The sequence below is a fragment of the Scyliorhinus torazame genome, chromosome 10 (genome assembly GCF_047496885.1).
Source record: "Scyliorhinus torazame isolate Kashiwa2021f chromosome 10, sScyTor2.1, whole genome shotgun sequence".
NCBI classification, from domain to species: domain Eukaryota; kingdom Metazoa; phylum Chordata; class Chondrichthyes; order Carcharhiniformes; family Scyliorhinidae; genus Scyliorhinus; species Scyliorhinus torazame.
Window position 1 is genome coordinate 184,385,577 of NC_092716.1, and position 72,089 is coordinate 184,457,665.

General features: G+C 49.6%; 1 protein-coding gene and 1 long non-coding RNA gene across 3 annotated transcripts in view; one reads left to right on the top strand and one right to left on the bottom strand.

The window, feature by feature from the left end:
* Positions 1-2,040, top strand: part of LOC140384417 (dispanin subfamily A member 2b-like) — a 3,941-nt gene extending 1,901 nt beyond the window's left edge. Inside the window, exon 2 of the mRNA XM_072466098.1 lies at positions 1,337-2,040. Within this exon, the coding sequence (XP_072322199.1) occupies positions 1,337-1,543 (207 nt within the window). The 3' untranslated portion in view covers positions 1,544-2,040. The remainder of the gene's footprint in view (positions 1-1,336) is intronic.
* A 12,245-nt stretch (positions 2,041-14,285) lies between these two features.
* Positions 14,286-45,638, bottom strand: LOC140384419 (uncharacterized). 2 transcript variants are annotated; one of them, XR_011933055.1, is made up of 2 exons: positions 45,320-45,638; positions 14,286-21,322 (listed from the first exon to the last, which is right to left on the bottom strand). It is a non-coding gene; the product is annotated as an uncharacterized lncRNA (long non-coding RNA). The 2 variants fall into 2 exon arrangements; XR_011933056.1 differs by lacking the exon at positions 45,320-45,638 and adding an exon at positions 45,181-45,255.
* Positions 45,639-72,089: the final 26,451 nt, after the last annotated feature.

Below are 72,089 nucleotides of genomic sequence, written 5' to 3' on the forward strand. Positions count from 1 at the left end.
TTCCGAACATTGACCGCCCCCCCCCCTCCAATAGCTGACCCTTTCTCCTGAAGGTGTGATGCCATGACCGAGACTCCCTAGCCAAGGCAAGCACCCTTTCATTGTCCACCATGATTCCCTTCAGAATTTTATACATCTCAATGAGGTCACCTCTTATCCTAAACTTGGGAAATATAGGCCTAGTCTGTTGGATCTCCCCTCAGGACAACCATCTCATCCCAGGTCTACTGAAACTTCATTGTGCCCCCACCTAAGTATGCTTCCTATGGTAAGGAAACCAAAGCTGGTCACCATACTCCAGGTGTGACCAAGGCCCTGTATAATTGCAGTAAGATTTTTTTTCTTTATATTCTAATCCCTATGGAGCAAAAGCGACGATAACATTTGCCTTCCAAATTGCTCGCTATAGGTGCATGCAAACCTTCTATGATTCGTGTACTAGAGCACCTAAATCTCTTTAATTGCAAAAATGTATCCAGTTTCTCACCATTCAAAACTTATTCTGCTTTTTCTTTCACTCCTACCAAACTGGATAACTTCAATAATTGCACATTCTGCATCCATCTGTGTGACCTTGCGTTTCTGTGCATAAATGTGTCCAGTCTCCATTTCTAATACATCTCTGTTATACATTCACAATGCTTTAGAACATAGAACATAGAACAATACAGCGCAGTACAGGCCCTTCGGCCCACGATGTTGCACCGAAACATTTCACCTGGGAAAGTAACTTGGAGCTGTCTGAGAAGGTTTCAATCTGAAATTTTAGTAAACCTGAGCTTTTAGTGGTAATGGAAAGGGAAGAGGAGTGGAGCAAACTCCCATTGTGCAGGTTGGAAGTGGAAGTCAAGTTTTCCTGATCTTCTCCAACTTTTGACATTCTACTGACTACAATAACAAAGCAGCATTCTTTCTGAATACTTTCAGATTGATTTTGAAGGATATTAAGGATGAGAAAACAAACCAATCTTTCACTTGAATAAGGGGTTAGAGTAATTAACTAATTACTTTGGTGTTTTGTCTTTGGACAGGCATCATGGACAATTGCTTCTCCAATTTTTTGCCACATTCAACAATATTTTGGAATGGAGTGTGACAAAATACACTTTTACTTGATGATGGAAATTACTGTGTGCAATGGACAAACCTGTTTCTGATTAACAACACAAATTAAACTTGATAATACAAGTCCAACAATGAAAGTGTGCAGTTGCTGGAAGACATCTTGCACAGGCCTTTTCAAAGTTACCAAGAATTCAAGTTTTGAATTGTAGCGTCCAACTAGCAATGAGATTTTCAAGTCTTTTTATATCTATTCACACTTATTTCCTTTCAGTCTAGAGATCGGAAAGTTGTGGGAGATGCAGAAGGAGCTCGACACTATGCATCTACAGCCCGAGCACTCAACATTGCGGCCACAGTCCTGAGCATCCTTGTTCTTGTCATCCTCATTGTGATTATATTCGTTAGCCTGTCTACGGTGATGACATTTATAACGCAGAATGAAGAACAAATGTCTCATTCCATTGGAGGCAGTAATTGAATGAGGCAATGGTGTCACCGGCTCATTGTTCAGGAGCAATTATGTGATAGAACTCTTTTCAATGCCTTGATGCACTCTCAACCTATTGCTTCTTTCTATCTAGAATGTCTATGTAATACAGGCATGTTTAAAATGATCACCTCACCGGGATACAAATTTCTTTTTGTTTAAACTTGGCCAAGGTGTGTGTGATTGTATTAATAAAGCAATTGATAATCTGACGTCGCTTGGAGTTTAATGCCAAGCGTCCTTTGCTCAACTATAAACTATATGTTCCTCTGGACAGTAAGAAAAACCATTGAATAGGTTTATAGGTAAATATGTAGTGAAGTGCTGTTGATTCATGGCAATGATGTACTTTGCTCTGCGAAATAGTAAATCTGAAACTTTAGTCAGTGTCACAGGACTGAAGGTCTATAACATTCTGATACTGCTGTTTGCACTTTGGTGTAGGGGCTTGAATTGGTCTCAATAAATAACTTTGGGATGAAAAAAAATGGACTACGTGTGTTTTTCTTAACTGCCAGAGAGGTTGAGGAGAACCGAAGATGGGTTTTTTCTCCTTTCAAAATTTAGAGTACCCAATTAATTTTTTCCAATTAAGGGACAATTTAACTTGGCCAATCTACCGAGCTTGCACATTTTTGGGTTGTGGGGGTGAAACCCACGCAAACATGGGGAGAATGTGCAAACTCCACACGGACAGTGACCCAGAGCCGGGATCGAATCTGGCACCTCGGCGCTGTGAGGCATCAGTGCTAACCCACTGCGCCACCGTGCTGCCACCTGAAGATGGGTTTTAATGGCTTCCTTCCACTCTGCTCATCAGATGGAGGCTGTTGATTTTATTTTCCTTGAGCCTGCACTTCGTGTGAAATGGTTAAATCTGTAGTTACCACATTTGATGCTGTAAACTGAGAATCCAGAGACTAATTAAAATCAGTAGTCAGTGCAGATGTTAGTGTCCACCAACTGTGTGAGCAATCTGATCACAACCATCTATCTAAACAGCAGAATGCCAAAAGCTGATAGAGGAAAGGGGAAATTGAACACCTAAATGTTTGATAGAAGCATAACTGTAGGACCATCTCCTGAGGATATGATGAGTCAGTCTCATTGCAGCGGAATCAGTTTCTTAGTTTTGTGACCAGAACATGAAATTTCGAAATGTACATGTCATAGATGACTTTTGGTACAGTCAGGCACAAGAGAAATCTGAGTTATAGCCAAGGTGCTAAAGACTGACAAATCATCAACTTGATGATTACTACCCCAGAGATTAAAAGGAAGTACATTAAAAAAATTGTAGATTTTTAGTTATCTCCACTAAATTTAGCAATTGTCTCTTTTAGGTTAGAAGTTTGCAAATGTAACTCATGAAGAAAGCTGAGAAAAAACAGGAAATTATGGAGCTGCTGCTCTACTGTGGGGAAGTTATTGGAAATCTGTAAATAAGGACAAAGTGACTGACCACTTAAAGAAATTTGAACTGAGTGGGCTGATTCTTCCTATCTTGACTCTATTTTTGCTCCCCTTATCCAGACTTCTCCGATGCCCATGTTCCATTAGTAATTGTCTCCATTGCACTATAGATGTCCAGTCATAGCTCCATTCCCTACCATGAAGGCCTGAGGACTTTCTGCTTCTTCCTTGAATACAGACTGCACCAGTCACCGGCCATCATCACACTCATCTCTGAGGCTGAACATGTTCTCACTTCTACAACTTCTCCATCAACGCTACTCTCTCCAAATAAAAGGGGTTGCTACGGGTACCAGCATAGATTCCAGTAAAGACCAGAGAGGGTGTGCAGGTGGTGCCAAACACTGGAGGTTTGGGTAGTAAGCAGGGCAAGATGTTTTAAACAAGAGTTCTCAAAGCCATCCAATTGAACAGCCAGAGCTACTGACGTCTTTGAAAAAAAATTGGAACAATCTTTTTTTTGTGTTAAAGATGGTCTTCCAGCTCAGTTGCTGCTCTGTTGCTTCCAACCCTCAGGCAGATTCATGATTGTGCTTTTTTCAAAGATCGTCACCTAAATGGCAGTAGCAAAAGTGCAGCAACTGTTATGAGAGAACACCCGGTTGGAACATAGTAAATTAATCCCCATAATTCTCGAAGCAATTAGATGCTGTGTGGGGGAGATGGGCGAAGGGGGTAGAAGTTTCGTGGGGATGGGGGTTTGGAGGGGGAGATTAGTGGAAATGGGGGTTTGGAGGAGGCGAGGGCAGGTCGGAGGAAGTGATGGTTAGATGGGGGGAGTTTGGAAGGAGTGGGGAATTTGGGTGGGCTGGTGATGTTGGGTTGGAAAGGGGCCAGAAGGATTTGGGGGGGGATGTTAAGAGTGAGGTGGGGATTGGTTGGGGAGGGGGGGGGGGGGTTGATGGAGTGAAGGTGTCGCTTAGAATTTAGTAGCATAAAATTAAATACTGCACACTTCTCAAAATTCTACTTTGAATTTAAACCAGCGCATAAGTAGCAGTCTGAATTTTTGTTATGCCTGTAGTAGACAATTCTGATCACATGCTGTGTTGATGTACCAGAGGCTTGGGAATGTTGAACCTCGTCAAAATAAAGCAGAAATGATGCAAAACGCAGGGCTGGACACTCCAATGCCCGACGTTAGTATAGGTTATCCACATCTTCCTGCTACCTTAATATGGCGACTGGGGGCTTTTCACGGTGTGGCACCGTCAATATGACGCGAGGCAGGTTGAGGTAATGCCAATTGAAGGCTTTATTAAGCAGAACTTTATCCCCAGCAGCGTGGTTACAGAATGCAACTGCTGAGGGAAATGGAGGGAAAAACTGGGTTCTTATACCGGCATTTCTGGGTGGAGTCCAGTAGGTGGCAGATCCTATCAGGACCTGGCATCCCTCCACCAATAGCCTGTCGACACGTAGTGTACCGTATTACCCCGATTACATACCATCACATTCACCCCTTGTTGAACAAAAAACCCGGCGGGATGGTGGTTCGCATGATGGTAGGGGTTTACAGAGTCAGTACTGTGCCGTAACTTTGAACAAAGCACAAAATTATCGCTTCAACCGGGCCAAACGGGGTCGGCATGATGCCATAACTATAACAAATCACAATAACTGAAAACTGAGCCAACGGGCCAAACAGGATCGGCATGATGCCATAACTATAACAAGACACAATAACTGAAAACGTTGAGAGTTAAAGTGATTCGATGAGCCGGATGGGTGCCCTGGTCGTCCTTTCCGATCGTCCTAGGCGTGGTGGTGATGGAGCTGGCTCGAGTCCCGTCGACTCTGGGAGCGTAGCGCTGTCCCCTGTGTCCTTACTCCTGGGTGGGTCTGGGAGGAGAACCGAACCCCCCAGGAAGGGGGTGGCTGCGGGATGACCCGGCGGGAGTGAGGAGGTGGTGATTGGCGTTGGGGGGGGTGTGGGTAGCTCCGACGGGCGCCAGATCTCGCAGGGAGACTGTGTCCTGTCGCCCATCTGGGTACTCCACATAGGCGTATTGCGGGTTGGCGTGAAGGAGATGCACCCGTTCCACCAATGGATCTGACTTGTGCGCCCGCACATGTTTCCGGAGCAGAATGGGTCCCGGAGCTGCTAGCCAGGTCGGAAGTGGCGTTCCAGAGGAGGACTTCGTAGGAAAGAGGAGGAGGCGCTCGTGAGGCGTTTGATTCGTGGTGGTGCACAGCAGGGACCGGATAGAGTGAAGGGCATCGGGAGGACTTCCTGCCAGCGGGAAACTGGGAGGCTCCTAGACCGGAGGGCCAGCAGGACGGCCTTCCAGACCGTTCCATTCTCCCTTTCTACCTGCCCGTTCTCCCGGGGGTTGTAACTGGTCGTCCTGCTCGAGGCTATGCCCCCTCTGAGCAGGAATTGACGCAGTTCGTCACTCATAAAGGAGGACCCCCTGTCGCTATGGATATAGTCGAGGAAACCGAACAGTGTAAAAATGGTACCGAGGGCTTTAATGACCGTGGCCACTGTCATGTCGGGGCAGGGGATGGCGAAAGGGAAATGGGAGTATTCGTCAACGACGTCCAGGAAGTACGCGTTGCGATCGGTGGAGGGGAGTGGGCCTTTGAAATCCAAACTGAGGCATTCAAAGGGTCGAGGGGCCTTAACCAGGTGCGCTCTATCTGGCCTGAAAAAGTGCGGTTTGCAGTCAGCGCAGATCTGGCAGTTTCTGGTGACTGTTCGGACGTCCTCGACAGAGTAAGGGAGGTTGCGGGCCTTAAGGAAGTGGTAGAAACGAGTGACCCCGGGTGGCAGAGGTCCTCGTGGAGGGCTTGTAGACGGTCCACTTGTACATTGGCAGATGTGCCGCGAGATAGGGCATCGGATGGCTCGTTCAGCTTTCCGGGACGATACAAGATCTCATAATTGAAGGTGGAGAGTTCGATCCTCCACCGCAAGGTCTTGTCGTTCTTGATCTTGCCCCGCTGTGCATTATCGAACATGAAGGCAACCGACCGTTGGTCAGTGAGGAGAGTGACTCTCCTACCGGCCAGGTAATGCCTCCAGTGTCGCACAGCTTCCACTATTGCTTGTGCCTCCTTTTCCACTGAGGCGTGGCGGATTTCTGAAGCGTGGAGGGTTCGGGAGAAGAAGGCCACGGGTCTGCCTGCTTGGTTGAGGGTGGCCGCCAGAGCTACATCCGATGCGTCGCTCTCGACCTGGAAGGGGAGGGACTCGTCGATGGCGCGCATCGTGGATTTTGCGATATCCGTTTTGATGCGGCTAAAGGCCTGGCATGCCTCTGTCGTCAGGGGAAAAGTAGTGGACTGGATTAGTGCACGGGCCTTGTCTGCGTACTGGGGGGCCCACTGGGCGTAATAAGAAAAGAAGCCCAGGCAACGTTTCAGGGCACAGTGGGGGAGAGGGAACTCCATGAGGGGGCGCATGCGTTCAGGGTCGGGGCTCATCACTCCATTACGCACTACGTAGCCCAGGATGGCTAGACGATCAGTGTGGAACACGCATTTCTCTTTGTTGTAAGTGAGGTTCAGGGTGTGAGCGGTCTGGAGGAATTTTTGGAGGTTGGCGTCGTGGTCCTGCTGGTCGTGGCCGCAGATGGTGACGTTGTCGAGATACGGGAACGTGGCCCGTAAACCGTGCTGGTCAACCATTTGGTCCATCTCTCGTTGGAAGACCGAGACTCCGTTCGTGACGCCGAATGGAACCCTTAAAAACTGGTATAACCGCCCGTCTGCTTTGAAGGCAGTATAGTTGCGGTCACCGGGATGGATGGGGAGCTGGTGGTAGGCGGACTTGAGGTCCACGGTGGAAAAGACCTTGTGCTGTGCAATCCGATTGACCATGTCGGATATGCGGGGGAGAGGGTACGCATCTAGCTGAGTGTACCTGTTGATGGTCTGACTATAGTCGATGACCATCCTCTGTTTCTCCCCGGTCTTAACAACTACCACCTGGGCTCTCCAGGGACTGTTGCTAGCCTGGATGATGCCTTCCTTCAGCAGCCTCTGGACTTCGGACCGGATAAATGCTCGGTCCTGGGCGCTGTACCGTCTGCTCCTTGTGGCGACGGGTTTGCAATCCGGGGTGAGGTTCGCAAACAAGGAAGGTGGTTCAACCTTGAGGGTCGCGAGGCCGCAGACAGTCAGTGGGGGTACAGGGCCGCCAAATTTAAATGTTAAACTCTGGAGGTTGCATTGGAAGTCCACCCTTAGGAGTGTGGGCGCACAGAGATGGGGAGGACATACAGCCGGTAATTTCGGAACTCCCTCCCCTGCACCGTTAGGTTAGCGATGCAGAACCCCTTGATCTGAACGGAGTGGGATCCCGCCGCCAGGAAAATTTTCTGGGTGCTTGGCCGAATTATGAGGGAACAGCGCCTTACCGTGTCCGGATGAATGAAGCTCTCCGTGCTCCCAGAGTCGATAAGACACGGCGTCTTGTAGCCATTCACTAGGACTGTAGTGGTTGCAGTCTGGACAGTCCGGGGTCGCGACTGGTCGAGGGTCGTCGAAGCCAGACGTGGTTGTTGAAGTTGAGCATCGTAATCAGGCAGTATGTGGCCGTCTGTGTCGGGGTCCTTCAGCCAAGATGGCGGCGTCCATGGATCGAGTGCGGTTGGGGGTGGACAAAATGGCGGCGCCCATCTCTCCCTCGTGGCGTCGGGGGTCCAAAATGGCGGCGTCTTTGGTCACACGTGGATCGCTGGGGGAGGGCTGGGTCTGTGGTCCCGTTTCTTCCCCGGAGATAGCGGCGACCCCGCGGGACTTGCACACCGTCGCGTAGTGGCCTTTCTTCCCGCAGCTTTTGCAGGTAGCCGCGTGGGCCGGGCATCACTGCCGAGGGTGTTTCGGCTGGCCGCATAAATAGCAGCGGGGCCTCCCCCCGGTTGGTCTGGTGTTTTGGCCGCGCAGGTTTGCGGGGGTTGGGGGGGGGTGTCGGAGAGTCGACCGTTGCGGGGGTCCACGGAGCCCAAGGGGCTGTAGTGCGGTCGGGGGCGTAGGCGCGGGCGTTACGCGAGGCCACATCGAGGGATGCCGCCAGGGCCTGAGCTTTTGTAAGTCCCAGAGATTCTTTCTCCAGAAGCCTCTGGCGGATCTGGGAAGAGGCCAAACCTGCCACATACGCATCGCGGACCAGGAGCTCTGTGTGTTCACTCGCTGTTACCGCTGGGCAGTTGCAGTTTCGACCCAGGATCTGCAGAGTGTTATAAATCTCGTCCAGCGATTCCCCCGGAAAATGCCGTCGTGTGGCGAGCTGGTAGCGAGCAAAAACCTGGTTGGCGGGCCGGATGTAGATATCCTTCAGCGCGGCGATGGCACAGGTGAAACCGTCCTCGTCCTCGATAAGGGAGTAGATGTCAGGACTCACCCTGGATTAGAGGACCTGCATCTTTTGTTCGTTAGTCGGTGTGCCGGGGGCCGTTCGGAGGTAGCCCTCAAAGCATGCCATCCAGTGTTTGAAGATAGAGGCCGAGTTAGCTGCTTGGGGTGCGATGCGCAGGCACTCCGGGGTGATTCGGAGCTCCATGTTCCCACGTCGTTTTCTTCAATTTAAATTCTGTTTAATAAATTGTAGCACCGTCAATATGACGCGAGGCAGGTTGAGGTAATGTCAATTGAAGGCTTTATTAAGCAGAACTTTATCCCCAGCAGCGTGGTTACAGAATGCAACTGCTGAGGGAAATGGAGGGAAAAACTGGGTTCTTATACCGGCATTTCTGGGTGGAGTCCAGTAGGTGGCAAATCCTATCAGGACCTGGCATCCCTCCACCAATCGCCTGTCGACACGTGGTGTACCGTATTACCCCTAATACATACCACCACACACGGTAACTTCATTGCAGTGTTAATGTAAGCCTACTTGTGACAATAAAGATTATAATTATTATTATAGTGCTTCAATCCACCTTCCCCCGAGCCTTCCTCTCCTTCCCACTACCACAGCTCCCTCTCCAAGGGTCATACCACAGGGTGTTGGTCCTGGGTTGGCAGTGGATTAGTGATATCGCTAGTCCAGCAATCTAGAGACCCAGAGTCATGCTCTGGAGACCCGGGTTCGAATCCCGCCATGGCAGATGGTGAAATTTGAATTCAATTAAAAAAATCTGGAATTAAAAGCCTAAAAGGTGACCTTGAAAAAGTTGTCAATTGTTGTAAAAACCCATCTGGTTCACTAATACCCTTTTGGGAGGGAAATCTGTCATCCTTACCTGGCCAGGCCTACATGTGACTCCAGGCCCACAGCAATGTGGTTAACTCTTCAATGCCCTCAGGGATGGGTCATAAATGTTGGCCCAGCCCGCAACGCCCACATCCACTGAATTAATTTTTAAAGAATCAGTAAGATGACTCGCTGTGAGATGAGCTCTGCTGCTCCTCATTCTCTGACAATGTCTAACTCCTGCTGTTAAGATAATAAACCATTATCCAGCTGATGGTCCCGGCCTGTGAGCTGCTGATTCTTTCTCATGGGCCCAAATATGTTCTGGATGAGGGGGGGTTCCGGGAGATGGTGAGGGCTCACTCACTGGGGATGTTGTCATACAAGGTTTTTTTTAAATTTAGAGTTCCCAATTATTTTTTTCCCACTGAAAGGGCAATTTAGCGTGGCCAATCTCCCTACCCTGCACATCATTTTGGGTTCTGGGGATGAGACCCACGCAGACACAGGGAAAATGTGCAAACTCCACACAGAAAGTGACCTGGGCTGGGATCGACCCCAGGTCCTTGCTGCCTTTTGGCAGCAGTGCTAACCAGTGCACCACCGTGCTGCTCCTGCTGTCATACAAGGTGAGCTCACACTGCAGACCCATGCTCTGCCACTTCTCGGTGATGGCACAACCATGTGGGATGTTCATGTATCACTTCCCCCCGCCCCCACAGCCCATACGACTGCAACACGACACTTAGCCCCGGCCCATCCTTCACATCCATGAGGCAGAGGTTAGAGGCAAATCGGACAGGTGGTGAAAAAGTGTTTAATGGTGAGTATTTACAATAAGTGTGCCCTTTCTCCTTACTGTTTAACAGTACTTACTGTGCAAACTTAACTGTCATCTATCTTTCTAATCTTTTATGGCCTCCCACTAGGTGTACCCCAGACAGCACATCAGAAGTGGCGGTAGCCTGCTGCTTCTCTCACCCTCTGCCCTGTGATACCCTTGGCATTCGTCCACTGGAGGACCTGGGCCTGGATGGGCCCAGCGAACTTCAGGTGACGACGTGTCAGCCTGTTCTGCCATCTGCCCAGCAGTTGTGGCAGTGTCAAGTGGGGGGGGATTTGGAAGGTGGGAGGTGTTCCATGGGCCCCATCACATCCTCCTCCCTCGGGGTGCTTGCTGGCCCCGGGCTACTCCATAGGACGGAGGTGAGGGTGGAGTGAGCTCTGGAGGACCAACATCACCTGGTGCTTCCAGTGCTGGAGGCCTACCCTCATCTGAACCGTGGTCTCGATGCCCTCAGCCCTGGAGCACTGAGACTGGGTCATGTCCCTCAGTGAATGAGCCATGTCCCTCACTGGCTCGAACATGTCCCTCTGTGACTGTATTATGTCCCTCTATGCCTCAAGACATGCCCCTCTGTGACTGGTTAAGGTCAGTCAGCGTCCGGCCATATCTGCATGTGACTGGGCTCTCCTGTCCTGTGCCTCAGCCATGGACAGCACAGTGTGCCCCAAGTCTTGGACGTCCTGACATCTAGGCTCTGACATCTTGCCCTGGACTTCCACCGCAGATGGCACCCTTTCAGTGTTGGCCTGGGTGCCACGCATTGTTGGCACCGTCTCCTGCGCCTTAAGACAGCTGGACTCCTCCAGCTGACAACCCCACTTGTAGATTCTGGCTCTGCTTCTTCATGTGCACCAGCGATGGGATTATGGTTTCCAGGAGCACAATATCTGCCTGGGTGACAGCTGTTTCCTGCGATTAAGCAGCCTTCAACCATTCACTCTCTTGGGAGTCCCTGCCTCCAGCTGATATGTTGCAGTATGTGTGCGGTGCTCACCAGAGGGTGACCCAGGAGCCTAATCTCTAACTTAACCCACCGAGGTGATAGTCTCTTTGATGGTGGATGGTGCAGGTGAGAGCATTGCCAAGACGTTGGTGTCCTCCCCGGAATGATGCTCCAGGTGTTCTGGAGGTCTGGATGGGGGACAGTGACACCGGCTGGCCAGCCTTGTCTGAATGGGATCATGCAAAATAGAAGACATAGGGTGTGAGCTTGGGAAGGACTGATCTATGGGAGAGAGATGACTCACTTGATGTAGGGACATCTGCGTTGCACTGAACTCTCACTTGTTTGCATACTTTGTAGCCACTGCCCTCTCCTTGGCCACCCCCTTGAGTTGCAGGGCCCTTTCCTGAGAGGGGGTGCGGACCCAAATATCTGGGATGTCCCCTCCCACCTTCTGACTTTCCCGGCAATTACGGGCTGCTTTATCCTTGGGGGACACAAAAAGGACATAGTGAGACCCTGGGATGTAGGTTTTATAGGGGATTTGGAGCTGGTGGTGTGTGCGCGAAGGTCGATCATCTTTGTAATCATAGATTATCATAGATTATCATAGAATTTACAGTGCAGAAGGAGGCCATTCGGCCCATCGAGTCTGCACCGGCTCTTGGAAAGAGCACCCTACCCAATGTCAACACCTCCACCCTATCCCCATAACCCAGTAACCCCTCCCAACACTAAGGGCAATTTTGGACACTAAGGGCAATTTATCATGGCCAATCCACCTAACCTGCACATCTTTGGACTGTGGGAGGAAACCGGAGCACCCGGAGGAAACCCACGCACACACGGGGAGGATGTGCAGACTCCGCACAGACAGTGACCCAAGCCGGAATCGAACCTGGGACCCTGGAGCTGTGAAGCAATTGTGCTATCCACAATGCTCCCACTTTCCTCACGTAAATTGATTGCTCTGTGATTAATTATCCTTGGAGGCATTGAGCCTCCAATTTCATCATTGTACAGTCACTCTGCCTACTGCAGGCAGATGCAATAAAATAAAAACAAAACCACCATTCATATAGCACAATGTCCAGAGTCATTTGATAGCCAATTAAGTAGTTTGGAATTGTAGTCACTGGGACAACGTAGGCAACATTATCAAACGGCTGAGTAGGCATGAGAGGCTGAATGGTCTACTGCTCCTAATAAGTATGTTCATATGCCATTCTGGATCGATAAGTTGAGCTGGGCTAGAAATTCTTTGTCATCCATATTTGTCTCACAAACATGGTTGAATAATGGTTGGAGTACTGTTTATTTTGCTTAGGATGAAAGTTTACTGTGAACAGGCTTGGTGGGGTGATGGGACATAATGGACATGAATTGGTAACTTGTTTTACATTCCTGTGGCGGGATTCTCCGTCGGCTGATGCCGGAATTGTCTTCTGGCTTCTTAAAAGTTGTGTCACACAGAGACACCTGAGGTCTCCAATGTTTCTCACTGACAGTGAAGACATATATTGTTCAATCATTCCATTTTGTTGCTCAGGCTTCATTTGATCTTTCTACCCTGTAAGATTAATAAGAAAATCACATTCAGTTACATCCTTTGTACAAAATAATTATATTAAATTATATCATGCACCCAGGCAGAAGAAAGTCTTTTACTTCTACGGAATGGAAAATATCTTGTGCAGTTTATCTATGTTGCATGTATTGAGGGCGGGATTCTCTGTTAGCCCACGGCAAAATCGGGAAAGGCGATTGAACGGAGAATCGGTTACGATGCCAAAATCGTGGCAGGCGCTGATTTGACGCCAAATCGCAATGCTCCAGCACCTCGACAGTGGCGACAATGCGTTCCAGAATGCATGTACAGTAGACACCATTTGCATGTCATCAGCACGCCCGACCCGGTATTCTCCTGGTCTCTGCGAATCTTCGCCTCTGATGGGCCGAGTTCCCGATGGTGCAGTTCATTTGTGCTTTTAAAAATCGTGAAACCGGCGTGGCGACTACTGAGGGGGAGAGAGGGGGGATTGTAAGTGTCCAACATCGTCAGAGTTTGCTGACAGTTGTGCCGCTGGCCGGGGGGGGGGGGGGGGGGGGGGGGGGGGGGGGCTTCTGCCAGGGCCGGAGGGAGTAGCAGGGGTGGACAGGAGGTGGGCTGTGGGGTCGGGGTGGACGGGCATGGAACACCATTGCCACAGCCAGCAAGGCAGACATGCAGCTGTGCACACCGCAAACAGCCCACTTTGAACTTAGTGTCACGGGTCGTGTAGGTGTTCCCTCAGGACACCCCCTGGGTTCCCTCTGGCCCCAGCCGACCTATCAGCTGTATGGGTGCACTGAGTGAGTGTTTGTGGGGAGTGTAATGTGTGTGTGCGACTGCAGCTTGTCAGCGTCCCGAGTGTCACTCACAGACTCGGCAAATTCCCGACCATTTTTCACTGGAATCGATTGTGTTCGACACGGCACCCTTTAATAGTGGTAGAATCGGTCCAGGTTCGGCCCGAGTTTTTCTCTCGTGAAAGTCCATGAATTCTGCATTGGCATCAACACTTCGTCTCAGAAACGGAGAATCCCGCCCTGAATCTTCCCCCAAATATGAATTTACTGTCAACGTTTACACATGGCACAATGTGCAGAACATGTTAATGAGGGTTGAGGCAGTCACTGAAATCTGTATTATTGTCTGCGCGGTAGCACAGTGGTTAGCACTGTTGCTTCACAGCACCAGGGTCCCAGGTTCGATTCTTGCTTGGGTCACTGTCTATGCGGAGTCTGCACGTTCTCCCCATGTCTGCATGGGTTTCCTCCGGGTGCTCCGGTTTCCTCCCACAAGTCCCGAAAGACGTGTTTGTTAGGTGTATTGGACATTTTGAATTCTCCCACAGTGCACCCGAACAGGCGCCAGAATGTAGCGATTAGGGGATTTTCACAGTAACTTGATTGTAGAGTTAATGTAAGCCTACTTGTGACAATAATAAAAATTATTATTACTGTAAATGACTGATGGTATTTTTTGCTGTCAAATTAAAAATATTGCCCAATGCAGTTAAAGTTTGTTTATTGTTATGGTGGGATCACCTATAGGATGAACACAAACTAACACTGCATTATATCATTGCTGCTCTTAATATTAATAACCCATGTTGCATTTATATCGGATGATATTTGTAACCAGTTGCCAACAACGGGCATTATAATTTTACTTGCACCTTTCTGCGATTGTTTGGTGAATTGATGAATGAGTCCTGAGGAGGGAAAGGATTGTTGTAGGCAAAAATCCCCTGTACCAGTGCAGTCAAGAGGCCGAGTCTCAAGGCAAGGTTCAAAGCGTTGTTCTTTATTGTACAATTACTGAAGCCTTCAGGGAGACCCACACAGTCAGCTCAGAAACAGTGGCTTGGTCCACGTTGATCTCAACAATTACACATTCGCTCTGGATTTTTATAGGAATCCAAATTCGAGCGGGAACATTTGCTCATACATAATAGTTAAAGGGTAGTTTTGATTTAGATCTCTCAGACAGGTTTAAACTGAGAATATGCATCTTTGTCAATTTGCATCTGTATGGTGTGTCCGTGTTGATGAGATTATCTGTGCTCGCTCCGGTGTCCCTCCCTTGTCAATTTGCATCTGTATGGAGTGTGTTCGTGTTGATGAGATTATCTGTGCTTGCTCCGGTGTCCTTCCCTTCTCTAATGTGTTTCCCATTATCTCCCTGATGTGTCTCCTTAACTAAATTGACCTCCGATGTCTGTGGCTGTGCTATGCTTTTGTTTCTGTGTTTGCTAAATGAGGTGTTAATGGCATCTTTGTCCTGCTGTGTGTGTGGGGGACGCTAATCTAATCTATACATTTCTTTTATTCCTCCTATTCTGGTTTCTTTGCCTGCCTTGGCCATTTTATTAATTTATTATTTCATTCTTTCATAAGTCTTTGCAATACAGTTGTGCCATATATCCCACTGCCAGGGTCTTGACTCGCAGATATCCCGATCTCCTGGCCATGGGGCCGTTTTAAGATGCAGCTTCGTGCTATTGCTGGGCAGAACAAGTGTCTTCCATCAGTGCAGAAGGGGATTTAAACGAATGTCCATCCGGGTGTCCCCTTCTGCATTGTGGGCACATTATATTATAAACGGTGCCAATCAGCCCAATAAAATAGTCCAATAAATGTTAAACGATGCCAATCAGTCCAATAAAACAGTTTCATAAATGAAGAATGTTTGATGAGATGAGATAAAAATATGGTCTTGGAAAATGGCCTACTTCAGGATCATACATGATTGAGGGGAAGGATAAAGTGGGGGGGGGGGAATATGGGCCCTGAAACAAGAGAAGCACCATGGCCTATGATTTCTCTCTCTGGCCCTGTTCCTTTTTATATCTGCATTTTTTGTGGAATATGTGATATTACTTTTCTATCCTACTTGGGCCCCCGCCCCATCCCTTTTTCAATGACATTGAAGGGAAATAGATAATTCTCAAAGTAGGAAAGGATTTCTTGGGTAACGGTGAAACTAGGTAAGTTGATTCCACAAAGAGCTTGTGTTGAAGCAATGAGCCAAATGACCTCCTCTGTCCTGTAACCATTCTATAAAGACGGTATGTTGCCATTTCCTTCTCTTGCCCTGAACTGGAAAATTTCATCAACATTGCTTCCAATTCCTTTCATCGTCACATGATCGATCTCTGACTTTGTCTATTTCTAGAGATAAGTTAACTGCCAATATCCATTATGAGCACACTGGCTCCTAATGCTGCTGGATGGCCTGATTTATATTGCAAGAGCACTTGTAGCTAAAGCTACAAATGATTTATTAACATTAACTGTGGGTCAAATATATACAAAACAACACATGAATAACAGACGGAACACGCACAAGAAATCTCTCTCCCAGCTCCCTAGTCAGTCTGAGGTCACCTGACAAACATTCACTTATATACTAATGAGACTCCTAGTGGTCAGCCAGTGAATTATAAGACAACCATGATATCACTACAACTGCCTTAATTATTCTTGCTCACACCGGGGAGCGGGATTCTCCGGGATTCGGCGGGGCGGGCAGAAACGGTGCAGTGGAGCGGCGGGAACCACTCCAGCATCGGGCCGTCCCAAAGATGCGGAATCCTCCGCACCTTCAGGGGCTAGGCCGGCGCTGGAGTGGTTTGCGCCGCGCCGGCCGGCGTGGAAGGCCTTTGGCGCCGCGCCAGCCAGGGCCGAAGGGACTCCGCTGGCCGACGCAAGTCCGCGCAAGCGCGGGTGCGTCAGTAGCTGCTGACGTCATCCCCGCGCATGCGCAGGGGGTTTCACCTTCGCGCCGGCCATCGGAATAGAGTGCCCCCACGGCAAATGCCCGCCCGTGGATCGGTGGGCCCCGATCGCGGGCCAGGCCATCGTGGGGGCATCCCTGGGGTCAGATCGCCCCGCGCCCACCCGAGGACCTCGGAGCCCGCCCACGCCGCCAGGTCCCGCCGGTAAGGGACCAACTCCACTTTACGCCGGCTGGACCTGCATAGAACGGGTGGGACTTCGGCCCATCGCGGGCCGGAGAATCGCGGGGGGTCGGTGAATCCCGCCCCACATATTCTATAAGAATCCTATTCTCCCAGTTTCTCCGTCTCATTTGTGTGAACAATGCAACCTTCCAAAGAAATTCTCTGAATCTATCCTTTTTCCTCAACCAATGACTCCCCCCTCACTGTGGTTGGCAGATCCTTTGACTGTGCTTGTCTCTGAACCATGATAGGATTCCCCTTGTTCTCACCTTCCACCACCTCAGCCTCAGTATTCAAAGGATTACCCTCCACCATTTCCACCACTTCCTGTGTACGTCTACCTCCTAGCAAACAAAATCCTAGCAGTCATTTGAGGATTACAAAACAGAAGAAGGCTATTACGTCCATCATGTGTGTGTTGGCTTTCTCTAAAGAAACTCAGCTAGTCCCACTACCCTCTGCCTGCCCCATACCCGTAGCCCTGCAAATCATTTCTCTTCAGGTAATTATTTAATTCCCTTTTGAAAGCCATGATTGAATCTGTCTCCACCACACTATATGACAGTGCATTCCAGATCCTAGACAGTCACTTAGTAAAAATGTTTTTCCTCATGTCGCCTCTGGTTCTTTTAACAGACACTGTAAAACAGTGTCCTCTGGTTTCGACCCTTCCACCATTAAAACAGTTTCTCCTTATCTACTGTGTCCAGTTCTCTTGTAATGCACTCCTGGCTGGCTTGCCAGGTTCTGTCCTCTGTAAACCTCATGTCACCTGAATCTCTGCTGCCTGTGTCTTTACTCACACCAATTCCCAGTCACCTACTAAACCCTTGTGTTTGCTGACTTACGCTGGCTCGTAGCCAAGGAGCTCCACAATTCTAAAATTTGTGTCCATGTGTTCAAATCCTTCCCTATCTTTGTATTCTGACAGCCCCACAGCCCTCTGAGATTTCTGCACTCCTCCAGTTCAGGCCTCTTGAGTAGCCTGATTTTAATCGCTCCAATATTACTAGCCGTGCCTTCAGTTGACTCGGTCCATAGCTCTGGAATACATCATACGCTCCTCCATCTCTCTAATTCCCTTCATTCTTTAAAAGTTTCTTAAAACCGACCTTTTAGTCAGGTTTTTGGTCATCTGTCCTTACATCTCTTTAAGGGGCTTGCATTATATGTTTTCTCTCACCCCTATAAATGCCTTGGGATGTTTTATTACTTTAAAGGTGCTATTATTGTTACCTTGAAACATTTCACGACAATTAAACATGCTGGGTTAAGTTGTTATTTGGAAAAACGTGGGTTAATAAATGAAGGTCAGCCCAGATTTGATCAAGACAAATCATTAGCTAACAAATGTGGTTGATGTTGCCTACATAAATTTCAAAATGTATTTGATAAAGTGCCACATGATAGACTTCTAATTAGAGACAGTGGCCAGTATAAACACAAAATTGAAACGGAAAGCAGAGGAAATTTCAGACTGGATGAAATTATACAGTGGTGTTCCTCAGGAGGTAATGCTATTTTTGATATATATTATTACATATTAATGATCTGGACATAGGTGTGCAGGGCATAATTTCAAAGTTTGCAGATGACATGAAACTCAGAAATTTTGTAGATAGTGAAGAGGACAGTAACAGACTTCAACATAGATTGTGTAAATAGATTGATGGATTGGACTGAGATATAGCAGATGGAATTTAACACCAAGTGTTGTGTTACGTTTTGGATGGAAAAATTGGGAGTGGCAATATGTTCAAAATTGCGTGAGATTTTGATCCAGTAGGTAGGAGGAAATGGTTTCAGCGGCAGGAAAGGGGTCTGTAATCAGAGGACAAAGGTTTAAGATAACTGGCAAAAAAAAGAGCCAGAGGGCAGACAAAGAGGATTCGTTTTACGCAGTGAGTCATGATGATCGGAAAGGGCGGGGCGTGGGAGGGCGGAAGAAAATTCAATAATAACTTTCAAAAGTAGAAATACTTGAAGGAAATGGGATTAATTGAATAGCTCTTTGAAAGAGCTGGCACTGGGACCATTGGCCAATACTCTTCTTCTGGGATGTAAGATTCACCGAATCACAGAATTGTTACACAGAAGAAAGCCATTTGTACCAGCGTGGCTCTCAGGAGTAATCTACCCTGTGCCATTCCCCCACCGCCTCCCCTCAGCCCTACGGTGTTCTTTTTCAGATAATAATCCAATTCCCTCTTGAATGCCCTGATTCAATCTGCCTCCGTCATACCCTCAGGGAGTGCATTCCAGATCTTATCCAATCAGTGTATGAAGGCATTTGTTTCCCCTCATATTTTAATATTTTCTCTCAGATTCAATGACATAAAAGGCCAACTTGTTTTAATTAACAAAAAAATAAACAAGTGTTTCAGATTTTCCTGCACTCGCACACAAATCCTTGAGTCCAGTTCCTATTTTATCAGCAGCTTCTCATCACGCACATTCTTTTGCCGGACGGGTTAGGCAGCTATCACTGCGTCACTGGAAAGCCTCAAGGCCACTGAGTCAACCCTTCCCCCATCCTTCACATGCTCTCGTGCTGGCTTAACTTCGCAAACCTTCCCCTACTTAAAGGCAGCAACCTCTCGCGTACCCCTGACAATCGCAATCTCCACATCTCAGTTTCATAACCATTAACCTCTCACACATTCACAATGTTCAGTAGACATTTTAAGACACTGATTCAAAAGTTATTTAATCATTGCCTAATAGAAATTAAGCTTGCATGTGCAGAACAAGAAATCACAGGCAGAATAACACTATATCAAACTCCATTAAATCACTTCAGCCTGGCCACAGGAATTCCAACTGGCGCCCAATTAACTCTTTCTACACCAGTCCATTGTAATCATCCATGAGCACCCAATTCATAGAACCATATAATTTACAGCGCAGAATAAGGCCATTCGGCCCATCGAGTCTGCACCGACACAAATTCAGAAATCTCCTGCCCATGGTTTACTATTCTTCAGACCCAAAACACTGGAGTTCTTTTAAAAAAAAAATTTAGAGTACCCAATTCATTTTTTCCAATTAAGGGGCAATTTAGCATGGCCAATCCACCCAGCCTGCATATCTTTGGGTTGTGGGGGCAAAGCCCATGCAAACACGGGGAGAATGTGCAAACCCCACATGGACAGTGACCCAGAGCCGGGATCAAACCTGGGACCTCGACGCCGTGAGGCATCAGGGCTAACCCACTGCGGCACTGTGCTGCTCAACATTGCAGTTCTGACCTCAAATATCAGTGGATATTATCTCTAAGTCAAAAGATAATGGATTCAAACCCCACTTCAGAGACTCCAACACGACACCTCGGATTTTTTATAAATTTAGAGTACCCAATTCATTTTATCCAATTAAGGGGCAATTTAGCGTGGCCAATCCACCTACCCTGCACATCTTTGGGTTGTGGGGGTGAAACCCAAGCAAACACGGGGAGAATGTGCAAACTCCACACAGACAGTGACCCAGAGCCGGGATCGAACCTGGGACCACGGCGCCGTGAGGCAGAAATGCTAACCACTGCGCCACCGTGAGCCCTCTACTTCACCTTGGATGACACTCAAGTGTAGGCTTGACCAACGCACGGCCCGTGGGCTGGATGCAGTTCAGAAAGCTCCCCCAATATGGCCCAGGAGGCAGTTTTAAAAATGCTGGTATGATACTGAAAGAAACTGCTGTATCCCACACAGGGCACATGGGACAGATTATAGTCCCCGTGTGGCGCGAGGAGTATTCACTCCCCTGTTAACTAGGAGGCAGGGACTGTTGTACATAAGGTTGGCCTGGCTAGCACAGGCTTCCAGAGAGAAAGGGCTGGTGAAGCCTAACTGGATCCTGTGTGTGTATACTTTTCTGTTATGAATAAACCAGCACTTTATTTTTACTCAACTGACTCTGTTGCCTTTACTAATGTGTCTTGGGATAAGTGAATTGCATTTGTCTAATTCAACTTCCCGCCTGGCCAACCTATACTGGGGAGCAGCTGACTATCGAAGGCCCAACTCTCACCCCGGTGACCGACGAGCATCTATCTCTTTGGCTTCCCTCCTTGTGGTGCAGGCAGACGGTTCCTGCCTACTCAGCTGCGACTGGCTACACCGGTTGCGCCTTGCTACACCGGTTGCGCCTTGACTGCCGTGGATCCTCCAGGTGGAATGCGCGGGTTTGCAGGCTGTGTTGCGGAAGTTCCCTGGCCTTTTTGGGTTGGGCCTTGTGAAGATCAAAGGGGCCATAGCAAATATCCGGGTAGACCCGCAGGCCGAACCTCGTTTTTCAGAGCATGGTCGGTCATAGAGTTGCTGGCTCAATGCTGCCCTGTCAGTACCACCAGAAACTCCCAGTGGTGGTGCCTCTACACTCATGGGAGTGGCCTTGAAGCTCTTGGGTATATGCAGATTTCGATCAATAAGGGGATCAGGGGTTATGGGGAGAAGGCCAGAAGAATGGGGATGAGAAAAATATCAGCCATGATTGAATGGCAGAGCAGACTCGATGGGTCGAATGGCATAATTCCGCTCCTATGTCTTATGGTCTTATGTTCTTATTTCGCTGGGCCATTTATGGGCTCTATGTTCCTGGTGATCGTCGTTGCGAAATGGCTGAAAGTACACCGAATATCATCTAACACCTCCTGCATCATCATCGACCGGCTATGTGCCTCTTTTTCCACGCATGAGTTGCTGGAGGTCCTAGTGACGGACAACAGAGCCTCGTTCACTAGCGAGGCATTTGCCGCCTTCGTGAAGTTGAATGGCATCCGTCATGTCTGCATGGCGCCCTTTCACCCGCATCACAGTATGTAATGGAACCTACGAGGGAACGAGCGATCCTAGATCTGGTCCTGTGTAATGAGACAGGATTGATTAATGATCTCATAGTTAGGGATCCTCTCGGAAGGAGCGATCACAATATGGTGGAATTTAAAATACAGATGGACGGTGAGAAGGTAAAACACTAGTGTTTTGAGCTTAAACAAAGGAGATTACAATGGGATGAGAGAAGAGCTAGCTAAGGTAGACTGGGAGCAAAGACTTTATGGTGAAACAGTTGAGGAACAGTGGAGAACCTTCCAAGTGATTTTTCACAGTGCTCAGCAAAAGTTTATATCAACAAAACGGCAGGACAGTAGAAAGAGGGAAAATTGACTATGGATATCTAAGGAAATAAGGGAAAGTATCAAATTGAAGGAAAAAGCATACAAAGTGGCAAAGATTAGTGGGAGACTAGAGGGTTTGGAAATTTTTAGGGGGCACCACAAAGCTACTAAAAAAAGCTATAAAGAAGAGTAAGATAGAATATGAGAGTAAACTTACTCAGAATATAAAAACAGATCGGAAAAGTTTCAACAAATATATAAAACAAAAAAAGAGTGGCTAAGGTAAATATTGGTCTTTTAGAGGATGAGAAGGGAGATTTAATAAGGGGAGATGAGAAAATGGCTGAGGAACTGAACGTTTTTTTGGGTTGGTCTTCACAGGTAGTGATGGGCAAGCTAATGGGACTAAAGGTAGACAAGTCTCCTGGCCCTGATGGAATGCATCCCAGGGTACTAAAAGAGATGGCTAGGGAAATTGCAAATGAACTCATGATAATTTACCTAAATTCACTAGACTCTGGATGGTCCCGGTGGATTGGAAATTAGCAAACGTGACACCACTGTTTAAAAAAGGAGGTCGGCAGAAAGCGGGTAATTATAGGCCAGTTAGCTTAACTTCAGTAGTAGGGAAGATGCTGGAATCTATCATCAAGGAAGAAATAGCGAGGCATCTGGATGGAAATTGTCCCTTGGGCAGACGCAGCATGGGTTCATAAAGGGCAGGTCGTGCCTACTAATTTAGTGGAATTTTTTGAGGACATTACCAGTGCGGTAGACAACGGGGAGCCAATGGATGTGGTATATCTGGATTTCCAGAAAGCTTTTGACAAGGTGCCACACAAAAGGTTGCTGCATAAGATAAAGATGCATGGCATTAAGGGGAAAGTAGTATCATGGATAGAGGATTGGTTAATTAATAGAAAGCAAAGAGTGGGGATTAATGGGTGTTTCTCTGGTTGGCAATCAGTAGCTAGTGGTGTCCCTCAGGGATCAGTGCTGGGCCTTAATTGTTCACAATTTACGTAGATGATTTGGAGTTGGGCACCAAGTGCAATGCGTCCAAGTTTGCAGACGACACTAAGATGAGTGGTAAAGCAAAAAGTGCAGAGGATACTGGAAGTCTGCAGAGGGATTTGGATAGTTTAAGTGAATGGGCTAGGGAATGGCAGATGGAATATAATATTGACAAGTGTGAGGTTATCCATTTTGGTAGGACTAACAGCAAAAGGGATTATTATTTAAATGATAAAGTATTAAAACATGCTGCTGTGCAGAGGGACCGAGGTGTCCTAGTGCATGAGTCGCAAAAAGTTGGTTTACAGGTGCAACTGGTGGTTAAGAAGGCGAATGGAATTTTGTCCTTCATTGCTAGAGGGATGGAGTTTAAGACTAAGGAGGTTATGCTGCAACTGTATAAGGTGTTAGTGAGGCCACACCTGGAATATTGTGTTCAGTTTTGGTCTCCTTACCTGAGAAAGGACGTACTGGCGCTGGAGGGTGTGCAGAGGAGATTCACTAGGTTAATCACAGAGATTTTATTTTTAAAATTTATTTAGAAAAATAATTAATAATTAAATTTCCTTAATTTTTTTTCTTTTTTATAAAATTTAGAGTACCCAATTCATTTTTTCCGATTAAGGGGCAATTTAGCGTGGCCAATCCACCTAGCCTGCACATCTTTGGGTTGTGGGGGCGAAACCCATGCAAACATGGGGAGAATGTGCAAACTCCACACGGGCAGTGGCCCAGAGCCGGGATCGAACCTGGGACTCGGCGCTGCGAGGCAGCAGGGCTAACCCACTGCGCCACCGTGTTGCCCCGGTTAATCCCAGAGTTGAGGGGGTTGGATTACAAGGAGAGGTTGAGTAGACTGGCACTGTACTCATTGGAATTTAGAAGGATGTGGGGGGGGGATCTTGTAGAAAATTTTAAAATTACGAAAGGAATAGATAGGATAGATGTGGGGAGGTTTTTTCCACTGGCAGGTGAAAGCAGAACTAGGGGGCATAGCCTCAAAATAAGGGGAAGTAGATTTAGGACTGAGTTTAGGAGGGGCTTCTTCAACCAAAGGGTTGTGAATCCATGGAATTTCCTGCCCAGTAAAGCAGTTGAGGCTCCTTTATTCAATGTTTTCAAAATAACGATAGATAGTTTTTTGAAGAATAAAGGAATCAAAGGTTATGGTGTTCGGGCGGGAAAGTGGAGCTGAATCCATAAAAGATCAGCCATGATCTCATTGAATGGCGGAGCAGGCTCGAAGGGCCAGATGGCCTACTCCTGCTCCTAATTCTTATGTTCTTCTGTTATCGCATGGATTGACGGAATGTGCTGTCCAGACTGTGTCCTGTCGGCCTTCGGGGTACGCCACGTAGGCGTACTGAGGGTTTGCGTGGAGAAGGTGAACGCTCTCGACCAACGGGTCCGATTTGTGCGCCCGCACATGTTTTCGGAGCAAGATGGGTCCTGGGGCTGCCAGCCAGGTCGGCAGCGACGTTCCGGAGGATGACTTCCTAGGGAAGACAAGGAGGCGCTCGTGAGACGTTTGATTAGTTGTGGTACACAGCAGCGACCGGATGGAGTGGAGGGCATCCGGGAGAACTTCCTGCCACCGGGAAACTGGGAGATTTCTGGACCGTAGGGCCAGTCGGACGGTCTTCCAGACAGTACCGTTCTCCCTCTCTACCTGACCGTTCCCCCGGGGGTTGTAGCTGGTCATCCTGCTCGAGGTTATCCCGTTGCTGAGCAGGAACTGACGCAGCTCGTCGCTCATGAAGGAGGACCCTCTGTCGCTATGGATGTATGCGGGGAAACCGAACAGTGCAAAGATGGTGCAGAGGGCTTTAATGACCGTGGCCGCGGTCATGTCGGGGCAGGGGATGGCGAAGGGGAAACGGGAGTATTCATCCACCAGGTTTAGCAAGTACGCGTTACGGTCGGTGGAGGGGAGGGGGCCTTTGAAATCCTGACTGAGGTGCTCAAAGGGACTTGAAGCCTTTATCAGGTGCACTCGATCTGGCCTGAAAAAGTGCGGCTTGCACTCTGCGCAGATTTGGCAGTTCCTGGTGGCTGTTCGGACCTCCTCAACAGAGTTGGGGAGGTTGCGGGTCTTCACAAGTGGTAGAATCGAGTGACCCCCGGGTGGCAGAGGTCCTCGTGGAGGGCTTGGAGACGGTCTACTTGTGCGTTGGCACATGTGCCGCGGGATAGGGCATCGGACGGCTCGTTCAGCTTTCTGGGACGATACAAGATCTCATAGTTATAGGTGGAGAGCTCGATCCTCCACCTCAAGATCTTGTCGTTCTTGGACATTGTCGAGGTATGGGAACATGGCCCGCAAACGGTGCTGGTCAACCATTCGGTCCATCTCCCGTTGGAAGACCGAGACTCCGTTAGTGACGCCAAATGGGACCCTTAAAAAGTGGTAGAGCCGCCCGTCTGCCTCGAAGGCCGTGTACTTGCGGTCACTCGGGCGGATGGGAAGCTGGTGGTATGCGGACTGAAGGTCCACGGTGGAAGAGACCTTGTACTGTGCAATCCGATTGACCATGTCGGATATGCGGGGGAGAGGGTACGCATCTAGCTGCGTGTACCTGTTGATGGTTTGACTATAGTCTACGACCATCCTCTGCTTCTCCCCGGTCTTTACAACTACCACCTGGGCTCTCCAGCGACTATTGCTGGCCTGGATCATGCCTTCCTTCAGCAGCCGCTGGACTTCAGACCGGATAAACGTTCGATCCTGGGCACTGTATCGTCTGCTCCTAGTGGCGACGGGTTTGCAATCCAGGGTGAGGTTTGCAAACAAGGAAGGCGGTTCAACCTTGAGGGTCACGAGGCTGCAGATAGTGAGGGGGGGTATAGGGCCGCCGAATTGGAATGTTAGGCTCTGGAGGTTACATTGGAAATCTAACCCAAGGAGAGTGGGAGGGCAGAGGTGGGGAAGGACATAAAGCCGATAATTCTTAAAACTCCCTCCCTTGCACTGTTAGGTTCGCGATGCAGAACCCTTTGATTTCTACGGAATGGGATCCCACTGCCAGGAAAATCTTTTGGGTGCTCGGACGAATGGAAAGAAAACAGCGTCTTACCGTATCCGGATGGATGAAGGTTTCCGTGCTCCCAGAATCGATCAGACATGGTGTTTCGTACCCGTTGACCAGCACCGTTGTTGTTGCCGTTTGGAGCGTCCGGGGCCGCGACTGGTCCAGGGTCACCGAAGCCAGTCGTGGTTGTTGCATCGGGGTGTTTTCTTCAGACCCCGTGGAGCCGTCTATGCTGGGTTCCTTGGCTGTCAGCCAAGATGGCGGCGTCCATGGATCGCACGCAGTCGGGGGCGGACAAAATGGCCGCGCCCATGGATCGCACGTGGCTGGGGGTCACAAGATGGCGGCGCCTATCCTCCCCATGTGGCGTCCGGGACCCAAAATGGCGGCGCCCGTTGGCCGCCATGGATCGTTGGGGGGATTGAGTCTGCTGTCCCCGTTCTCCCCCGGAGATTGCCGCGACCCCCGGGGACTGGCACACCGCTGAGTAGTGCCCCTTTTTGCCGCAACTTTTACAGATGGCCGAGCGGGCCGGGCAGCGCTGCCGGGGGTGTTTCGACTGCCCGCAAAAATAGCAGTGGGGCCCACCCAGGTGGTCTGGTGCTCTGGCCACGCAGGCTTGCGGAGTGGTGGGGGGTGCCGGGAAGTCGGTCGCAACGGGGGTCCACGGAGCCCAAGGGGCTGCTGCGCGGTCGGGGTCGTAGGCGCGGGCATTTTGTGAGGCGACGTCGAGGGAGGCCGCAAGGGCCAGTGCCTCTGTGAGCCCTAATGAGTCTCTCTCTAGCAGTCGCTGGCGAATTTGGGAAGAAGTCATACCTGCCACAAAAGCATCCTCAATTAGGAGCTCCGTATGTTCGTTTGTGCTCACCGATGGGCAGTTGCAGTTCCTTCCCAATATCAGCAGCGCGCTGTAGAACTCGTCCAGCGATTCTCCGGGGATTTGCCATCTCATCGAGAGTTGGTGGCGTGCGTAGACTTGGTTTATGGGCCGAATGTAGACCTCTTTCAGCATGGTGAGCGCCGTCGGGAAATCCTCCGCATCTTCAATGAGCGTGTAGATCTCCGGGCTCACCCTGGAATGCTGGACCTGCATTTTCTGGTCTTCTGCAGTCCAGCCGGGGGCCATTCGGAGGTATCCTTCGACGCACGCTAGCCAGTGTTTAAATACGGCCGCTGAGTTTGCTGCATGGGGGCTGATTCGCAGACACTCCGGGGCGATCCGGAGCTCCATAGTCTTTTTAAGTCTGCTTAATAAATTGTGGCACAATCAATTACTCACGAGTTGAGAAGTGATGAAGTCAATCGATGGCTTTATTACGCAGACTTGTTCCCCAGCAGCTCAGTTACAGAATGCGGCTGCTGGGAGAACCCGGGCTCTTATCCTCCACCTTACTGGGTGGAGCCAGCAGGCGGCAGATCCAATCAGGACCCAGTGTCTGTCTACCAATAGCCTCTCGGCATCAGAGGTACCGTATTACCCCTAATACATACCACCAAGGGGCGTGAGAGGTGTGCGAGGGAGAGAGGGAGACATCATGTGGGGGAGAGAAAAAGAGAGAACATGTGAGGGAGAGAGAGAGAGAGAACGTGTGAGGGAGAGAGCGTGTGAGGGAGAGAGAGCGTGTGAGGAAGAGCAAGAGAGCGTGTGTAGGGAGAGAGAGAGAGTCGGTGGTGGAGAGAGAGCGAGTGGTGGAGAGAGAAAGAGAGCGTGTGGGGTGAGGGAGTGAGAGACTCTGTGGGGGAGAGAGCTTATGGGGGAGAGAGAGAGCATATGGGGAGAGAGAGAACATGTGGGGGAGAGAGAGAGGATGTGTGGTGGGGAGAGGAAGAGTTAGAGAGAGCAGAGGGAAGAGAAAGAGAGTGCAAATGGGGGAGAGAGAGAGCATGCGAGGGAGAGAGAGATCGTGTGGTGGAGAGAGAGAGAGAGCAGAGCTCCTCAGTGACGGAAGAGATTGATGCGCCATTTAAAAATGGCACCCGATCTCTCAACGTCCCCCCCCCCTCCCTCAACGCACCCCCCGAACCTCCCCAATGCCCCAACTCCCCTGTTGGGGGGTTCTCCACAAGACATGGGCAGGGCACCCCTGGACCCAATCCCCGATGTGGGCAAAATGTCACCTGGGAACCTGGCAGTGCCTCTTAGGCTTCCTGGCAGTGCCAGGCTGCCCAGGTGGCACTGCCAAGGTGCCAGGCTGGCAGTGCCCAGGTGCCATCAACAGTGCCCTCATCTTTCCAAGATTTATGCATTGGATTGGCCTCTTGAATATGTCATACTGATGGAGAAAAACCCTGAGTTGCGTACGGACATATTGGACTTTCAAATAATATCTGTGGTTTTAAAAATGGACATACATGCCAAAGGTGACTGAGGATGTAAATTCCATCACTGGCTGAATTTTGATGGGTGATACTAAGAGAGAGACAATGGAATCACACCCTGCCTCCAGGCAAGGATATATCGAAAGCCTTGCAAAAACCAACTGCCATCTCCTGTGGAGATATCGGAAGCTGATTGCCATCTCGGCAGGAATGATATCCTGTGAGCAATGCCCCAGCCAAATTTGTGGATTTTTACCTTCCAGGAATAGGCAAAGACTGGGATAAAGGCCATCTGGAAAACCTGGTCAGGGTTGACTCATGGTGGGTAGATCAACATGTGACGCAAGAGGAAAAACAGCAGCAGACCCCTGCATGTTTCACAGCTAATTCGCTCTTTCTCTCTCTGATTGCTAAAGCAAGCTAAGACAACATAGCTATAGCTGAAAGGGAAGCAGGGCAGCTTCGCATGAAACCTGCAGAATACTGGAATCTTGAAACCGACTATATATCTGCTGAAGTCAGTGGTACAGGAACATTCCATCTTCGCCTCACAGACAAGCCAATAGCTGATTCATATATTTTTTAAAAGATTACTTACGGACCAATTCTTATATCTAATTGGTGTGAACATGCATGCATGTTCTTTATCACTATTCTTGCATTTAGTAGTTAATTAACCCACTCTATCTTTAACACCAAAAAGGTTGGTTAAATTGGCTCCTTTTAAAACATAAATATTGGGCATGGGAAAGGGTATCTACAAGGGAAGGGATCCTTTATTAATTAATCTGGTTGTGACCAATCGAGGTTGGGGAGGGGGGGGGGGGGGGGGTGTTGGTTAAAGAAAGGGAGCTGGTTCATCCTTCCTCACCTGGGGACAAACCAAATTGGGGAACCTCACCTGGTGACCGGTGTCATATCAAGTGAGAAAAGAATGGAAATGTGGCCCTCCAAGTGAAAAGGATGGACAAGCCTGCTCTAATATAAAACGAAGGGAGCGCTGCTGTACTGAAAGGGCCGTGCTGCACAATCCGAGGGCAAAAATGAAGGAGCTGCATGTCAAAGGGTCAATACTCAGGGAGCACAGCACTATCAGAGGTGTATTAGCAAGAGACTGTTTCACGATCAGAGGGGCAGCGCTGAAGGAGTGCTGCACAGTCGGAGGGTTAGTACTGAAGGAGCACCTCACTGTCAGAGGGTCAATTATGAGGGAGCCCTACACTATCAGGATCAATACAGAGAGAGGGCTGAACTGTTGCTAGGGTTGTACTCAGGGAGAATTGCACTGTCAGAATGTCATTACTGAGGCAGTGCTGCACTGTCAGAGGGTTGGCCAGTGTACATATCAGGTTAGTCAGTGTTGATGCAGAGCTGTATGATGAGCTGGATAGCTGATCTACCTTGTGTAAATATTTTTGGAAACGTACTTACCTTTGGCCATTGTCACTGCTTGTATTGAGAAATGTTCATACACAGTATTGACAATTCACCCAGAGCTCAATTCTGTGTTAAACCATAGAATGGGAAAACAGTGGGATTCTCCGTGGGCCGACGCCAAAACCGGGAAAGGTGATTGAGCAGAGAAGCGGACATGAAGCCAAAATCCCGGCACATGCCAATTTCCAATTCTCCGGTGCCTTGACAGCTGCGTCAATGCGTTCTACTCCGCACGTACAGTAAACGCCGTTTGCATATTATTAGCGGGCCTGACCCAGTATTCTCCGGAGTCTCCGCGATTCTCCGCCACCGCCGGGGGTATTCCCGATGGTGAGTGTCACTTGTGCTTGTAAAAATCGGGAAACAGGCGCTGTGGCTGGCGAAGGAGAGAGGAGATGCGACACGCAGAGGCTGCCACTCCTGCCACTGGCAGGGCTGGCGTGGGGTGGGGGAGCTGGGGGGCTCCGCCAAGCCCGGGGTGGCGGCGGGGTGATGGAGTTGACCAGTGGGTGGGCTGTGGGGTTGGGGTACCCCCCATGGGGCCGGGGCGTCCAGGCATGGACCGCCATTGCCGGAACTGCAAGGCAGCCATCTTGCTGTGGAACCCCACTGACCGTTCTCCATGGCCCCTGGTCGCACAGAGTGACAACGGCCATATGGGTGCCCTTACCCCACCCCACCATCCCCCGCACCCCAGCCCCCACCAACCGCCCCCCCCCCCCCCCCCCCCGCCGCCCCCCCCCCCCCACACCCCCACACCCCCAAATGGCCGCCTCAAGGGTAATGCCCACAGTAGCCCCTGTAGGAACATGAGAGGGCCACGGAGCTTACTGGTGGCATGGGTAGCGCCAGCCAACATTACCCCTAGCAGCAGGGATGGGTGCCAGGGCCAGCAGCCCCCATGATGCTGGGTATCGACTGGGCCAGGAGTGCGGTGGACAGACTGGCAGGGTGGAACAGCCGGTATTGGGTGTGAGGTTGGGGGAGGGGAGGGGAGGGAGGAGTGACACATGCACGGGCAAGGGCTGCAGTGCATGTGGACCTATTTGGGCATGGGGGTATGTGCCATGCTGATATGCCTGCCTTTCACCCCGAAAGGCAATGCACATCAGAATTCAACCAGGAATAGCAGCCTTCATCCTAATCGCCACATCCCTGGGGGATGCACTGAGGCTGTACCAGATGGAGCTGCTCAAGGAGGATGCTGCAGCAGCGGAGCGTGCCCCAGGTGAACAAAGAACAAAGAACAAAGAACAAAGAAATGTACAGCACAGGAACAGGCCCTTCGGCCCTCCAAGCCCGTGCCGACCATACTGCCCGACTAAACTACAATCTTCTACACTTCCTGGGTCCGTATCCTTCTATTCCCATCCTATTCATATATTTGTCAAGATGCCCCTTAAATGTCCCTATCGTCCCTGCCTCCACTACCTCCTCCGGTAGTGAGTTCCAGGCACCCACTACCCTCTGCGTAAAAAACTTGCCTCGTACATCTACTCTAAACTTTGCCCCTCTCACCTTAAACCTATGCCCCCTAGTAATTGACCCCTCTACCCTGGGGAAAAGCCTCTGACTATCCACTCTGTCTATGCCCCTCATAATTTTGTATACCTCTATCAGGTCGCCCCTCAACCTCCTTCGTTCCAGTGAGAACAAACTGAGTTTATTCAATCGCTCCTCATAGCTTATGCCCTCCATACCAGGCAACATTCTGGTAAATCTCTTCTGCACCCTCTCTAAAGCCTCCACATCCTTCTGGTAGTGTGGCGACCAGAATTGAACACTATACTCCAAGTGTGGCCTAACTAAGGTTCTATACAGCTGCAACATGACTTGCCAATTCTTATACTCAATGCCCCGGCCAATGAAGGCAAGCATGCCGTATGCCTTCTTGACTACCTTCTCCACCTGTGTAGCCCCTTTCAGTGATCTGTGGACCTGTACTCCTAGATCTCTTTGACTTTCAATACTCCTGAGGGTTCTACCATTCACTGTATATTCCCTACCTGCATTAGCCCTTCCAAAATGCATTACCTCACATTTGTCCAGGTTAAACTCCATCTGCCATCTCTCCGCCCAAGTCTCCAGACAATCTAAATCCTGCTGTATCCTCAGACAGTCCTCATCGCTATCCGCAATTCCACCAACCTTTGTGTCGTCTGCAAACTTACTAATCAGACCAGTTACATTTTCCTCCAAATCATTTATATATACTACAAAGAGCAAAGGTCCCAGCACTGATCCCTGTGGAACACCACTGGTCACAGCCCTCCAATTAGAAAAGCATCCCTCCATTGCTACCCTCTGCCTTCTATGGCCTAGCCAGTTCTGTATCCACCTTGCCAGTTCACCCCTGATCCCGTGTGACTTCACCTTTTGTACTAGTCTACCATGAGGGACCTTGTCAAAGGCCTTACTGAAGTCCATATAGACAACATCTACTGCCCTACCTGCATCAATCATCTTAGTGACCTCCTCGAAAAACTCGATCAAGTTAGTGAGACACGACCTCCCCTTCACAAAACCGTGCTGCCTCTCACTAATACGTCCATTTGCTTCCAAATGGGAGTAGATCCTGTCTCGAAGAATTCTCTCCAGTAATTTCCCTACCACTGAAGTAAGGCTCACCGGCCTGTAGTTCCCGGGATTATCCCTGCCACCCTTCTTAAACAGAGGAACAACATTGGCTATTCTCCAGTCCTCCGGGACATCCCCTGAAGACAGCGAGGATCCAAAGATTTCTGTCAAGGCCTCAGCAATTTCCTCTCCAGCCTCCTTCAGTATTCTGGGGTAGATCCCATCCGGCCCTGGGGACTTATCTACCTTAATATTTTTTAAGACACCCAACACCTCGTCTTTTTGGATCACAATGTGACCCAGGCTATCTACACCCCCTTCTCCAGACTCAACATCTACCAATTCCTTCTCTTTGGTGAATACTGATGCAAAGTATTCATTTAGTACCTCGCCCATTTCCTCTGGCTCCACACATAGATTCCCTTGCCTATCCTTCAGTGGGCCAACCCTTTCCCTGGCTACCCTCTTGCTTTTTATGTAAGTGTAAAAAGCCTTGGGATTTTCCTTAACCCTATTTGCCAATGACTTTTCATGACCCCTTCTAGCCCTCCTGACTCCTTGCTTAAGTTCCTTCCTACTTTCCTTATATGCCACACAGGCTTCGTCTGTTCCCAGCCTTTTAGCCCTGACAAATGCCTCCTTTTTCTTTTTGACGAGGCCTACAATATCATTCGTCATCCAAGGTTCCCGAAAATTGCCGTATTTATCTTTCTTCCTCACAGGAACATGCCTGTCCTGTATTCCTTTCAACTGACACTTGAAAGCCTCCCACATGTCAGATGTTGATTTGCCCTCAAACATCCGCCCCCAATCTATGTTCTTCAGGTCCCGCCTAATATTGTTATAATTAGCCTTCCCCCAATTTAGCACATTCATCCTCGGACCACTCTTATCCTTGTCCACCAGTACTTTAAAACTTACTGAATTGTGGTCACTGTTACCGAAATGCTCCCCTACTGAAACATCTACCACCTGGCCGGGCTCATTCCCCAATACCAGGTCCAGTACCGCCCCTTCCCTAGTTGGACTGTTTACATATTGTTTTAAGAAGCCCTCCTGGATGCTCCTTACAAACTCTGCCCCGTCTAAGCCCCTGGCACTAAGTGAGTCCCAGTCAATATTGGGGAAGTTGAAGTCTCCCATCACCACAACCCTGTTGTTTTTACTCTTTTCCAAAATCTGTCTACCTATCTGCTCCTCTATCTCCCGCTGGCTGTTGGGAGGCCTGTAGTATACCCCCAACATTGTGACTGCACCCTTCTTATTCCTGATCTCTACCCATATAGCCTCACTGCCCTCTGAGGTGTCCTCTCGCTGTATAGCTGTGATACTCTCCTGAACAAGTAGCGCAACTCCGCCTCCCCTTTTACATCCCCCTCTATCCCGCCTGAAACATCTAAATCCTGGAACGTTTAGCTGCCAATCCTGCCCTTCCCTCAACCAGGTCTCTGTAATGGCAACAACATCATAGTTCCAAGTACTAATCCAAGCTCTAAGTTCATCTGCCTTACCCGTAATGCTCCTTGCATTAAAACATATGCACTTCAGGCCACCAGACCCGCTGTGTTCAGCAACTTCTCCCCGTCTGCTCTGCCTCAGAGCCACACTGTCCATATTCCCTAGTTCTCCCTCAACGCTCTCACCTTCTGACCTATTGCTCCCGTGCCCACCCCCCTGCCATACTAGTTTAAACCCTCCCGTGTGACACTAGCAAATCTCGCGGCCAGGATATTTATGCCTCTCCGGTTTAGATGCAACCCGTCCATCTTATACAGGTCACACCTGCCCCGGAAGAGCTCCCAGTGGTCCAGATAACCGAAACCCTCCCTCCTACACCAGCTGTTTAGCCACGTGTTTGTCTGCTCTATCTTCCTATTTCTAGCCTCACTGGCACGTGGCACAGGGAGTAATCCCGAGATTACAACCCTCGAGGTCCTGTCTTTTAACTTTCTGCCTAGCTCCCTGAACTCCTGCTGCAGGACCTCATGCCTCTTCCTGCCTATGTCGTTAGTACCAATATGTACAACGACCTCTACCTGTTTGCCCTCCCCCTTCAGGATTCCCTCTACCCGTTCGGAGACATCCTGGACCCTGGCACCAGGGAGGCAACATACCATCCTGGAGTCTCTTTCACGTCCACAGAAGCGCCTATCTGTTCCCCTGACTATAGAGTCCCCTATAACTATTACTCTTCTGCGCTTTGACCCTCCCTTCTGAACATCAGAGCCAGCCGTGGTGCCACTGCTCTGGCTGCTGCTGTTTTCCCCTGATAGGCTATCCCCCCCGACAGTATCCAAAGGGGTATACCTGTTCGAGAGGGGGACAACCACAGGGGATTCCTGCACTGACTGCCTGCCCTTTCTGGTGGTCACCCATTTCTCTGCCCAAGGCATGAGGCAGCTTGGCACCGCGGGGGAATGGGGGAGGACATCCGCTCCCGGTGGTCATCAAGGTGACGGTTGCCCTGAACCTTTACACAGTGGGGTTCTTCCAGGCGCTGAGTGGGGACCTGAGCAGAATCTCAGAGTTGGGTACACAGGTCTTTCCGTGCCATCAGGGAGGCCCTAGATGCCCTTTCGGCACAAGACATCAAATTCAATGTGGATCGACCCACTAGGATGCCCAGGCACCAGGATTTGCCGAGATTTTCCAGGTCCAGGGGGGTCCAGGACGGGATGCATGTTGTCCTACGAGCATTGGCCCATGACAGGCTAGTCTTCATAAACCAAAAGGGATTCTACTCGATGAACGTATAACTGGTGTGTGACCATCAGCTGCACATCATCATGCAGGTTTGTGCCCGATATACGGACAATGTGCATGACACCTTCATCCTGGCACACTCGACAGTTCCTTTTTTTCTTTCTTTTTTTTTCCTTTATAAATTTAGAGTACCCAATTAATTTTTTCCAATTAAGGGGCAATTTAGTGTGGCCAATCTACCTACCCTGCACATTTTTTTGGTGAAACCCACGGAAACACAGGGAGAATGTGCAGACTTCACATGGACAGTGACCCACAGCCAGGATCGAACCTGGGACCGCGGCGCCGTGAGGCAACAGGGCTGACCCACTGTGCCACCCCCAACAGTTCCTTACCTCTTTGTGGCATTCCCCCGGCTGAGGGGTTGGCTCCAGGACGGCAGGGATTAGCCACTGCGGTCATGGCTGATGACGGCTATCCAGAACATAAGAACATAAGAACATAAGAACTAGGAACAGGAGTAGGCCATCTGGCCCCTCGAGCCTGCTCTGCCATTCAATGAGATCATGGCTGATCTTTGTGGACTCAGCTCCACTCTCCGGCCCGTACACCATATCCCCGAATCCCTCTATTCTTTAGAAAGGTATCTACCTTTTTCTTAAAAACGTTTAAAGAAGGAGCCTCAACTGCTTCACTGGGCAAGGAATTCCAGAGATTCACAACCCTTTGGGTGAAGAAGTTCCTCCTAAACTCGGTCCTAAATCTATTTCCCCTTATTTTAAGGCTATGCCCCCTGGTTCTGCTTTCCCCGACCAGTGGAAACAACCTGCCCACATCTATCCTATCTATTCCCTTCATAATTTTATATGTTTCAATAAGATCCCCCCGCATCCTTCGAAACTCCAATGAGTACAGTCCCAGTCTACTCAACCTCTCATCATAATCTAATCCCCTCAACTCTGGGATCAACCTCGTGAATTTCCTCTGCACTCCCTCCAGTGCCAATATGTCCTTTCTCAGGTAAGGAGACCAAAACTGAACACAATACTCCAGATGTGGCCTCACCAACACCTTATACAATTGCAGCATAACCTCTCTAGTCTTGAACTCCATCCCTCTAGCAATGAAAGACAAAACTCGATTAGCCTTCTTAATCACCTGTTACACCTGCACACCAACATTTTGTGACTCGTGCACCAGCACACCCAGGTCCCTCTGCACAGCAGCATGTTTTAACATCTTACCGTTTAAATAATAATCCATTCTGCTGTTATTCCTCCCAAAATGGATAGCCTCACACTTGGCAACATTGAATTCCATCTGCCAGACCCTAGCCCATTCACCTAACCTATCCAAATCCTTCTGCAGACTTCCGGTATCCTCTGCACTTTTTGCTTTACCACTCATCTTAGTGTCGTCTGCAAACTTTGCCACATTGCACTTGGTCCCCAACTCCAAATCATCTATGTAAATTGTGAAAAACTGCGGGCCCAACACTGATCCTTGAGGGACCCCACTAGTTACAGGTTGCCAACCAGAGAAACACCCATTTATCCCCACTCTCTGCTTTCTGTTAGTTAACCAATCCTCTACCCATGCTACCACTTTACCCTCAATGCCATGCATCTTTAGTTTATGCAGCAACCTTTTGTGTGGCATCTTGTCAAAAGCTTTCTGGAAATCCAGATATACCACATCCATTGGCTCCCCATTATCTACTGCACTGGTAACGTCCTCAAAAAATTCTACCAAATTAGTCAGACACGACCTACCCTTTATGAACCCATGCTGCGTCTGCCCAATAGGACAATTTCCCTCCAGGTGCCCCGCTATTTCCTCCTTAATGATAGATTCCAGCATTTTCCCTATGACCGAAGTTAAGCTTACCGGCCTATAATTACCCGCTTTCTGCCGACCTCCTTTTTTACACAGTGGTGTCACGTTTGCTACTTTCCAATCCTCTGGGACCACCCCAGAGTCTAGTGAATTTTGATAAATTATCACTAGTGCGTTTACAATTTCCCTAGCCATCTCTTTTAACACTCTGGGATGCATCCCATCAGGGCCAGGAGACTTGTCTACCTTTAGCCCTATTAGCTTGCCCAATACTGCCTCCTTAGTGATTACAATCATCTCAAGGTCCTCACCTATCTTATCTTTATTTCCATCAGTCACTGGCATGTTATTTGTGTCTTCCACTGTGAAGACTGACCCAAAAAACTGTTCAGCTCCTCAGCCATTTCCCCTTCTCCTATTATTAAATCTCCCTTCTCATCTTCCAAAGGACCAATATTTACCTTAGCCACACTTTTTTGTCTTATATATTTGTAGAAGTTTTTACTATCTGCTTTTATGTTCTGAGCAAGTTTACTTTCATAGTCTACCTTACTCTTCTTTATAGCTTTTTTAGTAGCTTTCTGTTGTCCCCTAAAGACTTCCCAGTCCTCTAGTCTCCCACTAATTTTTGCCACTTTGTATGTTTTTTCCTTCAATTTGATACTCTCCCTCACCTCCTTAGATATCCACGGTCGATTTTTCCCCTTTCTACCGTCTTTCTTTTTTGTCGGTATGCACCTTTCCTGAACACTGTGAAAGATCGCTCGGAAGGTTCTCCACTGTTCCTCAACTGCTTCACCATGAAGTCTTTGCTCCCAGTCTACCGTAGCTAGTTCTTCTCTCATCCCATTGTAATCGCCTTTGTTTAAGCACAAAACACTAGTGTTTGATTTTACCTTGTCATCCTCCAACTGTATTTTAAATTGTGGTCGCTCCTTCCAAGAGGATCCCGAACTATGAGATCATTAATCAATCCTGCCTCATTACACAGGACCAGATCTAGGGCCGCTTGTTCCCTTGTAGGTTCCATTACATACTGTTCCAGGAAATTATCCCGGACACATTCTATAAACTCCTCCTCAAGGCTGCCTTTACCAACCTGGTTAAACCAATCGACATGTAGATTAAAATCCCCCATGAGAGTTTTCCGGGTGCAGCGATGACCAGCTAAGTCGCACGTTTCGGCAGCTCCCGGTGGAACGGACTTTTGGGCTTTTAATAGGAGCCCCATCGGCAATTTTAACGGCAAGTAACACTGTGCGGTAATCCAGAAGGGAATCCCCCCTGGACACGGATGGAAAAAAGAGAGGAAAGTAGCCGGATTGCGGTGGATCCTCTAGAGCAGCGGCCAGGAAGGCAGGCACAAAGCAAGATGGCGTCGGAAGGAGGCAGTTTAATATGGGGCCCTGACCAACAAGAGTTCCTGCGGCGTTGCGTAGATGAACTCAAAAAGGAGATGAAGAAGGAGCTGTTGGCCCCGATATTACAAGCGATTGAGGAGCTAAAGGAGGAGCAAAAGACCCAGGAACAGGAGCTTCGGGTCGTGAAGGCAAAGGCTGCTGAGAATGAGGACGACATACAGGGCCTGGTGGTGAAAACGGAGATCCACGAGGCACAACACAACAGATGTGTGGAAAGGCTGGAGGTGCTGGAGAATAATGCGAGGAGGAAGAACCTAAGGATTCTTGGTCTTCCCGAAGGTGCAGAAGGGGCGGACGTCGGGGCATATGTGAGCACGATGCTGCACTCGTTAATGGGATCGGAGGCCCCGACGGGTCCGCTGGAGGTGGAGGGAGCCTATCGGGTTATGGCGCGAAGACCGAGGGCTGGAGAAATTCCTCGAGCAATAGTGGTGAGATTTCTCCGATACAAGGACAGAGAGATGGTCCTCAGATGGGCAAAGAAAACTCGGAGCAGTAGGTGGGAGAACGCGGTGATCCGCGTATATCAAGATTGGAGTGCGGAGGTGGCGAGAAGGAGGGCAAGCTTTAATTGGGCCAAGGCGGTGTTGCATAAAAGGAAGGTCAAATTCGGAATGCTGCAACCGGCAAGACTGTGGGTCACACATCTAGGGAAACCCCACTACTTCGAAACGGCAGATGAGGCGTGGACATTTATTGTCGAGGAGAAGCTGGAGTGAGCGGGCCAGAAAAAGAACGTTTGGGACAAAAGTGGGGGGGTGAATGTGTGGGATGAAGGGGGGAAAAGGGGGAAGAGATGACTTCCCAAGTTGTTAAACCTGCGACCCTGTAACTTCTCTCTCTTCCCCATGTCGTGGGGGAGGGGGTGAGGGAGGATGAGGAGCTGAGGGCGCCGGCCATTGGGGCCGGGGCCAAAAGGGAAGCGCGGGCTTTGTTCCCGCGCTATGGTAATCATGGCGGGAACAGGGAAGCAGGAAGGAGGGGGCCTCGCACAGTGTGAGCCGAGGTCACGGGGGGAAGCCGAGGTCGGCCAGAGTTTGCTGACTTCTGGGAGCAACATGGGGGGTGCAATTACGCTAGCTTGGGATCTAGCGGGGGGGCGGGGCTAACTGGGTTGCTGCTGCTGGGGAGAAGGGGGAGCTGGTATGGGAGGGGGGGGTCGGGGCGGGGAGGGCGCCGCCTGGGGGGGATACAGCTACGTGGGAACCGGGTGAGGAGCTGGATTGAAAAAGGAAATGGCTAGTCATCAAGGTGGGGGGGGGGGTAAAGAGCCCCCCAACCCGGTTGATCACGTGGAATGTGAGAGGGCTGAACTGGCTGATTAAGAGGGCACGGGTACTCGCACACCTAAAGAAACTTAAGGCAGATGTGGTTATGCTTCAGGAGACGCATCTGAAGCTGATAGACCAGGTTAGACTACGCAAAGGATGGGTGGGGCAGGTGTTTCATTCGGGGCTAGACGCAAAAAACAGGGGGGTGGCCATACTAGTGGGGAAGCGGGTAATGTTTGAGGCAAAGACTATAGTGGCGGATAGTGGGGGCAGATACGTGATGGTGAGTGGCAAACTGCAAGGGGAGGCGGTGGTATTAGTGAATGTGTATGCCCCGAACTAGGATGATGCCAACTTTATGAGGCGTATGTTAGGACGTATCCCGGACCTAGAGGTGGGGAAGTTGGTAATGGGTGGAGATTTTAATACGGTGCTGGACCCAGGGCTGGACAGATACGAGGTCCAGGACCGGAAGGAGGCCGGCTGCAGCTAGGGTGCTTAAGGATTTTATGGAGCAGATGGGAGGAGTAGATCCCTGGAGATTTAGTAGACCTAGGAGTAAAGAGTTTTCGTTTTTCTCCTATGTACACAAAGTATTTTCCCGAATAGATTTTTTTGTTTTGGGAAGGACACTGATCCCAAAGGTGACGGGGACGGAGTACACGGCTATAGCCACCTCGGATCATGCTCCACACTGGGTGGACCTGGAGATAGGGGAAGAAAAACAACAGCTTCCACCCTGGAGAATGGACATGGGATTATTGGCAGATGAGGGGGGGTGTTTGAGGGTGAGGGGGTGTATTGAAAGGTACTTGGAACTTAATGATAATGGGGAGGTACAGGTGGGAGTGGTCTGGGAGGCGCTGAAGACAGTGGTTAGAGGGGAGCTGATATCTATTAGGGCACATAAAGGAAAGCAGGAGGGTAGGGAAAGGGAGCGGTTGTTGAAAGAACTTCTGAGGGTGGACAGGCAATACGCGGAGGCACCGGAGGAGGGACTGTACAGGGAAAGGCAAAGGCTACATGTAGAATTTGACTTGTTGACTACGGGTAATGCAGAGGCACAATGGAGGAAGGCACGGGGTGTACAGTACGAATATGGGGAGAAGGCGAGTAGGTTGTTGGCCCACCAACTGAGGAAAAGGGGAGCAGCGAGGGAGATAGGGGGGGTGAGAGATGAGGAGGGAGAGATGGAGCGGGGAGCGGAGGGAGTAAATGGAGTGTTCAAGGCATTTTACGAAAGACTATATGAAGCTCAGCCCCCGGACGGGAAGGAGAGAATGATGTGCTTTCTGGATCAGCTGGAATTTCCTAAGGTGGAGGAGCAGGAGAGATTGGGGCTGGGAGCACAGATTGAGATGGAGGAAGTAGTGAAAGGGATTGGGAGCATGCAGGCGGGGAAGGCCCCGGGACCAGACGGATTCCTAGTTGAATGCTATAAGAAATATTTGGACTTGCTGGCCCCGCTACTGATGAGAACCTTTAATGAGGCGAGGGAAAGGGGGCAGCTGCCCCCGACTATGTCAGAGGCAACAATATCGCTCCTCCTAAAGAAGGAAAAAGACCCGCTGCAATGCGGGTCATACAGGCCCATTTCCCTCCTGAATGTGGATGCTAAGATTCTGGCCAAGGTAATGGCAATGAGGATAGAGGATTGTGTCCCGGGGGTGGTTCATGAGGACCAAACTGGGTTTGTGAAGGGGAGACAGCCAAATACAAATATACGGAGGCTGCTAGGGGTAATGATGATGCCCCCACCAGAGGGGGAAGCAGAGATAGTGGTGGCGATGGATGCCGAGAAAGCATTTGATAGAGTGGAGTGGGATTATTTGTGGGAGGTGTTGAGGAGATTTGGCTTTGGGGACGGGTATATCAGGTGGGTACAGTTGCTGTATAGGGCCCCGATGGCGAGCGTGGTCACGAATGGACGGGGGCCTGACTATTTTCGGCTCCATAGAGGGACGAGGCAGGGATGTCCTCTGTCCCCGTTATTGTTTGCACTGGCGATTGAACCCCTGGCCATAGCACTGAGGGGTTCCAGGAAGTGGAGGGGAGTACATAGGGGGGGAGAAGAACACCGGGTATCTCTGTATGCGGATGATTTGTTGCTATATGTGGCCGACCCGACGGAGGGGATGCCAGAGATAATGCGGATACTTGGGGAGTTTGGGGATTTTTCAGGGTATAAACTGAACATGGGGAAAAGTGAGTTACTTGTGGTGCATCCGGGGGAGCAGAGCAGAGAGATAGAGGATTTACCGTTGAGGAAGGTAACAAGGGACTTCCGGTACCTGGGGATCCAGATAGCCAAGAATTGGGGTACATTACATAGGCTTAATTTAACACGGTTGGTGGAACAGATGGAGGAGGATTTCAAGAGATGGGACATGGTGTCCCTGTCATTGGCAGGTAGGGTGCAGGCGGTTAAAATGGTGGTCCTCCCGAGATTTCTTTTTGTGTTCCAGTGCCTCCCGGTGGTGATCACGAAGGCTTTTTTCAAAAGAATTGAGAAGAGCATTATGAGTTGTGTGTGGGCTGGGAAGACCCCGAGAGTGAGGCGGGGATTCTTGCAGCGTAGTAGGGACAGGGGGGGGACTGGCACTACCGAGCCTAAGTGAGTACTACTGGGCCGCCAATGTTCCAATGGTGTGTAAGTGGATGGGAGAAGGGGAGGGAGCGGCGTGGAAGAGATTGGAGAGGGCGTCCTGCAGGGGGACTAGCCTGCAAGCAATGGTGACGGCGCCGTTGCCGTTCTCACCAAAGAAATACACCACAAGACCGGTGGTGGTGGCTACATTGAGAATTTGGGGGCAGTGGAGACGGCATAGGGGAGGGACGGGAGCTTCGGTGCGGTCCCCGATAAGAAACAATCATAGGTTCGTTCCGGGGAGAATGGATGGGGGATTTGGAGCATGGCAAAGAGCTGGGGTAGTACAACTAAGAGACCTATTTGTAAATGGGACGTTTGCGAGTCTGGGAGCGCTGACGGAGAAATATGGGTTGCCCCAAGGGAATGCATTTCGGTATATGCAATTGAGGGCTTTTGCGAGGCAACAGGTGAGGGAATTCCCGCAGCTCCCGACGCAGGAAGTGCAGGATAGAGTGATCTCAGAGACATGGGTGGGGGACGGTAAGGTGGCGGACATATACAGGGAGATGAGGGACGAGGGGGAGATCATGGTAGATGAGCTGAAAGGGAAATGGGAAGAAGAACTGGGGGAGGCGATTGAGGAGGGGCTGTGGGCTGATGCCCTACGTAGGGTAAACTCATCGTCCTCGTGTGCCAGGCTAAGCCTGAAACAATTTAAGGTGCTACACAGGGCGCATATTACTGGAGAACGGCTTAGTAAATTTTTTGGGGTAGAGGATAGGTGTGCAAGATGCTCGAGAGGCCCAGCGAATCACACCCACATGTTCTGGTCATGCCCGGCACTACAGGGGTTCTGGGTGGGGGTGGCAAGGGTGCTTTCGAAGGTGGTGGGGGTCTGGGTCGAACCAAGCTGGGGGTTGGCTATATTTGGGGTTGCAGAAGAGCCGCGAGTGCAGGGGGCGAGAGAGGCTGACATGCTGGCCTTTGCGTCCCTTGTAGCCCGGCGCAGGATATTGTTAATGTGGAAGGAAGCCAAAACCCCGGGTGTGGAGACCTGGATAAACGACATGGCAGGGTTTATAAAGTTAGAACGGATTAAGTTTGTGCTAAGGGGTTCGGCTCAGGGGTTCACCAGGCAGTGGCAACCGTTCGTCGACTACCTCACAGAAAGATAGAGGGAATGGAAAAGAAGTAGACAACAGCAGCAACCCAGGGGGGAGCGGGGGGTGGGGGGGGGGGGGGAGGGGGGACGGGCTCTCAGGGATGTTATTGTATATGTATAGGTATTTGGTATATGGAATTGTATATTTGGATTGTATTTTTGGAGAGTATTTATTTTGGACAAGGCAGTGCCATTTAGTTTTGTTTTTGTTTTTGTTTATATATTACTTATTTATTTGTTTAAAACTGGCCACGGTTATTTATATTGCTTTATTGTTGCGTAAAAGAAACACTACGCATTGTTATGTTTGGCCAAAAAACTTGAATAAAATATATATATATATATATATATATATATTTTTTTTAAATCCCCCATGATAACCGCTGTACCATTTCTACATGCATCCGTTATTTCTTTGCTTATTGCCTGCCCTACCATCCTGTTACTATTTGGTGGCCTATAGACTACTCCTATCAGTGACCTTTTCGCCTTACTATTCCTGATTTCCACCCAAATTGATTCAGCCTTGTCCTCCATAGCACCTATATCATCCCTTACTATTGCCCGGATGCCATCCTTAAACAACAAAGCTACACCACCGCCCTTACCGTCCATTCTATCCTTTCGTATAGTCTGATACCATTGGATATTTAACTCCCAGTCGTGACCATCTTTTAACCATGTTTCCGTAATGGCCACTAAATCATAGTCATTCACGATGATTTGCGCCATCAACTCATTCACCTTATTCCGTATACTACGAGCATTCAGGTAAAGTACACTTATGCTGTTTTTTATGTCTTTGTTATGAATCCTAACACCTTGATCAGTAACTTTTCGCAAATTATTTTTCCTCTTACCCTTTCTCCTAATTTTCCTTGTCTTTGAACCCATGTCTCTACATAATAACCTGTCACGTAACCAGCTGCCTTGCTCTCCATTAACCATTATACTGTCCATAGCTTTACCCTTCCCTTCCCCCCAACTTGCTAGTTAAAGTCCTTGTGACCAACCTATTTATCCTATTCGCTAGAACACTGGTCCCAGAATGGTTCAGGCGAAGACCGTCCCAACGGTACAGGTCCCTCCTGCCCCAGTACTGATGCCAATGCCCCATGAAATGGAATCCCTCTTTCCCGCACCACTCCTTTAGCCACGTGTTAACTTCCCTAATTTTCTCAACCCTATGCCAATTGGCACGTGGCTCGGGTAGTAATCCAGAGATTATAACCCTGGAGGACCTGTTCTTTAATTTAGTCCCTAGTGTTTGATAATCCCCAAACAGGTCCTCTTTCCTAGTCTTACCTATGTTGTTAGTCCCAACGTGGACCACAACAACTGGATCCTCCCCCTCCCTCTCCAAAATCCTTTCAAGCCGATCAGAGATGTCCCTCACCCTGGCACCGGGCAGACAACATACCATGCGGGACTCACGATCTGGCTTACAAAGGATACCATCAATCCCCCTAATTATAGAATCCCCTACAACTACCGCTTGTCTTTTTGCTCCCCCCTCTTGAATGGCTTCCTGTACCACGGTGCAGTGGTCAGTCAACACATCCTCCCTACAGCCCTCTTCCTCATCCACACAGGGAGCAAGTACCTCATACCTGTTGGACAAGGTCAAGGGCTGAGGCTCCTCAACTCCTAAACTCAGGCTCCCCCTACCTGCCTCCCTTGCAGTCACACCACTCTGTCCCTGACCACTGACCAAATTAACAGTACTTATTCTACCGGGTGTGACTGCCTCCTGAAACAAAGCGTCCAGGTAATTTTCCCCCTCCCTGATGTGCCGCAGTGTGTGCAGCTCGGTCTCCAGCTCATCAATCCTGAGCCGAAGTTCCTCGAGCAGCCAACACTTGCTGCAGATGTGGTCACTGACGGTCTCAATGGGATCCACCAGTTCCATCATCATACAGCAAAGCACATCACCTGTCCAGCCATATTCAACTAGTTAATTAATTTAAATAATTTATTTTTATTTTTATAGAACCTCAAGGATAAACCCGAACACCAACAAAAACACAGCCCTCTCTCGCCATTCACCCAAACTCAGTCACTCACCTGAACTCAGATGCACTCTGTTCCAATCAGCACTCAGTCACTCACCTGAACTCAGATGCACTTTGTTCCAATCAGCACTCAGCCACTCACCTGAACTCAGATGCACTCTGTTCCAATCAGCACTCAGTCACTCACCTGAACTCAGATGCACTCTGTTCCAATCAGCACTCAGTCACTCACCTGAACTCAGATGCACTCTGTTCCAATCAGCACTCCGTGTCTAAAGGCACTCCTGCCAAACCTTTTGTACCCTGCCTGATTTCCAATGAGCCAATAGGCCCGCTCCAGGAAGTGAAGTCTCTTTTAAATATGCACTCACCTCTCCCAGCAACCCTGCAGCCTGTGGCCTGCTCCAGGAAGCGAAGTCTCTTTTAAATATGCACTCACCTCTCCCAGCAACCCTGCAGCCTGTGGCCTGCTCCAGGAAGTGAAGTCTCTTTTAAATATGCACTCACCTCTCCCAGCAACCCTGCAGCCTGTGGCTTGCTCCAGGAACTGAAGTCTCTTTTAAATATGCACTCACCTCTCCCAGCAACCCTGCAGCCTGTGGCCTGCTCCAGGAAGTGAAGTCTCTTTTAAATATGCACTCACCTCTCCCAGCAACCCTGCAGCCTGTGGCCACAGATCGACGCGGAGACCGGCTACAACGACACCCATGCAGTGACCAGTGATCGAGCGGTGCTTCGGCGTCCTGAAGATGTAATTCAGGTGCCTGGAATGCGCTTGAGGGGCCCTCCAGTATAGCACTTGGAGGGTCTCCCACATGGTGGTGGCCTCCTGCGTCCTCCACAACATCGTGCAGCAGAGGCGTGATGGGCTGGAGGAGGGAGATGAATGCCAGTCCTCGTCCGACGAGAAGGATGTGGGGAAGGGGGAGAATGGGCAGGACATGAGGCCCCGGCAGGCTCGGTTGGCCGGACAATACGTGCGCCAGGGCCAACGCATATGGGACACTCGAATTGCCTACAGGTTCAACGGTTAGGGGGCCTGGCCAGCAGCATGGACATCCCATCACCCTCCCAATGCCCAGCCACTCCCTCCCGTCAACACCCTCCGTGCATCCACCCACCTCCCCACCCCTCCTTGATACTTACCTGCCTCACTACGGGGTGGGGGTCTTGCGTTGGCAATGCAATGAGCTCTGGTGCTCCACATTGTTTGACAATATCTGACTCCTGCCCACCATCCACATGGGTGATCCCTGCTTGTGAGCTGGCCATTTCATCAGACGCTCTATCGAATCCCTGGGGTGGTGAAGGTGGGGACATTGGTGAGCGGGGGTGAGCGGGGTGGGGGTGGGACACCAGAGCAGAGAGCACTGGCTGAACTGGCATCCCTGGGCCCAGCCCACTCACAACGTCCTCTCATCACCACTACCCCCCCCCCCTCCCCCCACCCCCTGCGCCTCCTCTGCGGCCAGTCCAGACCAGCCCATCACTCACAGCCATCTGACAGAGCACCAAGGCAGTTGTTCATGTTGTGCATAGGTGTTTAATGTGAGCAAATAAATATGGGAGTGTGCCCAAGCCCCTAACGCTATCCTGTGCCCTCCACCAATGCCAACTTAACTGGTGTAGTGTTCTTTTCGGATGGCCTGATGTATATTACAAGAACACTTGTAGCTAAAGCTATAAATGATTTATTAACATTAACTATGGGTCAACTATATACAAAACAACCGATGAAAAACAGTAGGATCAAGCACAAGCAACCTCTCTCCAGTTCCCTCCAGCCAGTTTGAGGGGTCACCTGACTCTGACATTCACTTATATACTAATGAGAGTCCTAGTGGTCACTCGGTGATTTACAACAGAACCATGATATCACTACAACTGGTGTCTGCTTTTCTGGCCTTACGGACCCTAACACTATGCTTAGGTGGATCCCCAGGCAGTACATCAGAATTGGAGGCGGCCTGCTGTGATCCGCGCCCTGCGAACTGGGCCCTCTTTGGCGGCCGTCTTATGGAGCAACGGGGCCTGGATGGGCCCAGCTGCTGCTCACGTGAGCCAGGTGGTGCGGTGCCACCCTGTTCTGCACAAAGCCCAAATGTCGCAGGGATGGGGGGGGGGGTGCGTAGTCCGAGGCGCTGTGGTGTTCCGGCACCTCCCCTAAGGGACTCACCAGTGCGAGCCCCATCACCCTCTCCTCCCTTGGGGTGCCCGATGGCCCCCGGGCAACTCCATGGGACTGGGTGTGAGCGGAGCTAACCCCTGAGGCTTCCACGCCACCTGGCATTGCGAGTCCTGGAGGCCCACACTCGACCCTCGCGGCCATGGAGCACAGGGAGTGTACCACATCCCTTTGAGACTGCGCCACACCATGCTGTAATTGTGCCACCACCTTCTGGGTCTGTGCCACATGATCCAGTGCCCGCATCACCTCCCTCTGTGTCTGTCCCACATCGGCTAGTACCTGGGCAATGCCGCCGATTGTCTCAGCCATGGCCCACGGTGGCTGGACATGCTCAGGAGTGCTGCTGCAATGTTCAGGTGGCCCTGGCACATGGCTGCCTGTGAGTGAGCAGCCCTGCGCTGTGCCTCAGCCACCTCCCCCACAGAGTGTCCCAGGCCTTGGACATCTTGACCCATGGCCAAAACCTTTGCCCCGATGGCCTCCACCGCAGGCACCACCCGTGCAGTGTTGGCCTGGGTGGCACGCATGGTTGGCACCATCTCCTGCTCCTACAGGCAGTCTGACTCCTCCAACCGCACCTCCAGGTGCTGGACAGTTGCTGCCATCCCCCCTCCTGTACTCACTAGCTCTGCGACTGCATCCCCACAATAGGTGGGACTGCGCTTTCCAGAAGCCCGAAACCTATCCAGGTGGCAGCTAGTCCCTCGAGTCGGGCCACCCTCCGATTGTCCGCCTCCTCGGGGGTTCCTACCTCCACTTGCTGTACCACGACAAGTGTGTTGGGCGCAGGAGATGGTGCCCCTGAAGCCTCTAAACTGCCCAATCGAGGTGAGTGTCTCTGAGATGGTGGAGACAGTTGTGACGGAAAGTCAATGTTGTCCCCGAACTGGTGCTCCGGGAGTGTCTTGGGCAGTGGGTCAAGGGCTCCCATCTGTGACGGGTCCTCCTCCTCGCTGCTCTCCTCCTGGGGTTGGGCTTGTGGTTGGGGGGTGGTGGGGGTGCTGGTGGTGGAGGGGGCAGTAGGGGGGGAGGGGGGTTGTGGGATTGGTGACACACATGTAATGGGGAATCACAACTCAGTGAGGTCTGACTTGTTCGCCAGATGCCGACCTCCGCCTCAACTTTGCCTACTCCCCAGGCCCACCAATCAAGTCCAGGGCCCACTGCTCTGTGGTAAGGGGCTGCATGTCCGGCGATCTCCCTCCAGCCTTCTCCCGCTCCCTGGGATGAGGGGGTGTGGGGGGGAGTGGAGGGTGTTTGGTTGTGGGGGGGGGGGGGGGGGTGGTTGCTGGTGGCCTAAGTGGCCAGGGAGGGGGTTCGGTCGCCATCCAGAGTGGAGGTGGGGTGGGGGGGGGGGGGGGGGGGGGGTTCGGTCGCCATCCAGAGTGGAGGTGGGGTGGGGGGGGGGGGGCATGCCGAGGGGAGGGGAGGTTTACGGGTGTGTGGGATGGGGCTAGTGCCAGGGACACAGTGCTGCCTACATATTCTGGCCATCCTGATTTGTGCAGTTTCTTCCTGTACTGCTGGCCGATCCTATGGTCCTCACGGCCTCTCCGAACCTGCGCGCAGGCCTGGTGCACGGCGGTGGGCAGCAACCGCCTCCCCACCCCGGGGCGCAGGGTGGCCTGCCTCTCCTCCACGGTGTCTAGCAGGATCTCCAGTTCAGCATCAGTGAATCGTGGTGCCGCTTATCTCGCTGCCATCTTGTTGGCTGGGGTGAGTTTGTGTGGGGAGTCGAGTGCTTTTATGCGGCTGCAGCTTGTCAGCCTCTTGAGTGCCAATCCCGAATCCAGCGAATCAGTCACCGTTTTTCATTGGAATTGGTCGTGTTTCACTTGGCACCGGTGCTAGCCCCTTAACAACCGGGAACAGTGCCAATTTTGCCATCGTAGAACATCAGGTGATTAAGAAGGCAAATGGAGTTTTGTCCTTCATTGCTAGAGGGATGACCAGGGAGGTTATGCTGCAATTGTATAAGGTGTTAGTGAGGCCACACCTGGAGTATTGTGTTCAGTTTTGGTCTCCTTACCTGAGAAAGGACGTACTGGCACTGGAGGGTGTGCAGAGGAGATTCACTAGGTTAATCCCAGAGCTGAAGCGGTTGGATTACGAAGAGAGGTTGAGTAGACTGGGACTGTACTCGTTGGAATTTAGAAGGATGCGGGGGATCTAAGAGAAACATATAAAATTATGAAGGGAATAGATAGGACAGATGTGGGCAAGTTGTTTCCACTGGCGGGTGAAAGCAGAACTAGGGGGCATAGCCTCAAAATAAGGGGAATTGGATTTAGGACTGAGCTTAGGAGGAACTTCTTCACCCAAAGGGTTGTGAATCTATGGAATTCCTTGCCCAGTGAAGCAGTAGGGGCTCCTTCATTAAATGTTTTAAAGATAAAGATAGATAGTTTTTTGAAGAATAAAGGGATTAAGGGTTATGGTGTTCGGGCCGGAAAGTGGAGCTGAGTCCACAAAAGATCAGCCATGATCTCATTGAATGGTGGAGCAGGCTCGAGGGCCCAGATGGCCTACTCCTGCTCCTAGTTCTTATGTTCTTATCACTGATTCAGTCCGGGCATCAGCACTTAGTTTCTGGTGTGGAGAATTCCACCGGTGTGTCTCTGAATTTCCTTGTTATCATCTGGCTTTGCACTGTTGATAGTTTTGAATTGTGTCAAACGAGTGGGGAGGTTTGTGTTTTAATGCATTTGGAAACTCTTACTCCATTGTTGCACTTAATACAAGTGAAAACCTTATGCCAGTCAAACCCCTCAGAGACGTTTGTAAAACAGCTGGCAGGATTCTCCGGTCGCCGACGCTGAAAGTGCGTTAGGCAATCAGCGGAGAATATCCAATTCTGACCAAATCGAGGCGGCACCGCTTTCACGATGCTCCGCCCCCTCCAAAGCGGCATATCGACGGCCTCAGGACGTTGCCTGAGGCCCATCCCCGATGCTCCGCTCCCGACCGGCCGAAATCCCGACAGCGTGGGTCTCTACGGTCTCACCCATTGGGAACTCAGCGTGGCGGCTGCACTCCAGCACCGCCACAGTCGGGGAAGAACCGATCCGCGGCCAGGGGGGACTTTGGCAGGGGCTGGGGTCCGGGGCGCGCGGTCCAGCAAAGGGGGGGGCACTATTTCCCATGCCTGGTCCACGGCCGCCGCCATGTTGCACGGCCGTCGCCGCAGGCCTCCGTCGTGCACATGCGCGGCTGTGGACCCGGCAATTCTCCAGGCCGTATCAGCAGCGAGAGCCGGGTGCTCTACGCTGCCGTTCTGCTAGCCCCCAGCCAAACGGAGGAACGGTGGCCGTTTTATGCCAAATATTCAGTCATAAAACGCCACCGTTCCCCCGCCAGCGTGGGGACATAGCCTTAGAATCGGAGAATCCAGCCCAGCATTTTTAAAGTGCATCAAAGTTTCCTGGGTTCATTCAGCTCCTGAACTCAGTGTAAGTTTACACCTAAAGACCACATCCGGCCCCCCCCCTTTCACTTCGGACCAGTCTGAGTGAGGGGTTAACGGGCTGAGGAACCATCAAGTTCACTTACCAATTGCAGGCTCTCTGTAAGCCCTTTCTTCACATTTTTAAATCTTGGAATCATGCAGAACAGAAAGGGGCCATTCAGCCCATCGTGCCATGACCACATCTTTGAAGGAACAACCCAATTGAGCTCACTCTCCAGTTGTTTCTCCCTGTTAGCCTGGTCATTTATTTCCTTCCGGTTAGGCTCCAGCTGAGGTATTGTGACCAATTGTGGCCCAGTACTTTAGGAAGAATGTCAAGACAGGAGAAAGAGTTTTACAGATCAGGATACTAACCTTGGCCGAAACCCTCAGCACTTCCTTGTGCCGTATCCCTCTATACCCATCCTTTCCATGTATTTGTCGAGATGTCTTTTGAACGGCGTTAATGTATCTGCTTCGACAATCTCCCCAGGCAACACATTTACCATCCTCTGTAAAAACCTGCCTCGCACATCTCCTCTAAACTTTGCCTCAAGGACCTTCAAACTATGCCCCCTGGTGACTGACCCCTCCACCCTGGGAAAGGGTGCCTACCGATCCACTCTATCATACCCCTCAATCTTGTAGACCTCTATCAGGCCACCCCTCAACCTCCATCGCTCTAATGAAAACAGTCCAAATCTATTCAGCCTCTCCGGATAGCCAACACCCTCCAGACCAGATAACATCCTGGTAAACCTTCTCTGCAAACTCTCCAAAGCCTCCATATCCTTCTGGTAGTGTGGCGACCAGAATTGTGTGCAATATTCCAAGTGTGGCCTTACAAAGGTTCTATACAACTGCAGCATGACTTGCCAGTTTTTATACTCGAAAGGCAAGCATTCTGGATGCTTTCTTGACTACCATGTCCACTTGTATTGCCACTTTCAAAGATATGTGGACCTGCACGCCCAGATCGTTCTGACTTTCTATATTCCTTTTTTTAAATATAAATTGAGAGTACCCAATTCATTTTTTCCAATTAAGGGGCAATTTAGCGTGGCCAATCCACCTAGCCTGCACATCTTTGGGTTGTGGGGGTGAGGTCCACGCAAACACGGGGAGAATGTGCAAACTCCACACGGACAGTGACCCAGAGCCGGGATCGAACCTGGGACCTTGGCGCCGTGAGGCAGCAGGACTAACCCACTGCGCCACCGTGCTGCCCTGACTTTCTATATTCCTAAGGGTTTTGCCATTTACAGTATATTTCCCCTCTATGCTACGCCTACCAAAATGCATTACCTCACATTTATAGAACATAGAACATAGAACAGTACTGCACAGTACAAGCCTTTCGGCCCACGATGTTGTGCCGACCATTTATCCTAATCTAAGATCAACCTAACCTACACCCCTTCAACCTATTACTGTCCATGTGCCTGTCCAAGAGTCGCTTAAAAGTCCCGAATGACTCTGGCTCCACCACCTCCGCTGGCAGTGCATTCCACGCACCCACCACTCTCTGTGTAAAGAACCTACCTCTGAGATCTTCCCTATACCTTCCTCCAATCACCTTAACATTATGTCCACTTGTGACAACCATTTCCACCCTGGGGAAAAGTCTCTGGCTATCCACTCTATCCATGCCTCTCATCACCTTGTACACCTCTATCAATTCACCTCTCTTCCTTCTTCATTCCAGTGAGAAAAGCCCTAACTCCCTCAACCTTTCTTCAAAAGACATGCCCTCCAGTCAAGGCAGCATCCTGGTAAATCTCCTCTGTACCCTCTCCAAAGCATCCACATCCTTCCCATAATGCGGTGACCAAATTGGACACAATATTCCAAGCGTGATTTTATAAAGCTGCAGCAAAACCTCACGGCTCTTAAACTCAATCCTCTGTTAATGAAAGGCAACATACCATACGCCTTCTTAACAATCCTATCAAACTGGGTGGCAACTTTGAGGGATCTATGTACGTGGACCCCAAGATCCCTCTGTTCCTCCACACTTCCAAGAATCCTGCTTTTAACCCTGTTTTCAGCATTCAAATTCGACCTTCCAAAATGAATCACTTCACATTTATCTAGGTTGAACTCCATCTGCCACTTCTCAGCCCTGCTCTGCATCCTGTCAATGTCCTGTTGTAACCTGCAATAGCCCTCGACACTATCTACAACTCCCCCAACCTTCGTGTCATCGGCAAACTTACTAACACACCCTTCCATTTCCTCATCCAAGTCATTTATAAAAACCACAAAGAGCAAAGATCCCAGAACAGCTCCTTGCAGGACACCTCTGGTCACCGATCTCCAGGTGGAATACTTTCCATCCACTACCATTCGCTGACTTCTTTCGGCCAGCCAATTCTGTATCCAGACAGACAAATTTCCCTGTATCCCATGCCCCCTAACTTTCTGAATGAGCCTACCACGAGGAACCTTATCAAATGCCTTACTGAAATCCATATACACCACATCCACTGCCCGACCTTCATCAATATGACTCGTCACATCCTCAAAGAATTCAATGAGGCTTGTGAGGCATGATCTGCCCAAGGTCTGGATTAAACTCCATTTGCCATTTCCCTGCCCAAGTCTCCAATCTATCTGTGTCCTGCTATATCCTCTGACAATCCTCAACACTATCTGCCACTCCACCAACCTTGGTGTCATCTGCGAACTTACTAATCAGACCAGCGACATTTTCCTCCAAATCGTTTATGTGTACTACAAACAACAGAGGCCCCAGCACAGATCCCTGTGGAACATCACTAGTCACAGCCTTCCATTCAAAAAACACACTTCCACTGCTACCCTTTACCTTCTGTGACCGAGCCAGTTCTGTATCCATCGGGGCGGCATGGTAGCACAGTGGATAGCATTGTCGCTTTACAGCTTCAGGGTCCCAGGTTCGATTCCCAGCTTGGGTCACTATCTGTGTGGAGTCTGCATATTCTCCCCGTGTCTGCGTGGGTTTCCTCTGGGTGCTCCTGTTTCCTCCCACAGTCCAAAGATGTGCAGGTTAGGTGGATGCTAAATTGCCTTTAGTGTCCAAGCAAAAAAAATGTTAGGTAGGTTACTGGGTTACGGGGATGGGTTGAAGGTGTGGGCTTAAGTGGGGTACTCTTTCCAAAGGTTGGTGCAGACTTGATGGGCCGAATGGCCTCCTTCTGCACTGAAAATTCTATTCTATGATTACCACCTCACCTCTGATCTCGTGTGACTTCACCTTTTGTACCAGTCTGCCATGAGGTACCTTGTCAAAGGCTTTACTGAAGTCCATGTAAACAGGTCAGGCCTGCATTTATTGCCGATCCCTAGTTGCCCTTCAGAAGGTGGTAGTGAGTTGCCTTCTTGAACCACTGCAGTCCTTGAGGTGTAGGTACACCCACTGTGCTGTTAGTGAGTGAGTTCCAGGATTTTGCCCCAGCGACAGTGAAGGAAAGGTGACATATTTCCAAGTCAGGGTAGTGAGTGACTTGGAGGGGATCCTCCAGGTGGTAGGGTTCCCAGGTGCCTGCTGCTCTTATCCTTCTAGATGGTAGCAGTCGTGGGTTTGGAAGGTTCTGTCTAAGGAACCTTGGTGAGTTACTGCAGTGCATCTTGCAGATGGTACGCATGGCTGCCACTGTTCATTGGTGGCGGAGGGTTTGAATGTTTGTGGAAGGAGGAACAATCAAGCAGGCCAGGCTGCTTCGTCCTGAATGGCGTTTAGCTTTTTGAGTGTTGCTGGAGCTGCACATATCCAGGCATGTGATGAGTATTCCATTACACTACCAACTTGTGCCTTGTAGATGGTGGGCAGTTTTCTTTTGGGGGCGGGGGTTAAGGAGGTGAGCTATTCACTGTTGGATTCCTAGCCTATGACCTGCCCTGGTAGCCACAGTATTGATATGGCTAGTCCAGATCAGTTTCTGATCAATGGCAACCCAATGTTGATTGTGGGGGATTTAGCGATGGTCATGCTACTGAATGTCAAGGGACAGTGGTTAGATCCTCTCTTGTTGGAGATGGTCATTGCCTGGCACTTGTGTGGTGCAAATGTAGCTTGCCCAAATCTGGATATTGTCCAGGTTTTGCTGCATTTGGACATGGACTGCTTTATTATCTGAGGAATTGTAAATGGTGCTGAACATTGTGCAGTGATCAGCAAACATTCCCACATCTGACCTTATGTTGGAAGGGAGGTCATTGATGAAGCAGCCGAAGATGGTTGGATTTCAGACACTACTCTGAGGAACTCCTGCAGTGATGTCCTGAAGCTGAGATGATTGACCTCCAACCACCACAACCATCTTCCTTTGTGCTAGATATGACTCCAACCAGCGGAGAGTTTTCCCCGATTCCCATTGACTCCAGTTTAGCTGGGGCTCCTTGATGCCATACTCGGTCAAATGCTGCCTTGATGTCAAGGGCAGTCACTCTCACCTCACCTCAGCAGAGCTATTCGCGATTCTCTGAATGGCGGATCGGTCTTCAGGAGCTGAATGGTCCCCTCCTGCTCTCATTTCTTATGTTCTCAAGGGAATGATACTTCCATTATGTGGAGCAGACAGCAGAACCTGGAATTATTCACCTCAGAGCAGAGAAGGTTAAGAGGAGATTTGAATGGTTTGAGTGTAAAGAAAGAAGTACTGTTTGGTGGCAAAAGGGTTTGTAACTGAAGGCACATATTTAAGATGACTGACACCGGATCCAGAAGGCACATGAAACCAAAAGAAATAGGAGTAGATCTGGGCCGTGCAGCCTTTTGAGCCTCCTCTGCCATTCAATAAGATCTAAGTACCCTGTTATCATATTCTTGAATAAGATTGTTATCAGACGCTGATTAGACACTTACTTTCCCACAATTTCTGGGATATTCTTTGTAGTTTCTAATAGAACATAGAACAATACAGCGCAGTACAGGCCCTTCGGCCCACGATGTTGCACCGAAACAAAAACCATCTAACCTACACTATGCCATTATCATCCATATGTTTATCCAATAAACTTTTAAATGCCCTCAATGTTGGCGAGTTCACTACTGTAGCAGGTAGGGCATTCCACGGCCTCACTACTCTTTGCGTAAAGAACCTACCTCTGACCTCTGTCCTATATCTATTACCCCTCAGTTTAAAGTTATGTCCCCTAGTGCCAGCCATATCCATCCGCGGGAGAAGGCTCTCACTGTCCACCCTATCCAACCCCCTGATCATTTTGTATGCCTCTATTAAGTCTCCTCTTAACCTTCTTCTCTCCAACGAAAACAACCTCAAGTCCGTCAGCCTTTCCTCATAAGATTTTCCCTCCATACCAGGCAACATCCTGGTAAATCTCCTCTGCACCCGCTCCAAAGCCTCCACGTCCTTCCTATAATGCGGTGACCAGAACTGTACGCAATACTCCAAATGCGGCCGGACCAGAGTTCTGTACAGCTGCAACATGACCTCCCGACTCCGGAACTCAATCCCTCTACCAATAAAGGCCAACACTCCATAGGCCTTCTTCACAACCCTATCAACCTGGGTGGCAACTTTCAGGGATCTATGTACATGGACACCTAGATCCCTCTGCTCAGCCACACTTTCAAGAACTTTACCATTAGCCAAATATTCCGCATTCCTGTTATTCCTTCCAAAGTGAATCACCTCACACTTCTCTACATTAAACTCCATTTGCCACCTCTCAGCCCAGCTCTGCAGCTTATCTATATCCCTCTGTAACCTGCTACATCCTTCCACACTATCGACAACACCACCGACTTTAGTATCATCTGCAAATTTACTCACCCACCCTTCTGTGCCTTCCTCTAGGTCATTGATAAAAATGACAAACAGCAACGGCCCCAGAACAGATCCTTGTGGTACTCCACTTGTGACTGTACTCCATTCTGAACATTTCCCATCAACCACCACCCTCTGTCTTCTTTCAGCTAGCCAATTTCTGATCCACATCTCTAAATCACCCTTAATCCCCAGCCTCCGTATTTTTTGCAATAGCCTACCGTGGGGAACCTTATCAAACGCTTTGCTGAAATCCATATACACCACATCAACTGCTCTACCCTCGTCTACCTGTTCAGTCACCTTCTCAAAGAACTCAATAAGGTTTGTGAGGCATGACCTACCCTTCACAAAGCCATGCTGACTATCCCTGATCATATCATTCCTATCTAGATGATTATAAATCTTGTCCCTTATAATCCCCTCCAAGACTTTACCCACTACAGACGTGAGGCTCACCGGTCTATAGTTGTCGGGGTTGTCTCTGCTCCCCTTTTTAAAAAAAAGGACCACATTTGCTGTCCTCCAGTCCTCTGGCACTATTCCTGTAGCCAATGATGACATAAAAATCAAAGCCAAAGGTCCAGCAATCTCTTCCCTGGCCTCCCATAGAATCCTAGGATAAATCCCATCAGGTCCCGGGGACTTATCTATTTTCAGCCTGTCCAGAATTGCCAACACCTCTTCCCTACGTACCTCAATGCCATCTATTCTATTAGCCTGGGGCTCAGCATTCTCCTCCACAACATTATCTTTTTCCTGAGTGAATACTGACGAAAAATATTCATTTAGTATCTCGCCTATCTCTTCAGACTCCACACACAATTTCCCATCCCTGTCCTTGACTGGTCCTACTCTTTCCCTAGTCATTCGCTTATTCCTGACATACCTATAGAAAGCTTTTGGGTTTTCCTTGATCCTTCCTGCCAAATACTTCTCATGTCCCCTCCTTGCTCGTCTTAGCTCTCTCTTTAGATCCTTCCTCGCTACCTTGTAACTATCCATCGCCCCAACCGAAACTTCACACTTCATCTTCACATAGGCCTCCTTCTTCATCTTAACAAGAGATTCCACTTCCCTGGTAAACCACGGTTCCCTCGCTCGACGCCTTCCTCCCTGTCTGACCGGTACATACTTATCAAGAACACGCAGTAGCTGATCCTTGAACAAGCCCCACTTATCCAGTGTGCCCAACACTTGCAGCCTACTTCTCCACCTTATCCCCCCCAAGTCACGTCTAATGGCATCATAATTGCCCTTCCCCCAGCTATAACTCTTGCCCTGCGGTGTATACTTATCCCTTTCCATCATTAACGTAAACGTCACCGAATTGTGGTCACTGTCCCCAAAGTGCTCTCCTACCTCCAAATCCAACACCTGGCCTGGTTCATTACCCAAAACCAAATCCAACGTGGCCTCGCCTCTTGTTGGCCTGTCAACATATTGTTTCAGGAAACCCTCCTGCACACACTGTACAAAAAACGACCCATCTATTGTACTCGAACTATATCTTTTCCAGTCAATATTTGGAAAGTTAAAGTCTCCCATAATAACTACCCTGTTACTTTCGCTCATATCCAGAATCATCTTCGCCATCCTTTCCTCTACATCCCTAGAACTATTAGGAGGCCTATAAAAAACTCCCAACAGGGTGACCTCTCCTTTCCTGTTTCTAACTTCAGCCAATACTACCTCGGAAGAAGAGTCCCCATCTAGCATCCTCTCCGCCACCGTAATACTGCTCTTGACTAGCAGCGCCACACCTCCCCCTCTTTTGCCTCCTTCTCTGAGCTTACTAAAACACCTAAACCCCGGAACCTGCAACATCCATTCCTGTCCCTGCTCTATCCATGTCTCCGAAATGGCCACAACATCGAAGTCCCAGGTACCAACCCACGCTGCCAGTTCCCCTACCTTGTTTCGTATACTCCTGGCATTGAAGTAGACACACTTCAAACCACCTACCTGAACGCTGGCCCCCTCCTGCGACGTCAAATCTGTGCTCCTGACCTCTATACTCTCATTCTCCCTTACCCTAAAACAACAATCCAGGTTCCCATGCCCCTGCTGCATTAGTTTAAACCCCCCCAAAGAGCACTAACAAATCTCCCCCCCAGGATATTTGTGCCCCTCAGGTTCAGATGTAGACCATCCTGTCTGTAGAGGTCCCACCTTCCCCAGAAAGAGCCCCAGTTATCCAAAAATCTGAAACCCTCCCGCCTGCACCATCCCTGTAGCCACGTGTTTAAATGCTCTCTCTCCCTATTCCTCATCTCACTATCACGTGGCACGGGCAACAACCCAGAGATAACAACTCTGTTTGTTCTAGTTCTGAGCTTCCATCCTAGCTCCCTGAAAGCCTGCCTGACATCCTTGTCCCCTTTCCTACCTATGTCGTTGGTGCCAATGTGGACCACGACTTGGGGCTGCTCCCCCTCCCCCCTAAGGACCCGGAAAACACGATCCGAGACATCACGTACCCTTGCACCTGGGAGGCAACATACCAAACGTGAGTCTCTCACGCTCCCACAAAATCTCCTATCTGTGCCCCTGACTATAGAGTCCCCAATTACTAATGCTCTGCTCCTCTCCCCCCTTCCCTTCTGAGCAACAGGGACAGACTCCGTGCCAGAGGCCCGTACCCCATGGCTTACCCCTGGTAAGTCGTCCCCCCCACAAGTATCCAAAGCGGTATACTTGTTTCTCAGGGGAACGACCGCAGGGGATCCCTGCACTGACTGTTTTTTCCCAGTCCCTCTTACAGTTACCCACCTATCTCCAATCTTTGGTGTAACTAATTCCCTGAAGCTGCTATCTATGACCCCTTCTGCCTCCCGAATGATCCGAAGTTCTTCCAACTCCAGCTCCAGTTCCCTAACTCGGTCTTGGAGGAGCTGGAGATGGCAGCACTTCCTGCAGGTAAAATCAGCAGGGACACTAACTGCATCCCTCACCTCAAACATCCTGCAGGAGGAACATTGTACTCCCTTCCCTGCCATTCCTCTAACTTTCTACCAAGATCTGGCTAACAACTAAATTAAATTTTTATAAAAAAAATAATAATAATATAATAAAAATATGGTACTTACCTCAGACCAATGGGTTTTATTATTAGGTTAGAGGAGGAGGGCGGGTGGGAGACACTACACGTGTAGTGTCTCGGGTTTCCTCTCCACCAGAATTTATTGGTGAGGGTCTTCCCAGACGTCCGCGGGTCGACTTCCTGATCCCGCCTAAAAAACTAATTTAAAGAAAAGAGAAAAAGTCTCAGCTCCTGCTGAAACTGACTCACCACTCACCAGCTGCTCTCACGCCGCCGAAATCGACTGGCCTGCCCCTGCAAAGAGAAGTGCTTTTAAAGGTTGACTTACCTCCCAGCACCCTCCTTCCGCAATGCTCCCGCTGAAACTGACTAACCAGCTGCTCTCACGCCGCCGAAATCGACTGGCCTGCCCCTGCAAAGAGAAGTGCTTTTAAAGGTTGACTTACCTCCCAGCACCCTCCTTCCGCAATGCTCCCGCTGAAACTGACTAACCAGCTGCTCTCACGCCGCCGAAATCGACTGGCCTGCCCCTGCAAAGAGAAGTGCTTTTAAAGGTTGACTTACCTCCCAGCACCCTCCTTCCGCAATGCTCCCACTGAAACTGACTAACCAGCTGCTCTCACGCCGCCGAAATCGACTGGCCTGCCCCTGCAAAGAGAAGTGCTTTTAAAGGTTGACTTACCTCCCAGCACCCTCCTTTCGCAATGCTCCCGCTGAAACTGACTAACCAGCTGCTCTCACGCCGCCGAAATCGACTGCAATGTAAATGCAATGTAAAGACACTTTTCTTTTTAACCAGGCGAGTTGCGATCTGGACTGTGCTGCCTGATTGGGTAATGGAAGCAGAGTCAACAGCCACTTTCAAAGATGGATTGTATCCAATAAATACTTGAAGTGAAAACATTAGCAGGGCTATGGACAAAGAAAAGGGGAGTGGGACTAATTAGATAGCACTTTCAAAAAGGCAGCACCAAAATCATAGAATTTAGAATTTACAGTGCAGAAGGAGGCCATTTGGCCCATCAAGTCTGCACCGGCCCTTGGGAAGAGCACCCTACTTAAGCCCACACCTCCACCCTAATCCAGTAACCCCACCTAACCTTTTTTGGACACTAAGGGGCAATTTATCATGGCCAATACATCTAACCTGCACATCTTTGGACTGTGGGCGGAAACCGGAGCACCCACGCAAACACGGGAAGAACGTGCAGATTCCGCACAGACAGTAACCCAAGCCGGGAATCGAACCTGGGACCCTGGAGCTGTGAAGCAACAGTCTCAACCACTGTGCTACTGTGCCACCCAAATGGCCTCCTTCTGTCCTGTATCTTTCAATGATTTTATTACTTTGGTTCTCTTCTATTCCATTAACCTTGCATTCATCGTAAGCCTCATTTTTCTGTTACATTTTATCATTTTAAAATTTTATAATCCATATATCAACATCACCAACTTGTATTTATATAGCACCTTTAAAATAATAAAAAGCTGGAGGGCAGCACAGTGGCGCAGTGGATTAGCCCTGCAGCCTCACGGTGCCGAGGTCCCAGGTTCGATCCTGACTCTGGGTCACTGTCTCTGTGGAGTTTGCACATTCTCCCTGTGTTTGTGTGGGTTTCGCCCCCACAACTCAAAGATGTGCAGGGTAGGTGGATTGGCCATGCTAAATTGCCCCTTAATTGGAAAAAATGAATTGGGTACACTAAATTTATTTTTTTAAATAATAAAACGTCCCACGTTTTCTAACAGAAGCATTATAAAGAAAAGTTAGACACACAAGTCACATAAAGTGATATGAGGATAGATAGCAAAAAGCTAGGTCAAAGCGGTAGATTATAGGCAGTGTCTTAAAGGAGGAGAAAAAGAGAGAGGGTTAGGGAGGCTGTTAGACTGCATTCTGTTCGATGGGCCTTTGCTCCTTGTTATAAATTTCCCATTAATAGTTCATCGTAATATTTTATTGGGAATTTTTAGTTCTGGGAAGATTAAAGATGAACTGTACAACATAGGATAAATGCAACTAAAGAAGCTTGAAGACTAGTTGAAAGATTCAGGCCAAGTAGACCTAAGCGGTTAACAGCTAGAAACTTAAGATTATAAAACAGCGGGTGAGTTTACCTAGCTGGAGAAGTGTCTACACTGCAATACAGCCCAGAGAGTTGTTTTGGGAATTAGAGCTAGTTAGTTTAGAAGCTTTCAGTGAGCCCTGGAAAGCTATATCATTTTAGAGCTTCAAAAGGTTTTAGGGTTTCAATTTATCTGTCTGTTTTCTGAGGGAGTGAGCGTTCTTCAGCAGGGGAAAGGGCTATACTGAAAAGGTGCTGCTGTTAGAAGGCTGTTACTCTCCAGTTACACACCGGGGCGACATTCTCCGGAAACGGCGCGATGTCCGCCGACTGGCGCCAAAAACGGCGCCAATCAGACGGGCATCGCGCCGGCCCAAAGGTGCGGAATGCTCCGCATCTTTGGCGGCCTAACCCCAACATTGAGGGGCTAGGCCGACGCCGGAGGGATTTCTGCCCCGCCAGCTGGCGGAAATGGCGTTTGTTGCCCCGCCAGCTGGCGCGGAAATGCGGCGCATGCGCGGGAGCGTCAACGGCCGCTGTCAGTTTCCCGGCGCATGCGCGGGAGCGTCAGCGGCCGCTGTCAGTTTCCCGCGCATGCGCAGTGGGGAGAGTCTCTTCCGCCTCCGCCATGGTGGAGGCCGTGGTGGAGGCGGAAGGGAAAGAGTGGCCCCACGGCACAGGCCCGCCCGCGGATCGGTGGGCCCCGATCGCGGGCCAGGCCACCTTGGGGGCACCCCCCGGGGTCAGATCGCCCCGCGCCCCCCCCCCAGGACCCCGGAGCCCGCCCACGCCGCCTGGTCCCGCTGGTAAATACCAGGTTTGATTTACGCCGGCGGGACAGACAATTTCTGGGCGGGACTTCGGCCCATCCAGGCCGGAGAATTGAACGGGGGGGTCCCGCCAACCGGCGCGGCCCGATTCCCGCCCCCGCCCAATCTCCGGTACCGGAGACTTCGGCGGGGGCGAGGGCGGGATTCACGGCGGCCAACGGCCATTCTCCGACCGGCGGGGGGTCGGAGAATGACTCCCTGTCTTGAGTGGGTGTGGTTTACGCCATCACCATGGCGGGACGGGGGCTGATAGAGCTGCCAACTGGTTCCACAGAGATCAGGGCGCCATCTTTAAAGGACACCCTGATCAGCACTAAAACCTATCAGCCCCCAGCCCCCTTCCAGTGCTTTCCCTGGAACAGGATGGCACTGTCAAGTTGGCACTGTGCCAGGGACCAGTGCCAGGGCACTGCCTGGGCATTGCCCTCTCTCCCCTGGGGAGACTATGTTGCAGGGAGCTCGTTAACAGCATTTAAATTCATTAAAATCTATTTAAATTAGGTTCCCACCTTTTGTGGACTTGAACCTTGTGACATGCTGGTGAGGGCGGGAAAAATCGGAAAATGCGATCTCTTTCAAGAGAATCAAGTTTTCTGATTCTCTCCAGCTTTTACGCCCATGTTGCTGATCCTGAACACGGATAGTGCGGGCTAAAAATCGCCCCCACAGTGTTTACTGATATCGAGTGGGTTGCTGATAAATCCATGGGTTCCGTCTTGGTTGTATTTGCTATTTATTGTGCCATGTTGTGTGTTTGACAACGATTTGCCTGTTAATTCACTTGAATGTTGTAGTATAAGATTGATATTGTAAATAGTTTGTAACTTTCTGGTCTTCTATAGTAAAGCTTATTTTTGTTTGTTCGAAACCTGTGGAATTTTGTGGCTTTTTTCTCTGAGTAAATATCTTGGGCGGGATTCTCCGACCCCCACCAGGTCGGAGAATCGCTGGGGGGCAGCGTGAATCCCGTCCACGCCGGCTGCCGAATTCTCCGGTACCGGGGATTTGGCGGGGGCAGGAATCGCGCCGCGCCGGTCAGCGGCCGCTGTTAGCGCGCACCCCCCGGCGATTCTCCGGCCTGCGATGGGCCGAGTGGCCGCCCGTTTTAGGTCGGTCCCGCCGGCATAAATTACAACAGGTACTTACCGGCGGGACCTAGCTGCATGGGCGGCCTCCAGGGTCCTCAGGGGGGCGCGGGGGGATCTGGCCCAGGGGGTGGGGTGCCCTCATGGTTTGACAAAGCTTTGACAAAGAGTCATCGGACTTGAAACATTAGCTCTTTACTCTCCCGACAGATGCTGCCAGACTTGCTGAGATTTTCCAGCATTTTCTCTTTCGTTTCAGATTCCAGCATCCGCAGTAATTTGCTTTTATACCTCTATGTCGTCCTAATTGGTTTGGTTGAGTTTCAAATACATTTGATTCAATGGTTAACTGTCAATCCTCAATGTGCAACATAAGTTTTAAATGTTTCATGTATTAATATCTGTGTGTGCTATGGAAAGACATTTTGTGCTGTAATCAAGTCTGTTTTTTACTGGTTTTCTGCTGACTTCACTTTATCCATATTTTGAACAATGGTGGTTTCATATTGCTATGGTGCTTATTTCGACCTTGATCTTGATTACTGGTACAGTTCATTTTTCAATATGAAACTTACTTTGAAGAACATTAGTCCGTTCATATTGTCAGTAAAAATTTTGTTTTTACCTCCAATTAGTTTGTGGATGTGTCAGGCTTTGTACCTCTGTTTAAGTTGTGTGTTTTGTCATGACCTAAGGTTATGAATACTGAAATCCTTATTTTAAAAATGGGTATTAAAGACTGGGGTTTAATATTTACATTAAAATAGCCTTTTACGTATCAGAAATAGTTGATTTCCTTCAGGCTCTGGTCAAGGATCATAAAGAAGAAAATTGGCTTCAGGACACAAAGCAGTGAGTCATGCCAAATGGTTATTTTTCAGACTGAATGATCGTAGACAGTCGGGTTCCCCAAGGGTCAGTGCTAGCACCAGTGCTTTTTTGCTATACAGGAATGACACGGGTGGACTTCCTATTGCGGCGATGCGTTGAGCGTTCGCATATAAGTTCGCATAATTTATGGGTGACATTTTCTTTTAAAAGGGAAGCGAATTTTAACTTATCAGTCTCTCCTCCGATGTGGGATGCCTGCAGAGGGTAAAACCAGGCAGAAGACTAATAAATGTTCCACACCAGATTCGGAAGTACCTCATGGTGGAGGGGGAAAAAACATGGCAGAGCCCTCCGGATCATTGACGCCTACCCTGGAGCCAACAGAGAAATTGATGGAATTTCTTATGGGGGATTCAACAAGCAAAGGCATTCGATGGTGGAAGATCTTTCCAAAACAATCGATGAAGCGGTGGACCCCCTTTGGTTAACTTTAGAGAGAGTAGAGAAGCAGATGAAGGCACAAGGCATGAAGATCCATGAGATAGAAGAGGCAGTCTCAGCCTGCCACCCCCCACATCCACTACAATCCGACACGCCTGCCCACGCATCCCTGGTTGCAGCGGGGGCCCCTGCTCACCGCACCCCACACCCTGTACCTCAGACACCCGCATGTAACGTTACCTGGATCAGGCAGTGGTCCCCGCCCGGTGCACACGCAGGTTGCCGAAGGGCGCCCTGGTGCTGGGGCCCAGCTCCTGGGTGCTCGGATGTTGGCCGCTTCATCCATGGTATTGCCTCCTGCAGTGTTCCAGCGCAGTGTCCAGGCATCACAGTCCGATTGGAATGCTAGGCAATAACTCCCACATGCTACATGGCATGCCTATACACAGGAATCCACTTGGGAACTATGAAATGCTCCCTTAACTCCGATTGCTAATACCCAATTAGCAATAGCCTTCAGCCGCGAGGCCAGAGGCCTCCGCAGTCAGTGGGAGTTATGGCTGGTCGGTGGGACAGGCAGGCTGGTGTTGTCCCCGGAACGGGAACATATGGTCCAGGGGTTGGCATGGCGGACTTGCAAGGGCTGAGACACCCATCACCCCCCCACCCCCCCCCGCCCCCCAGCCCCCAGCCGAGGTCATGGGCGGCCATCCCCCCGCTCCACAATCCCTCACCCCCACCACACTGATGGCGGCCGCCCCGATTGAGGCTGGCCCCTCCCAGGGCTCCCTCACTCACTTCTGAGCACCGACGGCAGCAACCCCAGTACCCCTGGGTTCATTGCCTGGAAGAGAAGGTAGCTACTCACCTCCTCGGGTCCCCACATCAGCCCTTCCACCGGCTTCATGCTTTTAAAAAGGAGTGCTATTTGGCGTTAACTTGACCACCTGCTGGGGAGGCCACTAGATATGGGGTCGCTCCCGTTAATTGTATTGAGATTGGGCTTAAGTGGAAACTATTGATTTCTCGCCACGTTACAGCGGGATCCTGAATTTGCTAACGGGGATGAACCAGTTAGATCACAAACTCATTCGTGCCCGGCACGGGTCTCAATTTTAGACTCCCACATTTAACGCCCTCACCGCGCTCTCGCTCAACCACAACACGGCTATTAAATCGCACATAATAACAAAAAGGAGTGAAACTGTGTACAGGCCACATTTCATATAATCGACTCAATATGATTTCGCTAGAACAGGATAATTGATGACTCTCGCCCTTGTGCTCACGCCTCGCATGCCCTTGCAGGAGAAAAGACAACTATAAATAGAAGAATTGCAGGATAATGACACCATCGTTGTTGCTTGAGACGGCAGAGGCCAAGACAAGATCAGTTAACACTCTTCAGGATCTCTCAAGGATTCCAACAATCAAAGTACTGTTGCTCTTTTCAATGAGTGGAATACTATCCCACCAGCGTTGCCAATAATGTTGCCAAATTAACTAGATATGGCAGTTATTAATGATAATATTGCTTTCAGAGTCGCCAGGTATCAAATTATATCACCCTAAGGCTTTACCGGATATCGATCAAAGACCAAACAACGAGTTAGTCAGTTCAAGTTCAAAGGTAGTTTATTTACACACAAGGATTACTTCGACATGCAACATAAAACACTACAAGTTAAACTACACCTAACAACTACAAAACCTATACTTAGCTTCAGGGCAACCGGCTCTACGCAGATGAACAAGGCCTTTGTTTGGATCTTGCGTGGCTGGGTAGAAGAAGAGGCTTCGTTTCTGCTGGGCTCATCCGTCTGGCAGCGATCGTTGGTCTTGAACTTGTGTTCTGGTCGTAATGCTACACTTGGTTTTAGGCATAGGCCGGGGCCAAGAGAGACCGAACACATGGCTGTGTCTCTTTTTATCCCTCTGGGATTTCACGCTCTTTGGGGCGGTCCTTAACTTTGGACCCAATAAATCGAAAGGCTTCGATCAATGCCTTCAATTTTGGCCAATAAAGGAGCGAGTGCCTTGATGGCTGGGCATGTCCTGAGCGGTCATTGACCGTGGCTGTTTGGGCTTTCTTAGCAAAGGGAGTGGCGCCAATTAGTCTGTATCTGTATCGGTTACCTGAGTACAGTCCTTTTGTTCTGGGGAAATGGGCCATTAGAATGCAAACGAGTGGGGGTTTCGATCGCGTCTAGCTATCTGGGTTAAATACACACACAAGCTCTGGGTCCTGGGTTGACCATAATTCCCATGGTCCTTTGCAGGTGGCCATCTCAGATGGCTACATCCCGTCCTCTTGATCTTGAACGCGAAGCGTGGTGGACCACACTGTTGATCCCTCACCCGTCCTTGGTGTGCCGGTTACCCTTGGTCAAGGGCAGGTTCTACACTACTCTGTCCTATGTTTTGGAACATTTACCTAAGTTTTATTAACACATCATACATTCATAATCTCTAAGGGGTCACTATAAAACATTCAACTATCACACATTTAACTTATTCGCACAAGGGAGTATCTATCTATCACTATCTAAGGAACTCTCATGCTGCTGGCAAATATAAAAAGGAACTTATGTACAATACAAAAGTTTTAAACCAACGGCAGCATCACATTTCTACTTATAACTTATCAACGTTACAGAGGTGTACAATCTTTATTTTTATCGGTGGTTACATTGTTTGTTAGGTTGGGTGAATTCCGAAGAAGGGGGCTCGGAGTGTATGTCTCGGGAAGCGGGAGGATCTTTTTCGCCATTTGCGGAGTCTAAGTGTCTGGATCACACTGCAGATTACCTCTATCACCAGAAGGGCCTCTACTGTATATGAAAGGGAATACCATTTAACAATGGTTTCACACCAAGTGGGGGTATCAGTGTTTATCTCTATGTGTGGTGTGGTGTCTGGGCTAGGGGTATCATGTTGTGTGGTCATGTTCGGGGCTGGTGTGGTGTAGGGTACAAAAACTTGTAACGTGCGCAGTTGTAGGAGTCCAGCGATGATTGCAATGGAGGTCCTCAGTCCTGTCTTCATCTTTTCTTCTGTTCTTCGTTCTTCATATATTCCTGGCGGTGCAAGCATAATATCTGTTATTATGGTTGGTTAACATCTTGTTTTGTTTGTCTTTCTCTCCTTAACTTCAATTACCCATTAGAATCGTCACCATGTGTGACTCCCTCATTTTAAAAAAAAATAACCTTTTTTTGAGACAAGACATGCAAGAAAATGTTTTTTTCTTTTAAGTGCAGAGAATCTCGCAGCTTGTGGTCGATGCTTGGAGTGGGTGGACAATTTATTCGACCCTTAAGAAATTAAGTCACAACCATGGGAGGTTGAGGTTTATCTTAACCAGCCAAATTTTAGGGGGGCCGGTTTTATAAAGTTTCTTCATCCCAGAGTCCAGAGGTGGTTCGCGTATAGCAGCATATATGTGGCAACCAAGTGTGTCAAACATGTAAAAAGCAGGTGGGGAAGCGACCAAAGGATCGCGGAAGGTAGAGTTGAGTGTACAGACTGTGGCAAAAGGCATTCTTTAAACCACAATAAGAGCAGAGAAGGGACAACTAAGACCTGCCAAAGACAGTGAAAAGTGTAAAGAACCATTCCAGAGTACTCAAAAGTGACTGGAACATGAGGTGCATGTGGGCCGCGGCAGGGCAAGAATGGGTGGGATTCCCGGATAGAGCGGTGATCAGTGCCGTTGCTCCACTACCCGAGCTTAGCTGACCGGATGCATTTGGGGTCCTCAGGCAGGGCATGGATTAGTGCCGTTGCTCCCTACCTGGGTGACCGAAAGGAGCGCAAAGAATTTGTAACACGTGAGATCCAACAATTGTTCCTTTAATGGCCATTGGTCAATAAATGGCGTCGGAAGAGTAGCTATGACTGTGTCAAGAAATTGGGTGTCAGGCAGACATTAATTACAACCATGTAGCAATAAGAAAGAAAGGAGGAAATAAAAGGCGGGCAGGCTCCATCAGTAAATAGGACACCGTAATTCTTATGCGGCTCCTTTTTCTCATCATCTGGATACCTCAGGGTTCTGTATCGAAAAGCGTTGTAAAAGGGTTACCGTAATGGGAGTCAGACTTGGAATCGTCACCATCTCCCGGTTGTCAGACTCGTGTCTGCCATTTTTGTGCCATGGCCGCGTGGGCCGTCGTGGAATCTGAATGGTCATGTCTTACCAATCTACAAGAGTTGTTGTGGTGCCAAAAAGGGGTTCGTTTGTCATGAGGCGTAGGGGCGGCGACAGTGAAGGGCAAATTACTGTTGTCTGGTGGTGGTGGTGGCTTTGGCTGTGGAAGGGGATATTGGGGGCCAAACATGTCCTGGTCGTGCTTCCAGGGGCTGGGGTGACTGGAGCCGGGGAGGTTGTACCAGTGGTCAGTGATCGTGGTCAATTCAGGGAGGCTGGCACTACAGTCTGAATCAAGCTCAAGATGGAAAGCCGTACTTGTGGGCAGAGACAAGGTCGGGTCTGTGGGCGTGGACGTGCTATCATGGCTGGGGGAGGGTTGGACTAGGTTGTCGATGGGCGGGGCGGAATCATCTGCTATTGCCAGGGAGATGTGGTGGGAGTGGCTACATTGGGTTCCATAGACTTTGAGCTGGTTGATGTGGAACCAACCAGTTTTACCATTGGGGTACGTTATCTTGTACACGGAGGGGCTCACTTTGTCCGAAATAGAGTAGGGTCCTGCAAATTTAGGGGAGAGGAACGAACTGGGATTGTACAGGGAAACCATCACTTGCTGACCGACTGTATACTCTATCGGGTGCACTGTTTTATCAAAGCAGGCCTTACTCTGGTTTTTCCTAGCGCCTAGTCGGACAGCTGCAGCGAGCTGTGCTGCTTTAATATTTTCCGTGACTTGTTGGAGTGCTTTTTCATGGGTGAGGGTGGTGACTGTGGGGCTTGCCAAATCAAGACCTAATCAATATTCAGTTCCTTTCATGGGCCGTCCGGTCATGAGAGTGTGGGGGGTGAAACCTGTGGCACTGGTTACTGTGTTTCTAATAAACATAAGGGCAAACGGGAAGACTGTGTCCCATGTGGTGTTATACTGTTGCACCATTTTTCTAATGGTCGCTTTCAAGGTGCAATTCATTCGTTCAACAATGCCGCTGGTTTGGGGGTGATACGCTGTGTGAAATTTTTGCTTGATTCCAAAAATCGTTAGGACATTTTGCATGACTCTGCCAGTGAAATGGGAACCTTTGTCTGACTTAATGCTGCGGGGAAGACCCCAGCATGTAAATATCTGTTGGGTCAAAATCATAGCTGTGGCTTTCGCTGTGTTCGTCCAGGAGGGGAATGCTTCTACACATTTTGTAAAGGTGTCAATTACTACTAATACATATTTAAAACCATTTCAGCGCGGGGGGGGGGGAGGGGGGGGGACCAATATAGATGAGCTGTAAATTTGTCCATGGACCATTAACAGGTCAGGTGTGTCTCAATTGTCCTTTCTTGGAGTACTGTTGCTGATTTTCTCCTTGGTTCAATTGTTCTGTTTTATTACCTTTGCTCTCGAGTCGCCAGGTATCTTTATGATACCGCCACGAGGTTCAAGTCCGAGTAATGATCAATAACCCAATACACCGATTAGTAAGATTTAAATCAAAGCACATTTATTATACACAGTAATCGCTACTCATGCACAAATTCTACGTCTAAGCTACTTCTACAACTAACAGGCCTATACTTAACTTTGGACTGGCCCACCAGGTCAGGGGAACAAATGGCCTTTCTTTCGGGTTCTGAGTCTGCGGCATTCGAAGTTGGTACGGATTGGTAGCCAGGAGCGCCTATCCCGTAGCGAGTGTTGAGTTAAGACTTATGGGTTTCGGTGATCACTGGAGTCACTGCACCGGTCACGATCAATGTTGGTTCATGTTGCTGGGTGACCCGGGCAGGACGCAGAGGTGAAGAAGAGGAGCTGCTGAAGAGCACGATTTGAACTTGGGGCTCAATTCTTATCATCCCCAGGGGCTTCACGCCTTTTGGGGTGGACCCTGTACCTGGTCCCAAGTGATTGGACTTTGGCCCAATCGCTTGATTCGATTTTCTCCAATACTGGAGCGGTTCCCTGATCGATGGGCGGTCTTGAAGTGCTCGTTCACCTCCTTTGTGTTGGCTCCTGCTGGCGCCGAGGAGTCTGGCTTTGCTTTGTGTGTCAAAAATGTTACTTATTGTTCCCGGGAATTGCTCATCAGTATGCAGATGGCTGCTACTTTGTTATGCTGATGGCCACTGGTATCGATGTTGTCTGGTTTTTGCAGAAGTAAATACACAGCAAACCTGCAGCCACTGGTTTCTGTCTTGTTGGCTGACTTTCCCATCAGCCTTTGCCGTTCGCCATTTTAAATCGGGAGTTGGCCAATTTAGGTGGCTACATCCCCTCCTTGTGATCCTAACAAGTTGCTTTCCATTCCCTGACCTGGGGGGGCACTTCTTTCATGGCCTCTACATTGACCATAACTATGCAAAAATTTTTAACTGACAATTCTAAGGGGCGCTATGTCAAACAGGGACATGCATTACAAAACAATAAAAATGGGAACCTCTAACTATTCTTAATACATTATACTCACTTAAACATTTCATCATTCTAACTTCCTCAACCATACAAACAAAATCATAGCAGTTTATACACATGTTTCCTGGCTTGGCAGTCAAGCTCAGGATGGTACAATTTGCTCATGAACATTTCTTTACATTTCTTTATTTACAATAAAACTGCAAATGAATGCTCTTTATTATAGATCGCGGGGGTCGGGGGTCTGGTCGTATCCGAAAATAGGGGATCTGATCCTATATACCGGGGTGCGAGCGCGGTAGGCTCTCCTTCTCCATTTTCTGAGACGCATAGTCTGCACGATGCAGCAGAGTATCGCCAATACCAGTAAGGTTTCTATTACATATGACAGAGAGTACCAGGTTATAAACCTGGCACACCAAGATGGTGCGGTGTCGCTGGTGACTGGGCTCTGGGTACTGTGGGGAAGTGAATCATTAACGGCTGGGGGGGGGGGCTTGAGGTCATGGGGTTCGCGTTCACTCGCAACCAAATGTCCATTATTATAAGCAATCCGGAGGATGTCCTCATGGTGCTTCTTCTTTTCTTTCCTTCTCTTCTCCGGTCCTGGAGCTTCTGGAGTTCTGTGGAAACAAGCATAGTGTCTGTAACTATCTTGGTTTAACATCTCGTACGATAGTCTGTCTGTCCTGTAGTGCCAATTACTCCCTTTATAATTGGTCACTATGTGTGACTCCCTCATTTCTTTTCAAAACCGAATTTTAGGACAATACACACTTTCAAATAATGAACCAGTGCGAGCCGTCTCGCAGACTATGCGATTTACCATCCAAATGTTTCAGGATGTAAATAGCATGTGGTTGGCAACCTAAGGGTTACCTGAAACA